General features: G+C 37.2%; 6 protein-coding genes across 6 annotated transcripts; 3 read left to right on the forward strand and 3 right to left on the reverse strand.

Annotated features, from left to right (window-relative positions):
• The first annotated feature begins 21,188 nt into the window (after nt 1-21,188).
• Nucleotides 21,189-37,949, forward strand: LOC113467679. The gene is made up of 3 exons (XM_026824004.1): nt 21,189-21,204; nt 21,307-21,363; nt 37,516-37,949. Exons 1-3 carry the CDS (start codon nt 21,189-21,191, stop codon nt 37,740-37,742), a joined length of 300 nt encoding a protein of 99 aa, XP_026679805.1. The 3' UTR covers nt 37,743-37,949.
• LOC103509729 lies at nt 37,779-58,105 on the forward strand. Its single transcript, XM_026824006.1, has 7 exons — nt 37,779-37,784; nt 41,121-41,356; nt 54,653-54,720; nt 56,201-56,281; nt 56,622-56,726; nt 56,771-56,980; nt 57,870-58,105. The coding sequence occupies exons 1-7, from the start codon at nt 37,779-37,781 to the stop codon at nt 58,103-58,105; spliced, it is 942 nt and encodes a 313-aa protein (XP_026679807.1).
• A 2,913-nt stretch (nt 58,106-61,018) lies between these two features.
• Nucleotides 61,019-62,689, reverse strand: LOC108252449 (peptidyl-prolyl cis-trans isomerase G-like). Its single transcript, XM_017444289.1, has 5 exons — nt 62,662-62,689; nt 62,114-62,444; nt 61,579-61,698; nt 61,230-61,464; nt 61,019-61,024 (listed from the first exon to the last, which is right to left on the reverse strand). Exons 1-5 carry the CDS (start codon nt 62,687-62,689, stop codon nt 61,019-61,021), a joined length of 720 nt encoding a protein of 239 aa, XP_017299778.1.
• On the reverse strand, nt 62,686-66,178 carry LOC103509730 (bromodomain and WD repeat-containing protein 3-like). Its single transcript, XM_026824007.1, has 2 exons — nt 65,684-66,178; nt 62,686-65,572 (listed from the first exon to the last, which is right to left on the reverse strand). Exons 1-2 carry the CDS (start codon nt 66,175-66,177, stop codon nt 62,686-62,688), a joined length of 3,381 nt encoding a protein of 1,126 aa, XP_026679808.1. The 5' UTR covers nt 66,178.
• Nucleotides 66,179-66,902: 724 nt separating this feature from the next.
• Nucleotides 66,903-68,586, forward strand: LOC103509726 (probable transcriptional regulatory protein GWCH70_2524). Its single transcript, XM_008474352.2, has 5 exons — nt 66,903-66,911; nt 67,068-67,176; nt 67,315-67,345; nt 67,779-67,950; nt 68,289-68,586. The coding sequence occupies exons 1-5, from the start codon at nt 66,903-66,905 to the stop codon at nt 68,493-68,495; spliced, it is 528 nt and encodes a 175-aa protein (XP_008472574.2). The 3' UTR covers nt 68,496-68,586.
• Nucleotides 68,558-70,748, reverse strand: LOC103509731 (gastrula zinc finger protein XlCGF8.2DB-like). Its single transcript, XM_008474357.3, has 2 exons — nt 69,896-70,748; nt 68,558-69,701 (listed from the first exon to the last, which is right to left on the reverse strand). Exon 2 carries the CDS (start codon nt 69,638-69,640, stop codon nt 68,558-68,560), a length of 1,083 nt encoding a protein of 360 aa, XP_008472579.1. The 5' UTR covers nt 69,641-69,701; nt 69,896-70,748.
• Between the last annotated feature and the right edge of the window lie 1,117 nt (nt 70,749-71,865).

The raw sequence follows: 71,865 nt of genomic DNA on the forward strand, positions 1-71,865 counted from the left end.
TTCCACCTTTGGATCCTCTCCTCTTCTCAATTATTATCTTCTCAGTCCGCTTCCGAAGTGATAGCGTTTAATCTAATTTTGGGGAAAATTCACGCAAGCATGGAATGATGTGGAATCTTCTAGTGAGATATTCGTAGGAGCTCCAGAGATTCTTGCTGTGAAAATTGATGTCATATAGGTATAGGTACATATGTAGGTACTCTTATAGGAGTAAATTAATGTAAGAATTTGTAGGGTGCTGGATTTAGGTCGTATTTCAGAATAAAATGATTTCTGATGAGTTGAACGACCTTCCCCTTTCCTACCCGGGTTCCTAATAATGACTACAAAAGGCATACCAATATTGAGGCTTTCTTTCACTTCAATTCAGTATGTTAAACTTCTCAAAACTACCCTGCCTATCTGCCTACACCACATTCTATTCTCAATTAGTGTACAAGTATTTTGCCTTGGCTTTGGAAGGTTTTGTTATACCTATTACCACAGGCTTTCACTTGAAGATTAGAGCTCACTGAGGTTTCGCAAGTTGAAAAAGCTCTCACCGCGCGGTAGACGTATAATGACAGATCTTACCTAACTTGTAATATTAATTGATAGTCGTAAAAAACTTGGCGAACTTACGCCAGTTGCCTCGTGTTTCCTCGAGAACATTACTCAGAATTAGAAACGTAATTGTTGTTTTGTCACTTTGCCTGAGAAACTTGGAGAAAGCCAAGTTTCTCGCAAACTTTCAGGAGCAGCGGAGCACTAAGATATTTTAACTGTTTCAGCATTTGTCATAACATGAATAATATCCACCCTCATCCCCAGCAGCATTTCAGCTGAAACTTCCAAATGTTAGAGAAATGGAAGAAAAGTGCTTCAAGTTTCAAAGCTGACTGCTGAAATGCAACTTTAAGTGCCTTAGTTTCGGAATATGTTTCGAGCAACATTGTGATTTTCTCTTCTATTTTGACATGTGACTCGAGCGCAACTTTAAGTGCCTTAGTTTCGGAATATGTTTCGAGCAACATTGTGATTTTCTCTTCTATTTTGACATGTGACTCGAGCGTTTTTTTTCTCATTTTGTTTATGAGAAAAACTATGTCTTCAATATCCTCACTGTTCTAATGGGACAATATTAAATTTTATTTTATACCTACCTTGATTTTTGCGAATTGCCTCATGTGCGTAGGTAGCTTTAAAAATGAAATATTCCAAGTTTTCTTCTTTAATGTGTATGATGTAATGATGTTCCATTGAGGTGTTTTAACCCGCTTACATCGAGCTAGCTTTTGGAATTAAACAAAATATTAAGTACAGCTTTAGGTATGTATTTCTCTTATGGGTCTATAATTTCTTGCATGAATTTCCTATTTTTCCCCAACAATTATTAACAAAAGGAAGATCACACCTGGTATTTACTCAAGGCTTCCGTTGGCCATTAAAATATTCATACCTAGGTTTCACAGGGTGTCTCTAAAGCTCGGTAGCCCGTATAACGTTAAAATTACAATAATTAAGTTTGGTTACTGTTATTATTTTTCAGTTGATTAACACCCTGTAGTCATATTTAGGCTGTAAAAGGTGTGTGAACTTCTTTATGACTCCTTTGCACGACATAGAAAAAATTCAGTACCTACCCCTAATACTGCCAGTGTAGGGGTAATTATTCAGTACACCTACCCTTACATTATAAGGATGGGGAGTAGTAGTTGTTGTACGGATGTACACGTACAGTGTGAAAAGTACAATTTTAGTTTTTTAAGGGACCTATCTATTTTCTTTCTACGTTTCCGGTAATTTGTACTTTTTTTAGCGCAAGTAAATTTTTGTGCTAAGTCTCATACACTCTCTTTGTATTTTTCTGAACTTGGCTTCTTGACTTTGACTTAGCATTGATATTAGAAACCAATCTTGTAGGTACCTATAAGGAGGTAAGAACTTTTACCATTTACTAATGAGAATCTTGGGTTTAGAGCCCCATCTCTTAAAAGTTTAACAAGAAAAGTTAATCGCCTGTGGTTTTCATTTTCAAAAAAGAAAAAAAAATAGAGAAGAAGATCAATGGTATCCACAACTTGAAAGAGTAGGAAAAAAAAAACTCTTAGGGAAAAAAGGAATTAGAAAACTTATTACCAGTGCTTTGGTTTAAATGGAAACAATTAATAAGCGAAAAGTTGTAAGAAATTTCCTACGGAGTTAAAATAATTAAAAATAAATAACGGGTGGGGGAGGGAGGTGACGGTATGTAGGTATGTGTGGGAAAGAAAGAACCAATTTATTGAAATGAAATGGAAAGTCTACAGTACCTACCTTTATGAGAAAAAGAGAGAGAGAGGGAGGGAGAAAGGGGGGGAGGGAGGGAGAAAGGGATCGGTTTCTCCCTGGAGAAATTCGGAGAGCATCCTCTATCTTATTTGAATGAAAAAATACCTCGCCCTTCTCTCTCTCTATCTACCTCCCATATCTTTCTCTCTCTCCCTTTCCCCTGTTTTCCTCTCCTTCTCTTTCTCCCTATCTTTCTTTCGCCATGGCTCCAAGCTTGTTTTAACACAATCTCTCAAGTCCCACTGTGGTTAGAAATGTGAGACTGGTTGGTATTACTAGGACAGGGAGGGACTAGGGATAGATTATTATTTTTAGAGGTCATAGACTATAAGATTATCTATTACCAGACAGGGGTGAAATCAAAACACCAAAAAGTCGATTGATCAGAAAGGCAGCTAAGGGTTTTAATGACGGGCCTTTTACCCTTCATTCGTCGGCAAGCTACTCACCTTCTCACATTAACTCACCCAGTTGAGTGTGGCCGGGAAGTCCAGCTGAACAAGAATTATTTTACGGAAAAACATAAATCATAGTCTATTCTTTGAAGTAGGTATTCATTGGTGAATTTTGGAATTGGAACAGCCAAACATTCCAAATACTCCGAAGAGCTTGCCAATACAACACACTTATTAGAATATTGATACTAATGCTGATCATGAAATAGGGACCTTTTTAAATTTAGGGGTAAACTGATTTTTTTTTTTTAACTTCGAGGAAATGAAGAATTTTTTTTTTTTTTTTTTTTTTTTGAGAATATAGTCTGTTTGTGGTATCATGCTCTCTCTCTCTCCTCCCTCTCTTCAATAAGTTCACGTCCATAAGGTTATCCATATCAAACAAAGAACATTTCACATTGAAGAGGATAATGGCCGAATCGAGAAATAGTGATATAGAGAGAAAGGAAGAGATATAAAAAGATAGATCGAGGTAGAGAAAGAAAGAAAGAAAGAGAGAGAGAAAGAGAACGTGCTGGACCTTAATGTTGTTGGACCTTGTCCAAAGCAAGCAGCAAGCTTTCAGCAGAACCCATTTCCAAGTTTTGCATCATGAACTTCTGTGCCATAAGAGAAAGAGAGAGAGAGCTCAAAAAGAGAGAGAACTTGTCAATTTTAGTCGAGGTCAGCGGTAAAAACTTCCTTTTCTTCTTCCTTTCTCTCTCACTCTCTTCCTTACCCCCTCTCTCCCCCTTCTCCTCTTAATTCACCCCTCTCCTTCTTCCCTCTCTCCTTCCCCTTCTCTCCCTCCCACTATATCTCTGTGAACATTTTCGTTGAAAGTTTTAGTTTAAAGTCATTTCTGAATGTTTTTTAGTTAGGTAGGTACCTACATATTGGATATGTACACCTATTACCTATCTATTGAAAATAATTATGGTGATACAACAGAAAAAACTTCGATACTTTTGGAGGAATCTGGTGTGTTGAAAAAAAAAAAAAAAAAAAAAAAAAAACCGTGTTTATCTTCAAAGACATCATTTGAAGCTAAAGAACATCCATTTTGTCTTCTTGCTTTTTTTTCAATGGTTTTGACAATTTTATACGAAAAAAAAGTTTTATCTCCAATACCTATAGTAGTTTCATCTCCAATACCTATAGTAGTGGCAATTTCACAATATCTACAATGTTAATACTTTTCTTGAATCGGTTTGGGTTGTGTATGTTGCTCCTTCAAGTACCAGATAGGTAGATAGGACCTTCAAGTAACACCCTGAGATTCTTAAGTCCCTAATTGCGGGTACCTGTGCTGTATTGGGAATGTTTTAAATTACTTACCTACGAGCAACCCATCTACTATCGATTCTCAAGTTTCATTTGTTTCACAGACATTCCTTGGTCAAGGTTCCCTGAAGGCTGAAGCTTATTTAATAAATCGTACAGCTTTAGCTAATTTACTATTGATCATAATGGACTGGACAAAACGGATCAATAACCATTACCAGCAAGACCTGAAGGAAGAGGCATTAGAAATAAAACATATTGAACTCCTAATGTCCACGAAGAAGAGTCATATTAATTGCCAAGGGGTGGAAATAGAAGAGAAAGAAGAGGAATAGGAGGGTGGGGGGAGGAAAAGGAGGAGAGGAAAGGGGAGGGGCACATAAATTGTCGCCCAACATCTTATGGGTATGTAAGAGAATGTTGCGTCAGTGACGGCTTTCCAGCTGAGACCAACACTAGACTTTAGGTGTACCAAATTCAGATTAGAGATAAGATTTCAATGCTCTGGGTTGGTGAAATAAACTTTCAAGTCTAACACCCATATTTATGAACAAAATGCTGGCTCTTAAGTTCGTGCTAAGCATAGTCTCAAGGCATTTGATTGGTCAATTTTAACTTGAGACTGATCTAAGAACGATCATTCTTGTTCATAAATACGAGTGTAAGTCTTCTGACACGTAAAAGAGCAAGCAAGACAAAATAATTGACAGACACAAGTACCCAATTCAGATTGTAACTTCTTCGTGTGTCAGTTCAAGATTCATTTCTTTGAACTTGAACAAACACAAGTGTCTACAAATTTTTCAATTTTTATTGCCTCTTTGGGGGAAACATTAGTTTTCTTTAGTCCAAAATAGCCTGGGCTGTCCTTGAGTCTTGAAACTCTGACGAAACCTTTTTCTTGTTTAACTAAATTCTCTAAAGGGAGACAGAAAAATAAGTGAGCTTTAAAGCTGGGATGAAAAAGGATTATGCAAGGAAAAGAGTTACCTAGGGGTTTTCTTGATTAAATGACTCCGTGGTCATTTCCTTTTACATGTAAAAGTCTGTGATATATGAGAGCCCATATGTTACACGTTACAATAAATTGTCTACACTTGTACTGAAACAGGCAGGGATTAGGAGGAAAGAACGTGGGGTGGTTTTTCAATTCATATATTTTCCTTTTACATGTAAAAGTCTGTGATATATGAGAGCCCATATGTTACACGTTACAATAAATTGTCTACACTTGTACTGAAACAGGCGGGGATTAGGAGGAAAGAACGTGGGGTGGTTTTTCAATTCACATGAGGGAAGGAAAACACTGCATGGTTTTGGGGACCTGCAGAGTTGTCAACACAAAATAGGTTTCCTCAGAGGAGGCGATAATTATGTTGACTGCGCCAGTTCTCAATTGATCAGCGAAGAAGTTGAACAATGTTGCACGTGGTTGTTATCCCGATGGGTAGGTGTTATCACCATGCTAAAGTACTTGTATAGTGCCCAATATAAAATGCCATATGCGAACGTATACAGGTATACTGTCTAATAATAAACGGTAAAGTACCTATACCTACCGTTATACTACCTACTCTTAAATACCGAAATACACCATGCTAAAGGATGCTTCAGAAAAAATGAGACTGGAATGGAAAGGAAGTAAGGAGAAAGAATTATGCGAACGTATACAGGTATACTGTCTAATAATAAACGGTAAAGTACCTATACCTACCGTTATACTACCTACTCTTAAATACCGAAACACACCATGCTAAAGGATGCTTCAGAAAAAAATGAGATTGGAATGGAAAGGAAGTAAGGAGAAAGAATGGAGTGAGGAATGATTACATATAGAAAATATGGAGAAAGAGAAAAGAGGAGAACGAGAAAGAACGGAGTGAGGAATGATTACATATAAAAAATATGGAGAAAGAGAAAAGAGGAGAAAAGGAAGGGGTAAGGGGGGAGATAAATCAGTTTTTGGTCAAAACGAAACCATGCGGAAATTTTTAAAAACATGTTGAGAAAATTGTTTACATCGGTGAATATGGTGAGGGTTGGATGACGAGAGAAGAAGAAAAAGAAAAGGGAGGAGGAGGAGAAGAAGAAAGAGAGGAGATAGAGGGGGTAAGTAGAGAAAGACAGAGAAGGGAGAGTTTGGATTGTTCAGATTGCGTGCAATACCTTAGCCTTTACATTTTCCTCTTTCTTTTCTAATATTTACCTCTCTGTCTCTCCTCTTCCTTCTCCTTTCTCTCTGTTTTTCATATTTAACCTCTCTACCTTTTTCCTGCCCCCTCCAATCCTGTGCTCCATTGTTTCAAATCAAATCTTTTCCGAAATTTTTAAAAACATGTTGAGAAAATTGTTTACATCGGTGAATATGGTGAGGGTTGGATGACGAGAGAAGAAGAAAAAGAAAAGGGGGGAGGAGGAGGAGGAGGAGAAGAAGAAAGAGAAGAGATAGAGGGGGTAAGTAGAGAAAGACAGAGAAGGGAGAGTTTGAATTGTTCAGATTGCGTGCAATACCTTAGCCTTTACATTTTCCTCTCTCTTTTCTAATATTTACCTCTCTGTCTCTCCCCTTCCTTCTCCTTTCCCTCTTGTCCCTCTGTTTTTCATATTTAACCTCTCTACCTTTTTCCTGCCCCCCTCCAATCCTGTGCTCCATTGTTTCAAATCAAATCTTTTCCATCATAATATCCACTCCACTTCCACATCCATCGTTTCCTTCATTCTGAATATCAGTCTGAGTGGAAATGTTTTCTCTACAGGGTCCTGTTCTAAATTAAAGTGTCCTGTTCTAAATGTCCGTTTAGGGTGTGGGCACCAAATTTGGTCAAATTCGACAACTACTGTTACTGGGGTCAATTTGTTATGTGGAAGATATAGAAACTAGCTTTTATTCCCACTGGTCAACAAAATTATTTTCAATGTCATGAATTTTTTTACCTACATGTTACGAAGAGGATTACGAAGTCAGAAGTCTTTCCTGGAATGGGTCTTCATGTGGTTTGTTTATGATGAGAATTAGGGTTTCTTCTAAATGAGAATGATGGAAATTTAAAATGAATGATCGGATGGGTGTTACCGATGTGTCGTTATCCATGTCAAACACACCAATGTTCTCCAATACAAAGATAGTAAGTAGTTTTATTGTTTAACTTCAGTCCGACTTTCAACTTTACATGATTGTTTTAGTCTCGTTATTCTAACAAGGAGCAATCAAATTGGTCCTTGTTGCTACTTTCCTGAGATAACGCCTAATAGAATCTGTAGCTGTCCATGTCCATGCATGCTCAATACCATGATACCTTCTAAATATGTATAAAGCGTCAATAACTATCTACCTAGCAAGGTATCCAGCCTTGAACTACAGACGATCATAACAATATCATTATTATCACCTATTCCGACAGTGTATTTTCTGTCTTTATATGTAGACACCAGTCTCCTATGCAAATAAAATCTCTTCTTTCGATACTTTGCATACTTTTATGTGCATTCTACCTTTTCAGATAATGTTAAAACATAATCCTTTTTTCTCCTCTCACCTATATTGTTCTCTCCTTTTGTTTCTTCCTCCCACTCTCTTAGTTCTCACGTTTCTGGTGGATGTTTCCTTCAAACCGTTCTCGATTCTCTCCACACCATCATATTCTGTAATAGCGTCATATTATTGTTCTGCTCTAAGCTTTCCATTCTGTTCTTGTGGCGGGTTTTCTTCCAAAATGTTCTTCGTGTTTAAATTGCTTCGCTGGTTTTGAATCCCTTCAAAAATGTCGACGTTTTTCCGCCATTCATAACTCGTTCTTTTCGTGGTTCCTGCTTTGTTTTCAAATTCTCTTTAGTTCCTGTTCTTCTGGCACTTATTCGGTCTACAATCGTTTTATTTTTGGGATTGACATGTTTTCATATTTTCTTTCTTTTTGAGTAGCGTATGGCGAATTGGGTGTTGGCTATCGGTATTAATGGCAATTCGTGTGTCAGTTCAAGATTCATTTCTTTGAACTTGAACAAACACAAGTGTCTACAAATTTTTCAATTTTTATTGCCTCTTTGGGGGAGACATTAGTTTTCTGTAGTCCAAAATAGCCTGGGCTGTCCTTGAGTCTTGAAACTCTGACGAAACCCTTTTCTTGTTTAACTAAATTCTCTAAAGGGAGACAGAAAAATAAGTGAGCTTTAGAGCTGGGGTGTTATGTGGAAGATATAGAAACTAGCTTTTATTCCCACTGGTCAACAAAATTATTTTCAATGTCATGAATTTTTTTACCTACATGTTTTTGTTCTAACTTGAACTATAACCTATGTATTTACGTGTATTTGTAAGGGTTTATCAGCTAATCTTATACTTACTTCTTTATCCATGATTTCTGGACTGACTTGGAAGACTTGGAATGTATTACAATGGGATATGGATAATATCATTTTGGATGAATCGAGGATGCTTACCTCAATGGTGCATCATTTGTAACTTATTAATTACGTGAGGCCAATTCGAAGGTTTTCGACAACTTTGCGCTGTCGAATCCTCAACAGGAAAAACTTTCCAGTTTTCCAAATTTATGTTGTGAAAGGATTACCTACGAAGTCTTTCCTGGAATGGGTCTTCATGTGGTTTGTTTATGATGAGAATTAGGTTGATGGAAAATTAAAATAAATACATTGAGGTAAGCATCCTCGAATCATCCAAAATGATATTATCCATATCCTATTGTAATCCATTCCAAGTCAGCCCAGAAATCATATGATTTTTCCGGGAAAAGGTAATTTCCCGGAAACAGCAAAATGGTTTTACCCAATAATTGAAAAAAGTGACTTCCAATCATCATTCCTCAATCTGCATACCATACCATCCCTATACTTAGATTCTATTATTAGGAAACATAGGAGCAGAATTATTCAGGGAGTCGATAATTCCAACTATTTTCCCTCTATCTGCAGGTTAATAATTATCGGGACCGTAGGTGGGGGGTTTTAGTCAAAGCTTGCTTATAGATAGCAGAAAATAACTTTGCCGTGGTTCTGGGGAAGTTTCGAGTTTTAATGGAGCATACATAATGTAGAGCTTTGGTACATTAATACAGGGGTAACCTTACCGGGTGTACGCGAAGTAATATGGCATCTAATTTGATAGAATTCCATTTGAGAAAGTCAAGTTCATTTGTAACGTTCGTCCAAATAAAAAGATCCATGACTCTTTTCATTTGCAAGAGATATTTCCAAAAGTGTGGGTGTTGGGTCAGAAAATCAATAGATAGCTGTTTCAAGCTTTTGACCCTCATCAGCAGGGGACGATGCATTAGATACTATCAAGGACAATTTTTCAATCCTCGGGTGGTGTTGAATCCAGACCCTCCTGATCATCGGACGAAGCCCTTAACCATTACACCACCGACTCTACTGAAGCAGACGGGTTCGAATTTAAGGGAAATTGGGAAAGTCAGATTCTGAAATATAGGTAGGTACATATTATATAATATTATATAGAGCCTAGATTCTAGACTTTAAGGGGTAGAGGTGATCAGATACCTCTTTCCCCCCCGAGAGTATAAACTCTCCCTCGCAAGCTTTTAGGAACACACAGTACTTCCACGTATTATTACACTTGTACCTGCATTGTGGTTAATGCTAAATGCTGGAAGTATTCAAATACCTTCAGACAAGTTTTTAGTCGGGGAATAAATTTCTAGAATGCGCATTTTTTCCTCATGGTTGACCCTGTATTGCGGAGGTTTCGTACTGGGCTCACAGTCGACGGGTCGAGGAATCTCAGGATTGAGTCCTGGTGGGGGGAAATTTATTACCCTGGTGTCTGATGATCGAAATATCGATCGTTTGGGAGTAGTTATAAATCATACCTGCCTGAGGTACCTTACGAAATCTCATACATACAAAATTTAATGAGATAGTCTTTTACAGGGAAGTCTTTTAAAAACCTAGTCAAGATCGCCTGTAAACGGTGACTTTTAAGACTCTCAATCTACTCAGTGAGAAGTTTTTAGAGGATGGCATCTAGCTATCATCATGCTGGTATCACCTATGTCCGTTATTATTTCGTCCCTGATCTCAATTTCAAACTGTGCCTGAAAATTTCCACTTTTCATAAATACTATTTCCATAAATGTCATACCTATCCTATTGAGTCACTAATGGAAAACAGCTTTCTGGGCTAGGAGCATCTATCTTATGCATTATGAATCAAGTTTTATGACATAGCTCGATGCGTTTAACATTTTACCTTAGGCCACTTTGTTGTTTATCTTCTTTCAAAAGTTCCAATTTGTAGGCAACATTATTGTTTAGGTAAATCAGTCCCTTAGAGACCCACAAAAAACTTCCCTATCAATTAGTGAAGAAGTACTCGTATACGTTCAGATAAATAGACCCGTAATCGAATACCTAGAATTTCATTGTGCCATTTTCTTATTTTCTGGAAAGTAAAACGCCAAATCCAAATTCAGACGAGGTCGGTTTCCTATTCTTTTATTGAAAAGTGAAATCCGCTTTACAGCACAGGATTTTCCTGAGTGCTTTCTTGCTGAGTAGGTAGAACCTCAGGGTACTTAAAATTAAGTCGCGTTTGCATTCTTTTGGCGCATAAAACCCGGAATTAAATATTCTTTTAAAACCCACACACATCTTTATTGCTCTTCTTTACTTTTATGTGAGACGTAGGAACCTACTTTCTTCAAATGCTCGACTTTTTAATGCTTCCATAATAAAGTTGTTTTCAGAAGTCGAGAAGCATTTTACGAGGCCGTTTTTAGACAATAAAACAAAGGCGAGTGAAGCTTTCTGATTGGTCGACGGTGTTTGAGATGCTCTTATCGGTTGCAATGTTGCAATCCTGTTATCTACTCCTTTACTCTCGGACCTATGTACCTATACTTTGTTAGGATTACCAAGGGAAACATAATGTTCCAAGTGCCCATGTAAGTAGAGGTATAGGTAATCCATAGATTTCTTAAGGTGCTCTTGAGATATACCCATAATAAATTTCTACCACATGTTGTAGGGTACTTAGGAGTGTTTTACTAGCAGTTTTATTGGATAGAAAGCTGACCCTAGAAAACACTTGATCCGGACTGACTTTAAACTTCTGGTTGAGAACTTAATATGGATTTACTTATATTCAGAGCAGTACCATAAGTAACGTAAAGTGTTTGCCCAGGGGGTCTACCACATGTTGTAGGGTACTTAGGAGTGTTTTACTAGCAGTTTTATTGGATAGAAAGCTGACCCTAGAAAACACTTGATCCGGACAGACTTTAAACTTCTGGTTGAGAACTTAATATGGATTTACTTATATTCAGAGCAGTACCATACGTAACGTAAAGTGTTTGACCAGGGGATACCCCTTAAGTTATAAGGTCTTTGTAATAAATACTTTACTTCTGGTTGCAAGCACTCGTATTCCGATTATACTTATTCAGGTATAGAACCATATTTATAGCATGAATACCAATCTACAAGCTCGAGCTCTCCTAAGCTTTAGTGTATGCTTTGTAAGTAGTGAGCACATATACCACTCTCTCATTTCCTAACACAGATTTCCTCGGGAAACTTAACCATGTGAGAAATTAAATTCACAAGGGAAAGTCAGCGTGGAACAAAGAAACATACAACACACAGCTACAATGCGAACTTACAAGATAGATATTTACAACAAGGGAAAAGGAAAAAATTACCCCTAAAGCTAGCGGGGTAATTTTTTTCTTCGTCTGACAGAAAAAAAACTTTAATATTAATTAACTGGGAGCAAGCACATCCTGTTGTTTCTCTTTTTAGTTAAATAATATTCAGCTTTGCTCTATCATACAGGGTGTCCACGATAACTATAGGGTTATTGTCCGAAAATATAGGTAAGTAATTTCACGCCACGGTCTAGGCCGCCTATTCCTTATCATTCTCCATCATAAAGCTGAAATGAAGCCCTCAACATTCTTTGAGTTCTCATAGAACCAATGGGCCCATCATGATAGGTACGGGACCTTGGGCGTTAGTTCAAGAGGACTAAGCGATATCCAGACCATGCCTAGATCGAACATCGAACCTTTAGGTCAATTTATTGAACCAGAAAAGCAGGTATCTAAGGCTTTTAAGTTTGGTCCACCCTATTTACAATATTATCACTCTGTAAACAAGTTGACTGTATTATTTTTTTCGCTTCGTTTTCTATCTATTACTTTTTTTCAAAGTGTTTTTTTTTTCTACAAAAAAAAAAATCCTCTTTGAATTTCTCTTATAATTATTTTTTGCTCTCCTGAAAAGCGCGAGTGACACAGTTTTTCTCTCTTTCTATTTAAAAAGTTCAATAGTTCTCCATGTTTTCTCTTTTGTACTTTTTCCTCTTTTCTAGTCATCTCTTTCCTCTTTCTCTTTTGCTGCCTCTATGAAAATGACTCGCTAGTACTTTGTACTTTTCAATTCAATATCAGTTGAAAAAAAGATAGGAAAGAAATAAAAGTTAACTCTTCCATTGAAACCAGAGGAAATTTCCATAAAATCAAATGACGACGCCAATTAGTAAAACGTCTCTGTTCGGAAATTACCTACCTTACCTACAAATTATAGTAAAAAAAAGTCTTCACAATTTCACAATTCGTAGAACTGTCTGGTATTGAAACGTAGCAAATTTCTATGGAAAAGTAGATACTTAGAGTTTTCCTCTTTCTCTTTTGCTGCCTCTTTGAAAATGACTCGCTAGTACTCTGTACTTTTCTATTCAATATCAGTTGAAAAAAAGATAGGAAAGAAATAAAAGTTAACTCTTCCATTGAAACCAGAGGAAATTTCCATAAAATCAAATGACGACGCCAATTAGTAAAACGTCTCTGTTCGGAAATTACCTACCTTACCTACAAATTATAGTAAAAAAAAGTCTTCACAATTTCACAATTCGTAGAACTGTCTGGTATTGAAACGTAGCAAATTTCTATGGAAAAGTAGATACTTAGAGTTACCCAAAATAGAAATGTCATTAGAAACTTTCAAGGTATCTTTCGAGCAATGGTAAATAAAATTCTATCAACAAAAGGCTAAAAGATAGCTACATCATTTTATCGAAATAGGTAAAAAAATCGACTGCGCCAATTTCATACATATTTTTCCGAACAAAAATAGAAAAGCTTCGTTTTTTGACAGAAATTGTTACTTTCCTAAACTGATTGTTACTCTTCTAGTCTCCAATGATTCGGCTTCGACTAACACACTTCTACTTCCATGTTTCAGCTTACTGTGATACTAGAGAGAAGAGTCTTGAAGACCTATGCAACCTGATCACAGGGGATGCCCCCCTGTACTCCATGTTCAGGGCGGATGCCAAGCCTGTCACCTGCCCCTTCAGCCATCCCCCCTTCACCTTCACCTACAGCCGAGGCTCTGGAGAGTGCAAGTGAGTACGGTTACGGGGGAATTTTCCGGCTGAGGCGTTTTAGGCTAATTGCAAATTAATAAGCAATAAGGAATTTTCGGCTATTTTTTCATAGATATGAAGGTTTTTGGCTAGTATCCCGAAGATGGGCAGGTTTTTGTCCACTACCCCCAAAGATGGGTGGGTTTTTGACCACTATCTCAAAGATAGGCCAGTTTTTGGGCATTAGGTGGAAGGGTTTTGAATTCAGTTGATGATGCGTCTTGAGAGGGTCTTTTTCCACAAAACTAAATACATACTCCTGGACCTGTTTCAAAATGTTTCCTCGTGTGCAGAGTGCAAATGGCAAAGTCGGTTCGTGAAAGAAGAATGAATTGGTGTAGAATTCTAGCTATTAGATATTAGTGTTTTATTTAGACTGTCGAATTAGGAAATGTAGTTCCTCCCTTTACACGTATCTCAACAGTTTAATATTGCATCACGTTATTGATATTGCACCACTTTATTAGCGCTATTATACGTTACTCCATATTATGCATACTCTCTATAGACTTCCTCGTATATCTAGTTCTAGTGTACGCTGTCGTAAAAGGCATGGTTTTGGGGACCTGCAGAGTTGTCAACACAAAATAGGTTTCCTCAGAGGAGGCGATATTATGTTGACTGCGCCAGTTCTCAATGGATCAGCGAAGAAGTTAAACAATGTTGCACGTGGTTGTTATCCCGATGGGTAGGTGGTATCACCATGCTAAAGTACTTGTATAGTGCCCAATATAAAATACCATATGCGATATGCGAAAGTATACAGGTGTACTGTCTAATAATAAACGGTAAAGTACCTATACCAACCGTTATACTACTTACTCTTAAATACCGAAATACACCATGCTGAAGGATGCTTCAGAAAAAAATGAGATTGGAATGGAAAGGAAGTAAGGAGAAAGAACAGAAAAAAAACTTTAATATTAATTAACTGGGAGCAAGCACATCCTGTTGTTTCTCTTTTTAGTTAAATAATATTCAGCTTTGCTCTATAATACAGGGTGTCCACGATAACTAGGGTTATTGTCCGAAAATATAGGTAAGTAATTTCACGCCACGGTCTAGGCCGCCTATATCTTATTATTCTCCATCATAAAGCTGAAATGAAGCCCTCAACATTCTTTGAGCTCTCATAGAACCAATGGGCCCATCATAATAGGTACGGGTGTCCACGATAACTATAGGGTTATTGTCCGAAAATATAGGTAAGTAATTTCACGCCACGGTCTAGGCCGCCTATTCCTTATCATTCTCTATCATAAAGCTGAAATGAAGCCCTCAACATTCTTTGAGTTCTCATAGAACCAATGGGCCCATCATAATAGGTACGGGACTTTGGAAGTTAGTTCAAGAGTTCAAGAGGACTAAGCGATATCCAGACCATGCCTAGATCGAACATCGAACCTTTAGGTCAATTTATTGAACCAGAAAAGCAGGTATCTAAGGCTTTTAAGTTTGGTCCACCCTATTTACAATATTATCACTCTGTAAACAAGTTGACTGTATTATTTTTTTCGCTTCGTTTTCTATCTATTACTTTTTTTCAAAGTGTTTTTTTTTTCTACAAAAAAAAAAATCCTCTTTGAATTTCTCTTATAATTATTTTTTGCTCTCCTGAAAAGCGCGAGTGACACAGTTTTTCTCTCTTTCTATTTAAAAAGTTCAATAGTTCTCCATGTTTTCTCTTTTGTACTTTTTCCTCTTTTCTAGTCATCTCTTTCCTCTTTCTCTTTTGCTGCCTCTATGAAAATGACTCGCTAGTACTTTGTACTTTTCAATTCAATATCAGTTGAAAAAAAGATAGGAAAGAAATAAAAGTTAACTCTTCCATTGAAACCAGAGGAAATTTCCATAAAATCAAATGACGACGCCAATTAGTAAAACGTCTCTGTTCGGAAATTACCTACCTTACCTACAAATTATAGTAAAAAAAAGTCTTCACAATTTCACAATTCGTAGAACTGTCTGGTATTGAAACGTAGCAAATTTCTATGGAAAAGTAGATACTTAGAGTTACCCAAAATAGAAATGTCATTAGAAACTTTCAAGGTATCTTTCGAGCAATGGTAAATAAAATTCTATCAACAAAAGGCTAAAAGGTAGCTACATCATTTTATCGAAATAGGTAAAAAAAAATCGACTGCGCCAATTTCATACATATTTTTTTTCTCAAATAAATGAGGATAAAATTCCATACCTCGGCTGGGATCGAACCCACGCCCTCCTGATTACCAGGCGAGCGTCTTGACCACTAAGCCACCGAGGCAGGTTTCTTGTTTGTATTCCAGATTTTTCTCTTCCTTATAAGTAGATGAATGACTTTTCCTATATTATGTAGTGTTATATCTTTCTACTAACCAATGCTATTATACCTATTTTCTATTTTTACATCTCTACTCTTTTTTCTCATTTCTTGTTCTGTTTACTTCTTGATATTTCTCTTGTTTCTATCTACCCACTCTATAGGTAGACCAGATTCTTTATCTTATTTTTGTCTTTTCTTCATAATCATTTCGTTCTTTCATTATTTTGAGCTTTTCATTATTCACCAAGAAGAATCTCGGACTTTTTGTCTTAGTATCGTCATTGACATTAAGAAATCAGGAGTTGGAGGGGTTATTTCTTGTTTGTATTCCAGATTTTTCTCTTCCTTATGTAGATGAATGACTTTTCCTATATTATGTAGTGTTATATCTTTCTACTAACCAATGCTATTATACGTTACTCCATATTATGCATACTCTCTATAGACTTCCTCGTATATCTAGTTCTAGTGTACGCTGTCGTAAAAGACACTAGAGACTTTGATGGAAAGCCTTCATCCGTACAAACAATATGTGTGTCATGCAGTAATTAGCATATCTTTTCTCGTATCTTTTTTCCGGCCTTTGTGAATAAAAGCTAGATGATATCCCTATTCATAAACGACATAACTGTAACTACTCTTTTTATGAAAGACCATTATGTTGTATGTACTCGTGAATGTAGGAGTGCACTGTGTAGTTGCACAGGCGGGTAGTAATATTATTAGACCAACCTCAGTGGTGTAGTTGTTATGGTTATGGTTACTGCGGTACTTTGTGCCTACCTGAAGGTAGTTGGTGACGTCCCTGACAGTATCTCAAAGTTTGTAACTTTAATGGGTTCAGTGGTTTGTTGCGTTAGGAACTGGTTCATTCACCGTCCAAGGGCCGAAAAAATCTTCAAAAAGTTCAAAGTCCTCACAATTTTCAGCACCGTTTTGACTTTCTGATTTCAGCCGAGGAGCTTATCTGTCTCGCTAACTGGAAGGACGGCTCGACGCGCTATCTGGTGGGAAGACTGGAACACTCGAGGGCCACTTCTGAAGAGGATAGGTACCGGTGTTTTGTATACGAGAAGAAGGGGCACAAGTATGAGATAGCCATGTCTGGGGATGCTACGTGTAGTGGCATTTCGTCACCCACTGAGGGATCTCGAACGATAACGCTGTCGAAAGGTAAGTGAGATTTGTCGGGTTTGACACCCATCTTTTGTAATAAGATGATGGTATTTATGTACTTTCCTTCCTGCAAAAAATGCTATCAGATCATCTTTTATCTGTTGAAAATATTGAAATCCTTACGTATAATATTAGAGAGTAAAAATCCTTGAACTCCTTCTTTTTACAAATTTGTTTGAAGTTAATTTTACCATCATGCACCTGTTTACTGACCATCTGACTCAACTCAATGGAGTATTCACCGAAAGTACCTATAACTATTCCGAAATTTCAGCTATCTCCCTTTTTGGAGGTCTTAAATTCGAAAAGGCGTTTCTCTCACTTGACCTCTCCAAAGAATGGACTAGTAACATAAGAAGCCAAAGCATTTGCCTCGTGGCTATTATGATGGCATTTAGCCAGAGTTTGCAGCGAACAACAAAAGATAACCTTTTTTTTCGAAAGTAATAATAATGAGTTTTTAACATTTATGTTATGACCGAATAATGTTTTTGCGTCAAATGCCTCCACGTAGAATAATAGGTAATGGTTATGAACAATTTATAGCCTTTGTAAATTTCCTCGGGAAACTTAACCATGTGAGAAATTAAATTCACAAGGGAAAGTCAGAGTGGAACAAAGAAACATACAACACAAAGCTACAATGCGTACTTACAAGATAGATATTTACAACAAGGGAAAAGGAAAAAATTACCCCTAAAGCTAGCGGGGTAATTTTTTTCTTCGTCTGACAGAAAGGTACATCGAAACAGGTATTGAGATAAGCATCCTCGAATCATCCAAAATGATATTATCCATATCCTATTGTAATCCATTCCAAGTCAGCCCAGAAATCATATGATTTTTCCGATCCTCAAAGTTCTTTACAATCTTATCCACCGTTTTCAAAGAATCTCTTTGTTTCTTCACCGAAATTTCCCATGATTTCAAATGCTAGATTTTAAATTAATAAGTGTCTGAAAACATTGACATCCAAAACCTTTAGAAAGAAGGTATTTCAGAAGAAGCTTTGAACAGTCTAAACCCTAATCTCATCTGCCACGTCAATACTTCGTACGTAATGTTACAAGTGCAAGCTCTCATGTTGAAAATGTAAAAGGAAGGAAAGAAAAATACACCGTCAACACATTGTCAGAGAGATGTAGAGAAAGGGAGGAAGAGAGAGAAAGGGAAGGAGGGAGAGAGTGAGAACACATCGGTGAAAACAGAAACCGACAGAGAGACGAAACTATAATATAACGATCTAATGACGGAGAAAAAGCGGGATGAAAAAACCATCAGACAAAGAAGAAAGTAGAAAATGGAGAAGAAGAGAAGCAAAGAATTGTAGAGGAGCTCAATGACAAGATATTTGATTTCAAGTAGAATATAGGATATTGTACTCAAGTATAATGTTCGTAGGATAAGACGTCAGAGTGTCACCAGTGACGATTCTAAAGAATATGTGGGAGGGAAGAAATGGAATCCAGCTTTTGACTTGGGATTCTTGCGAAACACTTGCTCTGCAATCCTTCATCAAAGGTAGAAAACTTGATTGAAACAAAAATAATACACGAGAAAATAAGAGAGTCATTCAATATGACCCTGATCAACTCATGCCCATTTGGAATTCCTAAATTGAGTCAGTTTGGCAACAAATTTCACTGTATTTTTTTTTTTTTTTTTTAATCTTTACCTTCCAGATATTTGGGATTAAACTATTTTCAAAGTATTTTGAATTTCTCTAGCTTTGAAAAAAAGGAGTAATTTAAACTAAGCATGCCATCAGGTCGTTAAGGCGTTTTTGGAGGGCAACTGTGACACTTGACTAATTGTTGCGTCAGACTGGGTGAGGAATAATTTGGGGAGTGTGAGATAGAGTGCAGAAGAGTGTAGGAAATTCTTAATTTATACTGATACTTTTGTGATGGTTATCTGTATAGGTACCTCCACAATTACATATTTATTTCACCTTAGAGCAGCTGACCTTTTCTAAGTACCTAAATTTGGGTTCATTCATTCTTCCATTGCACCATTACTCTTGCTCTACCTTTGACGTTGAACCTCCTGGATTAATATTGAGCATGCTTGCTTGCTGCACTCAAGAATGTTGGCTTGAAATTATTCGTAAATCGTTCTTATAATATAAGATTCTTGGCCTTTCGGAGCTTCGGATCTATTCTGTCTTAGATTTTCAAATAAGATCTCAGTAGCATCTGCCTTTCCAGTCTATTTATTTTATTTCTACTTTTACAATTTTTTAACTATGTTAATTTTTGTGGTGAAATTCGCTCTCTTGTTTTTCATTTTGATTATATATTGGTTGTCAGAAGTTCAGGTCAAAGACAAGAAAATCAATTTTAAAATCAACATGAATTTGTTGCGGGAAAAGTTTGAACTGCCTTGTGAGTTGGTGACCAATTTATTCTCTAGTAAAGGTTTGTAGCTTCTATTTACTAATTCAGATTAGATATATAGGTGGATAGTTGGATACTTATAAGATATCTGATCTTTTTCACAATCAACAAAATACTTTCGCATTTTCTGCTGAAATAATAGAGGTGTTCAATTGGGTAGAATAGAATAGATCTCAAAAAAGTATAGGTATACCTAAATGGTTATTATTCCTTGTAGAAAAATCAACTTATGATGGATACCATCAAGCGCCTCAAGACGTGTCTCAAATGGAATACTTTGGCGATTTGACTAACATGGATTATTTGCTGACCAGAACAGTTGAACCAGCCTTTGATGGAAAGCCTTCATCCGTACAAACAATATGTGTGTCATGCAGTAATTAGCATATCTTTTCTCGTATCTTTTTTCCGGCCGTTGTGAATAAAAGCTAGATGATATCCCTATTCATAAACGACATAATTGTAACTACTCTTTTAATGAAAGACCATTATGTTGTATGTACTCGTGAATGTAGGAGTGCACTGTGTAGTTGCACAGGCGGGTAGTAATATTATTAGACCAACCTCAGTGGTGTAGTTGTTATGGTTATGGTTACTGCGGTACTTTGTGCCTACCTGAAGGTAGTTGGTGACGTCCCTGACAGTATCTCAAAGTTTGTAACTTTAATGGGTTCAGTGGTTTGTTGCGTTAGGAACTGGTTCATTCACCGTCCAAGGGCCGAAAAAATCTTCAAAAAGTTCAAAGTCCTCACAATTTTCAGCACCGTTTTGACTTTCTGATTTCAGCCGAGGAGCTTATCTGTCTCGCTAACTGGAAGGACGGCTCGACGCGCTATCTGGTGGGAAGACTGGAACACTCGAGGGCCACTTCTGAAGAGGATAGGTACCGGTGTTTTGTATACGAGAAGAAGGGGCACAAGTATGAGATAGCCATGTCTGGGGATGCTACGTGTAGTGGCATTTCGTCACCCACTGAGGGATCTCGAACGATAACGCTGTCGAAAGGTAAGTGAGATTTGTCGGGTTTGACACCCATCTTTTGTAATAAGATGATGGTATTTATGTACTTTCCTTCCTGCAAAAAATGCTATCAGATCATCTTTTATCTGTTGAAAATATTGAAATCCTTACGTATAATATTAGAGAGTAAAAATCCTTGAACTCCTTCTTTTTACAAATTTGTTTGAAGTTAATTTTACCATCATGCACCTGTTTACTGACTTCCATTGCACCATTACTCTTGCTCTACTTTTGACGTTGAACCTCCTCGATTAATATTGAGCATGCTTGCTTGCTGCACTCAAGAATGTTGGCTTGAAATTATTCGTAAATTCTTGGACTTTCGGAGCTTCGGATCTATTCTGTCTTAGATTTTCAAAAAAGATCTCAGTAGTATCTGCCTTTCCAGTCTATTTATTTTATTTCTCCTTTTACAAGTTTTTAACTATGTTAATTTTTGTGGTGAAATTCGCTCTCTTGTTTTCCATTTTCATTATATATTGGTTGTCAGAAGTTCAGGTCAAAGACAAGAAAATCAATTTTAAAATCAACATGAATTTGTTGCGGGATAAGTTTGAACTGCCTTGTGAGTTGGTGACCAATTTATTCTCTAGTAAAGGTTTGTAGCTTCTATTTACTAATTCAAGTTAGATAGGTGGATAGTTGGATACTTATAACTTATAAGATATCTGATCTTTTTCACAATCAACAAAATACTTTCGCATTTTCTGCTGAAGTAATAGAGGTGTTCAATTTGGTAGAATAGAATAGATCTCAAAAAAGTATAGGTATACCTAAATGGTTATTATTCCTTGTAGAAAAATCAACTTATGATGGATACCATCATAAGAAGCCAAAGCATTTGCCTCGTGGCTATTATGATGGCATTTAGCCAGAGTTTGCAGCGAACAACAAAAGATAACCTTTTTTTTCGAAAGTAATAATAATGAGTTTTTAACATTTATGTTATGACCGAATAATGTTTTTGCGTCAAAGAAGATTCAAGACTGTTACTCAAATATCAAGCGTGTGCCGACACCAACTCGGAAGCTGCGTGTAAGTAGTGCCTTGGAAATTTTAACAAAGGAGGGGTAAAAATGGAAGGCAAAACATTAAAACAAATAAAAAACTACGGGTGAATGACCAACCACTAACCATTGCTGCACTGATCCTACAAAATCATGACCTCAGATGAATCTATGAATATACCTACCTAATCTGTAATCTAAGTAATAATCAGTGAATTAACTAATGGTTAACGCGATAACGGTTAATCTAAATCTGGAATACCACCACCAACGCGGTAAGAAATCCAGCAATAACATTTTGAAAGACAGCCTGACATAAACACAAAATCAATATTTTTTCAAAAGGACACAGATTCGATAAAACATAATTGGGCTTTCTCAGAATAGAATACAACGGTGGGAGTGAAATGACAGGAAGTTTCCTCAATCTGCATACCATACCATCCCTATACTTAGATTCTATTATTAGGAAACACAGGAGCAGAATTATTCAGGGAGTCGATAATTCCAACTATTTTCCCTCTATCTGCAGGTTAATAATTATCGGAACCGTAGGTGGGGGGGGGGTTTAGTCAAAGCTTGCTTATAGATAGCAGAAAATAACTTTGCCGTGGTTCTGGGGAAGTTTCGAGTTTTAATGGAGCATACATAATGTAGAAATCCAGCAATAACATTTTGAAAGACAGCCTGACATAAACACAACATCAATATTATATTTTTTCAAAAGGACACAGATTCGATAAAACATAATTGGGCTTTCTCAGAATAGAATAGAACGGTGGGAGTGAAATGACAGCAAACTAGTCAGGCAGAATAAGAAGAAGGAGGAGGAGGAGGAGGAGGAGGAGGAGGACGACGAGGAAAAAGAGAAACATTGGCAGAATATCTGAGGCTTTTGCAGAAGTGGTTGGCCAGTGGCGGAAATACATTTTGTAGATACATATCCATTTGATTAATCGGAAGCCTTTGTACCTGTAGGCAATTCAACAAGTCTTCAAGAAGTCCGTTAAATCGAGATTTGCAAACTTATAAATGGTAATTTTGTTCTAATGATTGTTACTGTTTGGGCTATGGTATTTCTTCTGTTATTGTTCTGTACAAGTACCACATTTAAATAGGTAATTGTTTCCCTACTTAGTATTTCTTCCAGTACCCAACTACGTTGGTAAGTTGGTAACCCATTAAATTTGTCGTTTTCATTATAAGAGATTCTGGAGATTACTGTTCTTAGGAAGACACAATTTTGGAGACAATCTCCGACTGCGCCACTTATTTCGACTCGACTCACCTTGATAATGACAAGTATTAGACAACGCGTCAAGCATAATATTATTCACATCTCTCTGAAAAGTCTCTCTCCTTTATAATTCCCTTTCCTCAATACCTCTTCCTTCTTTTCTCCCTCCCTAATTTTATTTCCCTCTTTTCATTCCTGTCTCTGTACACCCCACTTTCTCTCTCTTCACCTTTCCTATTGCTCTCTTTCTCTCTCTCTCTCTCTCTCTCTCTCTTCCTCTTCCTCTTCTCTTGCTTGTTCCTGGCTCTCTCAGTCTCATCTCTTCCCTCTTTCTCACTCTTCCTCTTCTTCTCCTATTTTATATCTCCCTCCTATCTTCATCTTCCCTGCTTCTCACTATAAACCCCTTCCATCCTTCGACTTTCCTCGTTTCACTTCCTTTTTGCAGCTCCATCCCTATATCTCTCGCCCTCCCTCTTCTCCTTCTCATTATATTTACCTTATATGTATCTGCCTCTTCCCTTTTCCCTCCATGTCTCTCCTCCCAACCATACTACTCTCCCTTCATCTCTCCCTCCTTCTGCTCCCCTACCTTATTCCCTCTCTCTCTCTCTCTCTCTCCTCCTCCTCCTGTGTGTCTCTCTTATTCTGTATCACATTAATAAGGACGTCACGCAATTCCGTCGGCGAAGAAGAAAAGAGAATACACGAAATCCAAAGATGAGGGAAGAAAAGGGAGGAGCGGGGTTACTCAAAAGTTGGGACAGAACACGGGAAGCGTGGGAGAAGGAAGGGAGGGGTGGTAGCCTGTTTCTCATTAAAGGTATAAAGGACTAATTTGATCAAGACGAAGACTCAGTCACACACACACACAGAAGGAAGAATGTCCTTCTGAGACTCCCATCTAAGACGTGATAACGTGAGACATGCAAATTCGGCTGAATATTAATGAAGGAAGAATGTCCTTCTGAGACTCCCATCTAAGACGTGATAACGTGAGACATGCAAATTCGGCTGAATATTAATTGGTATAAGAGACGACGAAACAGAGGGAAGGAGAGAGGAAAGAAAGAATACAGAAGAGAGGAGCAAAAAGAAAAGAACAGAGGAGAGGAAAAGGAAGGTGAGGATCGTGAGAAAAGGAGAGAGGAGAAGGGGAATGTGGGTGAAAAGAGGTACGTTTGCGAAGTTTCGTCGAAAATTATCACAAAAGGATTAGCTGGAAATCTTGTTTGCCTTCAACTCAAAGGAATCTATTTGTGAATTATTGTGAACACAAAAGATGGTTTTGTTCTCCTCAGCCAGGTTTGTCGTTTTGTCTGACGGTGGCATCTTCCTGGATTCCTTTGGCCTAATACCCACAATAATGTTGGCAACTCCTCGGTGTACTTGTTGATGTCTAAATTGAGCATAGGACTATTGGATCTTCTAAGGGAACATGTTTCTCGAAATGCCTTAGTAGAGGCAGACATACGGTTTTGTATTATATTCCATTCATCAGTTTCTCCGGATGTATTTTCATCACTTGGACCTTTGCCTTTGCAAATAGCCACAATGCTCCTCATGTCAACCTTTCTAACCTAATGAAAAATTACTGCCTTGTACCCTCAGCATACATAGGTAACAAGTATGTATACTATATTTGTATAAGGTAGGTAGTTCAGTGTTTCCATGATGTTCTTTACAGGAGAGTTTTTGTAAAAATATACAGGAGATCTATTTCTTTTGTTTTCCCTCTTGTTCTTTTCTCTTCACAGCTCCCTTCCACCATCATTTTCTTCCCAAATGTCCTTCTCTTTTGTTCTCAGGTACATTTTCTCCGCCATTTTATGTTCCTGCATGTGTTTGAACCAGCTGAATCTCTTATCAAAGAAACACCCAAACTTGATCCTTATCCAAGTGTTTCACAGGATATTGTCAAAGTTGAAACCAGTTGTATGCCCAATAAGAAAGATCAACTGATCCAGTTAGTGGAGCATATTGCCAATACTAAACCGAAGAATCAGGAAAAGGTAACAACAAAGGTAATATTAAAAGTTGGAACGATCTGAACCAGCTGAACCTCTTATCAAAGAAACACCCAAACTTGATCCTTATCCAAGTGTTTCACAGGATATTGTCAACGTTGAAACCAGTTGTATGCCCAATAAGAAAGATCGATTGATCCAGTTAGTGGAGCATATTGCCAATACTAAACCGAAGAATCAGGAAAAGGTAACAACAAAGGTAATATTAAAAGTTGGAACGATAGTATACTATGCGAGTACATAGGAATTAAACTAGCACCAAAGGATATCTGTGCCTCATATCACCAAAGTATGGAAAAGTATGTTACATGTGTAATAGCCAATGGAAAAGCAGAATTTTGAATTAGGGCGAATTAGATCGAAATATGGAATTGTAAATCCTTTTCCATACTTTGGTGTTATAGAGCACTGGGTACGTAGGTGATTATTAGTTTGTCATGCCTACCTGTTGAAAATTCATAGCTAGGATCTATTTAGGTATGAATGGCATTTAAATGGCACACAATCATGAACAAATTTAGAACTGTGGGAAATTTTCACATGAATCGAACGAAGTGTAAGGGACTTTGTTGTGTTTTTTCCCTGCAAATTTATTTCGGGCAATTCATTACCATAAACACGACCTTCATGTACAGACGGCTTGGAAAGTTCGCGAGTTCCTAGACCATTAAGTAAGTAGTAACCTACCTACCTGTACTTACTGACTTATACCTACATTTGCTAATGTTTATTTATGTTCACACAACAAAATGTTGATAATTATAATTATGAATTTATGACCTTTGCGTACATATTACCTACTTTTTATTAACCATCAACCTACCTACCTATGAACCAACTTTTATTATTTTAAATCTTATTTTTTATTACATCAAGGAGCGCCGTAGTTCTCCGCCCCACCAAGTCAAAACAAAAAATCTGGTGTGAACATCACACGATTTTCTATTACACTTGCGGAATACGTATTTGAAAAAATAAATAAAATGAAAATTTTTCTAAGTCCCGAGCCTGAGAAATGCCTTAGTAGAGGCAGACATACGGTTTTGTATTATATTCCATTCATCAGTTTCTCCGGATGTATTTTCATCACTTGGACCTTTGCAAATAGCCACAATGCTCCTCATGTCAACCTTTCTAACCCAATGAAAAATTACTGCCTTGTACCCTCAGCATAGGTAACAAGTATGTATACTATATTTGTATAAGGTAGGTAGTTCAGTGTTTCCATGATGTTCTTTACAGGAGAGTCGGTAAAAATATACAGGAGATCTATTTCTTTTGTTTTCCCTCTTGTTCTTTTCTCTTCACATCTCCCTTCCACCATCATTTTCTTCCCAAATGTCCTTCTCTTTTGTTCTCAGGTACATTTTCTCCGCCATTTTATGTTCCTGCATGTGTTTAGTGATAAACAAAAGGAATTTGTTTACGTACAAGGGAATAATGGTGTAACCCTTGCTTTGTTAGGTTTGGGGTCATTGTCCATTGTAGGAGCTATTAGTATTTTCCACGGTATACCTTTCTACGAGGGCTCTCTTTTAGTTACAATTTTCTTTGTTCTTTTGTGACGGACGGCGGAAATGAGTGACGGACGGGGAAAAAGTTGAAAGAGATTGATGCTAATACGGAAATACAGAGTAAAATGATTCACCGGAATGCGATTTCCGGTGGAACTTGTCGATTTAAATATCATACGTTGCTAGAAAACCCTTTGAAGATATTCTTTTTGTAACATCTCAGTTGTAGGTGTGTAATGAATACCTTGCTTCTCTTGGAGAGAAAGTAAAAACTTTAAAACTTTAAAGGAATTTGAGGTGTTTTTCTCAGACTTCTAATTTTCAACTTTCACCCATTCTTTTTCATAGTCTTCAATTAGCATCAGGTAATACTTATCTTTATCTTCTAAATAATCTAAATTATAGCAGCCGTTTGATCTTTTGCTGGTAATAATACAATCCTTGCACTTTTCTACTGTTTCTGATGGAGTCCCTTTTTCTCTGAGGGCTCTCTTTTAGTTACAATTTTCTTTGTTCTTTTGTGACGGACGGCGGAAACGAGTGAATGACGGGGAAAAAGTTGAAAGAGATTGATGCTAATACGGAAATACGGAGTAAAATGATTCACCGGAATGAGATTTCCGGTGGAACTTGTCGATTTAAATATCATACGTTGCTAGAAAACCCTTTGAAGATATACTTTTTGTAACATCTCAGTTGTTGGTGTGTAATGAATACCTTGCTTCTCTTGGAGAGAAAGTAAAAACTTTAAGGGAATTTGAGGTGTTTTTCTCAGACCTCTAATTTTCAACTTTCACCCATTCTTTTTTATAGTCTTCAATTAGCATCAGGTAATACTTATCATTATCTTCTAAATTATAGCAGCCGTTTGATCTTTTGCTGGTAATAATACAATCCTTGCACTTTTCTACTGTTTCTGATGGAGTCCCTTTTTCTCCTGATTTCGATGTTGCTTGTTGTTTTCAAACAAACTTGTTTCTCTTGTCTTTTGCACGTTATCCTTCTTCTACTTCTCCTTTTCTTCTTTTTGTTCCTCTTATTCTCATTTCGTTTCCTTCTCTCCCTCCTTTTTCTCCTTCTCCTTTCTTCCTCCTCCAGTCTTGGTAATCAAGTCTGAACACGATCTCGATTATATCCATAGGGATTTTGCAGCTGACCATAAAATAAGTTATTTTTTCTTTCTCTTCCTCTTCTTCTTTTTCTCTCTACTTCTTTTCCTTTCTTTTTCGTCTTCTTCGTCCTGTGCTTTGCTTATACTTTCTTTCCTTGCTCTTCGTCTATTTTTTTCTTCTTCTAAGAATAATTTCCTAACTCGAAGCTTACCACTCATTTCATTTCCTTCTCTCCCTCCTTTTTTTCCTTCTTCTTTCTTCCTCCTCCAGTGTTGGTAATCAAGTCTGAACACGATCTCGATTATATCCATAGGGATTTTGCAGCTGACCATAAAATAAGTTATTTTTTCTTTTTCTTCCTCTTCTTCTTTTTCTCTCTACTTCTTTTCCTTTCTTTTTCGTCCTCTCCGTCCTGTGCTTTGCTTATACTTTCTTTCCTTGCTCTTCGTCTATTTTTTTCTTCTTCTAAGAATAATTTCCTAACTCGAAGCTTACCTATTTTCTATTTTTACATCTCTACTCTTTTTTCTCATTTCTTGTTCTGTTTACTTCTTGATATTTCTCTTGTTTCTATCTACCCACTGTAGGTAAACCAGATTCTTTATCTTATTTTTGTCTTTTCTTCATCATCATTTCGTTCTTTCATTATTTTGAGCTTTTCATTATTCACCAAGAAGAATCTCAGACTTTTTGTCTTAGTATCGTCATTGACGTTAAGAAATCAGGAGTTGGAGGGGTTGTTTCTTATAATAATTCCAGATTGTTTACTGACCATCTGACTCAACTCAATGGAGTATTCACCGAAAGTACCTATAACTATTCCGAAATTTCAGCTATCTCCCTTTTTGGAGGTCTTAAATTCGAAAAGGCGTTTCTCTCACTTGACCTCTCCAAAGAATGGACTAGTAACATAAGAAGCCAAAGCATTTGCCTCGTGGCTATTATGATGGCATTTAGCCAGAGTTTGCAGCGAACAACAAAAGATAACCTTTTTTTTCGAAAGTAATAATAATGAGTTTTTAACATTTATGTTATGACCGAATAATGTTTTTGCGTCAAATGCCTCCACGTAGAATAATAGGTAATGGTTATGAACAATTTATAGCCTTTGTAAATTTTAGATACGTTGGTACGTAGGTAACTAGGTATCTATAACAAAGTTTTTCAAGGTGTGTAGGTAGTTTCACTTTTTAGATTTTCTATGTTATTTTTGTACCGATCAGGAGAAAGAGGGAGGACCTATCGAGGTCAGTGAAATGCCATATTCGTCCTTCTTCTTCTCATGTGATGGTACATCAGTAAATGTCCACAAACCAGAATAAGTTCTCTTACCTATAATATTATGTTCTTCAAATTTTACACTTTGTTCTTCAAAGTGGAGTTGGAGCTCTGTCAATTTATTGTTCCAGTTGAAACTTTTCAATAATTTCAATCACAGAAACATTAAATTTGGAGGATTTGCACTTGTCAATTCCGTACAATTGAATGTGTTGATTAATTCAATTTTGATGTCTCTCCTACTTCTTTAAATATTTTCATTATTGAACACTAAATTATTCATGATATTTTTTAACATCTTGATTTGAAGGAACCAAGATATTGCGAACAAAAGACTTGGCGAGTGAAATCCTTTCACTCCTGAAAAATTATACAGATAATACTCGTACCTTAAAGTCACCTCAAACACGAATATGTTTAACTTTTCTTAGATAGGTTTGTAGGTACTTTGTATTATACTGCATTAATGTGGTGAAGAGTTGAATATTAGTATGCCCTTTTACTAGAGGAGCTTTCTAAATCTGTCAAAATACAACTACCGATTTTAAAATGAAAGTACTTTCCACCTCTTGCTAAAGACATGAATCGTTTCATTTGTTGCAACTGGAATTTTCAGTTTGCTTCTGTCCCGAAGTCTTGAAAGGGAGCGATGTTATTTTTCAAAATGCTCAGAAATAATATTCAGATATCTTACTCTGAGAAAGCTTTCCAATTCACAAAACAGTCGAATCAAAAAGTCATTAATCATGAGCGAGCACATTAGGCGTTGATGATTTCATATTTTTCACTAGATTTTTCGCCACATTAAAGACGCGGTTGAAAGACAGGGGGAAGGGAAACTGATTTTTATTTACTTAACTTAGTAAACATGATCCACAGATTTCATGAGTATTAAGACAAGAGCAAAAATAGAGCACTATGAGTATATTTTCAAAGTAAACTAAATTATAAGTGCTTCATCAAATTGTTTTAGTTGTTGAATAACGTCCCCAACACATTTGTAGTATCTTTCAAATGACAATCTTTCGGTATCTGTCAAAAGCTTTTCCCCTGTATCCTCAAAGTTCTTTACAATCTTATCCACCGTTTTCAAAGAATCTCTTTGTTTCTTCACCGAAATTTCCCATGATTTCAAATGCTAGATTTTAAATTAATAAGTGTCTGAAAACATTGACATCCAAAACCTTTAGAAAGAAGGTATTTCAGAAGAAGCTTTGAACAGTCTAAACCCTAATCTCATCTGCCACGTCAATACTTCGTACGTAATGTTACAAGTGCAAGCTCTCATGTTGAAAATGTAAAAGGAAGGAAAGAAAAATACACCGTCAACACATTGTCAGAGAGATGTAGAGAAAGGGAGGAAGAGAGAGAAAGGGAAGGAGGGAGAGAGTGAGAACACATCGGTGAAAACAGAAACCGACAGAGAGACGAAACTATAATATAACGATCTAATGACGGAGAAAAAGCGGGATGAAAAAACCATCAGACAAAGAAGAAAGTAGAAAATGGAGAAGAAGAGAAGCAAAGAATTGTAGAGGAGCTCAATGACAAGATATTTGATTTCAAGTAGAATATAGGATATTGTACTCAAGTATAATGTTCGTAGGATAAGACGTCAGAGTGTCACCAGTGACGATTCTAAAGAATATGTGGGAGCTTGATGAGTAAGATCTACAGATTCTCTTACTGTTGCACATTGGCTTTGAAAGTAATCTCGTACATTTTCTACAATTCTTTCTATGAATCAGGAGGAGAAGTTGCAGCAGAATAGGAGAAGGAGGGGAAATTCGAGAGTTGAAGAGGAGAGGGGAAGGGAAGGCGTTGCATATAATGAGTTGAAACGGTAGGATGAAAGTTGAGGTAGGTTTGGAAGGGGGAGGGGGGGGGGGTTTCCCTCCTCCTATCCGTGATGGTTAGCTGTATAGGTACCTACCTCCACAATTACATATTTATTTCACCTTAGAACAGCTGACCTTTTCTAAGTACCTAAATTTGGGTTCATTCATTCTTCCATTGCAAAGAGGAGAGGGGAAGGGAAGGCGTTGCATAATTATAATGAGTTGAAACGGTAGGATGAAAGTTGAGGTGGGTTTTGAAGGGGGAGGGGGGGGGATTTTCCTCCTCCTATCCAGTATAGAATAGAAGGGGGGGAAATTATAACAGAAAGAAGGGGAAAAGGCAGATGAGAGTGTAATAGGAGAAAAGGGGAGTCTAGTGATAGGTTTCTGTTGGAGAAGAGGAGCGGGAGAGGTAGGTTAAAGTGAAATAGAATAGAAGAGGGGATATTATTGTACCGGGAAAGGAGGGGAAGAAAGATGAGATATGGGATAGGAGAAATAAAAAATAACTTTTGAGGAGGGAGCGAGGCCCGTGAGGAGTAGGGCGAAAAAGAGAGAGAGAAAGGGAGAGAGAGAGAGAGAGAGCGAAAGAGAGAGTGGTATTAGAATAGGAAGTTGAGAAAAGAGAGGAGAGGAGAGGAATGTTAGAAATCTTTAAGATCACGCTTACCCCCATGCACCCCTGTTTCCCTCTATGTCCTCTCAAATTACACTCCCTTCCGGCCTGTCCCCTTGTGCATCCCCCCTGCCAACCTTTTCTCCCGCCTACTCCCCTCCTTATCCTCTCCACCCCTACTCATAAGTATGCACTCATATTATGCACTGCACACCCTCACTGCACTCTTCACTACACTGCACATTTCTGCATATTGCATGATAATCCTTTACCTTACGCAATACACGGTAGAAATTACCACCCCTTCCTTTATCTCCACTTCCTCTTTTGTGTATAGGAAATTCCCCCTCCTCTCTCTCTCTCTCTTCTTCTTCTTCTTCTTCTTCTTCTTCTTCTTCTTCTTCTTCTCCTCCTCCTCTTTTGTAAACTTCCTACAACAATCTGTACCTTTTATCTGCATTTTTCCCGCTCTCCCTCACCCTTACCTATCTGTTCCCTAGAACTGCATTTGTCCTCTCTCAACTTTCTATCCCTTTCTTTTCCTTCTTCTTCTCTCCTCTATCATCTCTCTCTCCCTCTCTCTCTCTCTCTCTTTCCCTCTAGATTTAAAAGGAAATGCATTGTTCTAATAAAAATCATGATCTCTTCTCTCTCTCTATTCCTTCGAGTGGCCTTTCTAATATTTCCTTCTCTTTCCCTCCTCCCTCCCTTCCTTTTCCTTCCTCTTCTCCTCCTTCTTCCTCTTTGATGAGGTTTCACTTCTTCTATTTTCTTACTATGCGAGTACATAGGAATTAAACAAGCACCAAAGGATATCTGGGTACGTAGGTGATTATTAGTTTGTCATGCCTACCTGTTGAAAATTCATAGCTAGGATCTATTTAGGTATGAATGGCATTTAAATGGCACACAATCATGAACAAATTTAGAACTGTGGGAAATTTTCACATGAATCATACGAAGTGTCGACCAATACTTAAACATAATATGGTATATTTCGACTAGGATTCGATCCCAAGACCTCCTGTTCACCTTCTATTCTTACTTAAATTTGAACCACCGTCCTCAGGTGAAACCCACTCCATCACACGTACTGACGGCTAACTACCAGGCCAAGAAATCCGAATTCTCTCTCATCCTGGTGCCAAGTCTGAACCAATCTGTCTTCTCCGGTCTACTCCCTGTACTCACCCAAGTGAGTGAGTACGAGGACGTTCCGCTTGCTCAGAAATACGTCAAGAAAATCACCTCCTCGCCTTATTTCAAACATCTGAGGAAAATCTCATGCGTGACCTATACATGGACGTGACGTCATCATTTGGACTTGTAAACATGAAATTGTAGAAATATAAATCATGAGAATTTTACCTTGAAATGATTGTCATAGGGACGTTTTTCCTTGAAATGTCCACAACAGATTTTTAGCCTGATAGGTAAAAGTGATTCTTTGAAACCTGAAATGTATTAGGTACATACCTTTGTATACTAGTATTACTAGTAGGTAGGTACTCTTAGAAACCGGTTTTATTTACCAACTTACTCTTACCATTGTACGTCAAAAACTTCAACCATTGCATATTGTAACATACCAAGAATACCTCTAGGCATAGATCTAGATATCTATTCCATCTTACCTCTCTTCTAAGAAATCTAGAGGGAATATCTTCATAATATGAAATATCTTGTGTACACATACAATATTATACTGCAGGTGCATGCACTTACATTGAATGAGGGGGAAAAGTGCACTTTTTTAGGGGTGCATCCCCCCTAACCTCTCTCTCTCTCTCACGTTTCTGCCATCCTATCATTTTCTTTCTCCTTCATAATGAAAAGTGCACTCATCTCTCCATCTCTGTCTTTCTCCATTTTCCCCTGTCGTTAAAACTTGAGGTAATTATGTGAAGAGCTCTCTCTCTCCCTCCCTCTCCCCCCTCTTTCTCTCTCCCTCTCTCTCTCTCTCTCTCAATCTCTCTCTCTCTCATTTTCTTCATTGCCATCTGTCACACATGCTACTTCACACATTCTTTATTTTCCTCACATTTTTACTTTCCTTATCCTATAGGTAGACTTGCCAAATATCCAAAATGTCGATTCGGGACGCGAATCCGCGAACATAATTGCCAAATCCGCGAACATAATAGCAAAATCCTCGAACAAAATCGCCAAATCCGCGACCATAATCGCCAAATCCGCGAACAAAATCGCCAAATCCGCGAACAAAATCGCCAAATCCGCGAACAAAATCGCCAAATCCGCGAACAAAATCGCCAAATCCGCGAACAAAATCGCCAAATCCGCGAACAAAATCGCCAAATCCGCGAACAAAATCGCCAAATCCGCGAACAAAATCGCCAAATCCGCGAACAAAATCGCCAAATCCGCGAACAAAATCGCCAAATCCGCGAACATGGCTGGCATCTACTATAACTTCTTCCATTGAAAGTCAAAAGATATTTTTGGTCTATAAATTTGGGACTTTTGGCACATCCACTGACTGACAAAGCTTCTGATTCATTTCAGTCAAACCTTCCTAAAGGACGAAAACCAAGTACCTAGATGGCTAGATCTATTTTACGTTGATTTGGGAAATTTGACATCTCCACTGACGATAATATTTAAAGTTTTAAAGCATCGATTCCAGCAATTAGACGGGAATTTTGAGACATCCACGGAAAATGATTAACTTTTCATTTTCAGTCTTAATACTCCGGACTTTTCCGTTCTATTCGGAACTTTTCAGTCCTATTCGTAATATTCGGGACTTTCCCGTCCTACTCGGGACTTTTTAGTCCTCTCTGTTTCCTTACCACTCCACTGGACGGAATAATAATAATGCACTAATTGAAAATCAATACTGGAAAACCATTCGTACGTTGCTATCTTTGTACCTCTTCATTACCTTTCTTGAACTTGTACCTCTTCATTGTGTATTTTCTCCTTCTTTTTTCCCCCCCTTCTTCTTCTTCTTTGTACATATTCCTTTTCGAACTTACTTGTGAGTAGTATTTATAGATCCTTTTGTTTGGACCATCTCTTTCTTTCTATTTTACCTCCTCATCCTCCTCCTTCTTCTTCTCTCTCTTTCGTTCTCTTTCTCTATTGCCTCTGTCACTCTCTCTACTTTTTTTTTATCTTTCCTCTTCCTTTCCCTTGATTTTCTCCCTCTCTCCTTACTCTTCTTCCCTCTTCTTTTTCTCCTCTTCTTCATCTTCGCATCTCGCTCCTCCTCCTCCTCCTCTTCCTCCTCCATTAAAAAGCTGAAGAACAGTTCATTTCTTTCATCATTAAAAGTCGTTGAAGAGGGGGCGGGGTCACAAAAACAAGAGAGAAGATAGGAGGGAGGGGGGGATTAAAAATGCATTTTATCAAGGACTATGGAAGCGGTGGAAGGGGGGTGGGAGTCGAAAGGTGTGGGGAGAGGGGAGAGTTCTCCGCCAAGTCAATGTGATATCTTGGGGTGGAGGGGAGAGAAGCCAAATAGGTATGAGTCAGAGAAGAAGAAGTTAGGAGGGGTGGCAAACATGAGTAGGAGGAGAAAAAATAGGGGAAAAGGCCCAAATATGGGTAGGAGAAGAAAAAATAGGGGGAGGGGATCAAATATGGGAAGGAAAAGGAGACTGAGGAATAAGGGGGAAGAGGGGTTGATTAATGACTTTCCAATATAATTGTTGTTAACGCTGCGGAGGTTTGGTCCCCTCCAACCATTAGTGGAGATGTGAAACTGTCTAGTAATCTATACCTGGCTTTCTTCCAAAACAGTTCTGTGCTTTCTCTTCCTCTCTCATCTTTCCTTTATTTTTCTCTCAACATTCAATTCTTGTCACAATCCTTGTCAATATTTTCTTCTTTCTGCTTTGTGCTCTTCTTGCCTTTTGTGCTTTCATCTTGTCCTTTGCCTGTGTTGTTCACGTTATTAGTGTTGAGTATTGTTTTGTTTAATCCCGTTGTATTTTATGAGTCGCTTCAGAGGATGAGAGGTTTCATTACATTCATTGGTGTGGACTACATTGTCGTTGGTTTCAGGATATAAATTATTGTCTTCGGATACTCCTCTTCTCTCTCCGAACTTTATGGAAGACATTGTTCTTTTTCCCTGTTTTTGTAGTATTCACAACGTCACATGGAACTTTTGTATTTATGGGTAGATAGTTTTTTATCATGATTATTTCTTTCTTTTTTTCCTTTTCTTTTATAAATGACTTTGGACGCCATGATAATGACGCTCACAACATTGGGGACATGGTCAAATAAAGAAACAGGGGCAAACCAACGTTCAAACATTGTTTAATAACGAAATATCGTGCTTGAGGGTGAAAAGTTGAGAGTGCTGTCAAAAACTTCATTAGGGACACAAATAATTAAACTATTTTTTCTTTTATAAATGACTTTGGACGCCATGATAATGATGCTCACAACATTGGGGACATGGTCAAATAAAGAAACAGGGGCAAACGGCAAACCAACGTTCAAAAAATTGTTTAATAACGAAATATCGTGCTTGAGGGTGAAAAGTTGAGAGTGCTGTCAAAAACTTCATTAGGGACACAAATAATTAAACTATTTTCAAAGTATTTTGAATTTCTCTAGCTTTGAAAAAAAGGAGTAATTTAAACTAAGCATGCCATCAGGTCGTTAAGGCGTTTTTGGAGGGCAACTGTGACACTTGACTAATTGTTGCGTCAGACTGGGTGAGGAATAATTTGGGGAGTGTGAGATAGAGTGCAGGAAATTCTTAATTTATACTGATACTTTTGTGATGGTTAGCTGTATAGGTACCTACCTCCACAATTACATATTTATTTCACCTTAGAACAGCTGACCTTTTCTAAGTACCTAAATTTGGGTTCATTCATTCTTCCATTGCACCATTACTCTTGCTCTACTTTTGACGTTGAACCTCCTCGATTAATATTGAGCATGCTTGCTTGCTGCACTCAAGAATGTTGGCTTGAAATTATTCGTAAATTCTTGGCCTTTCGGAGCTTCGGATCTATTCTGTCTTAGATTTTCAAAAAAGATCTCAGTAGTATCTGCCTTTCCAGTCTATTTATTTTATTTCTCCTTTTACAAGTTTTTAACTATGTTAATTTTTGTGGTGAAATTCGCTCTCTTGTTTTCCATTTTCATTATATATTGGTTGTCAGAAGTTCAGGTCAAAGACAAGAAAATCAATTTTAAAATCAACATGAATTTGTTGCGGGATAAGTTTGAACTGCCTTGTGAGTTGGTGACCAATTTATTCTCTAGTAAAGGTTTGTAGCTTCTATTTACTAATTCAAGTTAGATAGGTGGATAGTTGGATACTTATAACTTATAAGATATCTGATCTTTTTCACAATCAACAAAATACTTTCGCATTTTCTGCTGAAGTAATAGAGGTGTTCAATTTGGTAGAATAGAATAGATCTCAAAAAAGTATAGGTATACCTAAATGGTTATTATTCCTTGTAGAAAAATCAACTTATGATGGATACCATCAAGCGCCTCAAGACGTGTCTCAAATGGAATACTTTGGCGATTTGACTAACATGGATTATTTGCTGACCAGAACAGTTGAACCAGCTGAATCTCTTATCAAAGAAACACCCAAACTTGATCCTTATCCAAGTGTTTCACAGGATATTGTCAAAGTTGAAACCAGTTGTATGCCCAATAAGAAAGATCAACTGATCCAGTTAGTGGAGCATATTGCCAATACTAAACCGAAGAATCAGGAAAAGGTAACAACAAAGGTAATATTAAAAGTTGGAACGATAGTATACTATGCGAGTACATAGGAATTAAACTAGCACCAAAGGATATCTGTGCCTCATATCACCAAAGTATGGAAAAGTATGTTACATGTGTAATAGCCAATGGAAAAGCAGAATTTTGAATTAGGGCGAATTAGATCGAAATATGGAATTGTAAATCCTTTTCCATACTTTGGTGTTATAGAGCACTGGGTACGTAGGTGATTATTAGTTTGTCATGCCTACCTGTTGAAAATTCATAGCTAGGATCTATTTAGGTATGAATGGCATTTAAATGGCACACAATCATGAACAAATTTAGAACTGTGGGAAATTTTCACATGAATCATACGAAGTGTAAGGGACTTTGTTGTATTTTTTCCCTGCAAATTTATTTCGGGCAATTCATTACCATAAACACGACCTTCATGTACAGACGGCTTGGAAAGTTCGCGAGTTCCTATTTGTGAATAAAAGCTAGATGATATCCCTATTCATAAACGACATAACTGTAACTACTCTTTTTATGAAAGACCATTATGTTGTATGTACTCGTGAATGTAGGAGTGCACTGTGTAGTTGCACAGGCGGGTAGTAATATTATTAGACCAACCTCAGTGGTGTAGTTGTTACTGCGGTACTTTGTGCCTACCTGAAGGTAGTTGGTGACGTCCCTGACGGTATCTCAAAGTTTGTAACTTTAATGGGTTCAGTGGTTTGTTGCGTTAGGAACTGGTTCATTCACCGTCCAAAGGCCGAAAAAATCTTCAAAAAGTTCAAAGTCCTCACAAATTTCAGCACCGTTTTGACTTTCTGATTTCAGCCGAGGAGCTTATCTGTCTCGCTAACTGGAAGGACGGCTCGACGCGCTATCTGGTGGGAAGACTGGAACACTCGAGGGCCACTTCTGAAGAGGATAGGTACCGGTGTTTTGTATACGAGAAGAAGGGGCACAAGTATGAGATAGCCATGTCTGGGGATGCTACGTGTAGTGGCATTTCGTCACCCACTGAGGGATCTCGAACGATAACGCTGTCGAAAGGTAAGTGAGATTTGTCGGGTTTGACACCTATCTTTTGTAATAAGATGATGGTATGTATGTACTTTCCTACCTGCAAAAAATGCTATCAGATCATCTTTTATCTGTTGAAAATATTGAAATCCTTACGTATAATATTAGAGAGTAAAAATCCTTGAACTCCTTCTTTTTACAAATTTGTTTGAAGTTAATTTTACCATCATGCACCTGTTTACTGACCATCTGACTCAACTCAATGGAGTATTCACCGAAAGTACCTATAACTATTCCGAAATTTCATTTACTGACCTTCTGACTCAACTCAATAGAGTATTCACCGAAAGTACCTATAACTATTCCGAAATTTTAGCTATCTCCCTTTTTGGAGGTCTTAAATTCGAAAAGGCGTTTCTCTCACTTGACCTCTCCAAAGAATGGACTAGTAACATAAGAAGCGGAAATCCAGCAATAACATTTTGAAAGACAGCCTGACATAAACACAACATCAATATTTTTTCAAAAGGACACAGATTCGATAAAACATAATTGGGCTTTCTCAGAATAGAATACAACGGTGGGAGTGAAATGACAGCAAACTAGTCAGGCAGAATAAGAAGGAGGAGGAGGACGAGGGGAAAGAGAAACATTGGCAGAATATCTGAGGCTTTTGCAGAAGTGGTTGGCCAGTGGCGGAAATACATTTTGTAGATATATATCCATTTCATGAATCGGAAGCCTCTGTACCTGTAGGCAATTCAACAAGTCTTCAAGAAGTCCGTTAAATCAAGATTTGCAAACATATAAATGCAAACATATGCAAATATATAATTTTGATCTAATGATTGTTACTGTTTGGGCTATGGTATTTCTTCTGTTATTGTTCTGTACAAGTACCACATTTAAATAGGTAATTGTTTCCCTATTGCGTCAAATGCCTCCACGTAGAATAATAGGTAATGGTTATGAACAATTTATAGCCTTTGTAAATTTTAGATACGTTGGTACGTAGGTAACTAGGTATCTATAACAAAGTTTTTCAAGGTGTGTAGGTAGTTTCACTTTTTAGACTGCGTCAAATGCCTCCACGTAGAATAATAGGTAATGGTTATGAACAATTTATAGCATTTGTAAATTTTAGATACGTTGGTACGTAGGTAACTAGGTATCTATAACAAAGTTTTTCAAGGTGTGTAGGTAGTTTCACTTTTTAGATTTTCTATGTTATTTTTGTACCGATCAGGAGAAAGAGGGAGGACCTATCGAGGTCAGTGAAATGCCATATTCGTCCTTCTTCTTCTCATGTGATGGTACATCAGTAAATGCCCACAAACCAGAATAAGTTCTCTTATATGTTCTTCAAATTTTACACTTTGTTCTTCAAAGTTCAAAGTGGAGTTGGAGCTCTGTCAATTTATTGTTCCAGTTGAAACTTTTCAATAATTTCTATCACAGAAGCATTAAATTTGGAGTATTTGCACTTGTCAATTCCGTACAATTGAATGTGTTGATTAGTTCAATTTTGATGTCTCTCCTACTTCTTTAAATATTTTCATTATTGAACACTAAATTATTCATGATATTTTTTAACATCTTGATTTGAAGGAACCAAGATATTGCGAACAAAAGACTTGGCGAGTGAAATCCTTTCACTCCTGAAAAATTATACAGATAATACTCGTACCTTAAAGTCACCTCAAACACGAATATGTTTAACTTTTCTTAGATAGGTTTGTAGGTACTTTGTATTATACTGCATTAATGTGGTGAAGAGTTGAATATTAGTATGCCCTTTTACTAGAGGAGCTTTCTAAATCTGTCAAAATACAACTACCGATTTTAAAATGAAAGTACTTTCCACCTCTTGCTAAAGACATGAATCGTTTCATTTGTTGCAACTGGAATTTTCAGTTTGCTTCTGTCCCGAAGTCTTGAAAGGGAGCGATGTTATTTTTCAAAATGCTCAGAAATAATATTCAGATATCTTACTCTGAGAAAGCTTTCCAATTCACAAAACAGTCGAATCAAAAAGTCATTAATCATGAGCGAGCACATTAGGCGTTGATGATTTCATATTTTTCACTAGATTTTTCGCCACATTAAAGACGCGGTTGAAAGACAGGGGGAAGGGAAACTGATTTTTATTTACTTAACTTAGTAAACATGATCCACAGATTTCATGAGTATTAAGACAAGAGCAAAAATAGAGCACTATGAGTATATTTTCAAAGTAAACTAAATTATAAGTGCTTCATCAAATTGTTTTAGTTGTTGAATAACGTCCCCAACACATTTGTAGTATCTTTCAAATGACAATCTTTCGGTTTAATTTAGTAAACGTGATCCAGATTTCATGAGTATTAAGACAAGAGCAAAAATAGAGCACTATGAGTATATTTTCAAAGTAATGTAAATTATAAGTGCTTCATCAAATTGTTTTAGTTGTTGAATAACGTCCCCAACACATTTGTAGTATCTTTCAAATGACAATCTTTCGGTATCTGTCAAAAGCTTTTCCCCTGTCTCCTCAAAGTTCTTTACAATCTTATCCACCGTTGTCAAAGAATCTCTTTGTTTCTTCACCGAAATTTCCCATGATTTCAAATGTTAGATTTTAAATTAATAAGTGTCTGAAAACATTGACATCCAAAACCTTTAGAAAGAAGGTATTTCCATCTTTCAGAAGAAGCTTTGAACAGTCTCAACCCTAATCTCATCTACCACGTCAATACTTCGTACGTAATGTTACAAGTGCAAGCTCTCATGTTGAAAATGTAAAAGGAAGGAAAGAAAAATACACCGTCAACAAGAAAGAATACAGAAGAGAGGAGCAAAAAGAAAAGAACAGAGGAGAGGAAAAGGAAGGTGAGGATCGTGAGAAAAGGAGAGAGGAGAAGGGGAATGTGGGTGAAAAGAGGTACGGGAAAGAATACAGAAGAGAGGAGCAGAAAGAAAAGAACAGAGGAGAGGAAAAGGAAGGTGAGGATCGTGAGAAAAGGAGAGAGGAGAAGGGGAATGTGGGTGAAAAGAGGTACGGTAACCTATATACCTACCTGTACTTACTGACTTAAACCTACATTTGCTTAATGTTTATTTATGTTCACACAACAAAATGTTGATAATTATAATTATGAATTTATGACCTTTGCGTAGGTACCTATTACCTACTTTTTATTAACCATCAACCTACCTACCTACATAATACGAACCAACTTTTCTTATTTTAAATCTTATTTTTTATTACATCAAGGAGCGCCGTAGTTCTCCACCCCACCAAGTCAAAACAAAAAGTCAGATCGGCCAATACCTACTTAAACATAATCATGGTACCTATATTTCGACTAGGATTCGATCCCAGGACCTCCTGTTCACCTTCTATTCTTAGGTACTTAAATTTGAACCACCGTCCTCAGGTGAAACCCACTCCATCACACGTACTGACGGCTAACTACCAGGCCAAAAAATCCGAATTCTCTCTCATCCTGGTGCCAAGTCTGAACCAATCTGTCTTCTCCGGTCTGCTCCCTGTACTCACCCAAGTGAGTGAGTACGAGGACGTTCCGCTTGCTCAGAAATACCTCAAGAAAATCACCTCCTCGCCTTATTTCAAACATCTGAGGAAAATCTCATGCGTGACCTATACATGGACGTGACGTCATCATTTGGACTTGTAGACATGAAATTGTAGAAATATAAATCATGAGAATTTTGCCTTGAAATGATTGTCATAGGGACGTTTTTCCTTGAAATGTCCACAACAGATTTTCAGCCTGATAAAAGTGATTCTTTGAAACCTAAAATGTATTAGGTACATCCCTTTGTATACCAGTATTACTAGTAGGTAGGTACTCTTAGAAACCGGTTTTATTTACCAACTTACTCTTACCATTGTACGTCAAAAACTTCAACCATTGCACTTTGTAACATACCAAGAATGCCTCTAGGCATAGATCTAGATATCTATTCCATCTTACCTCTCTTCTAAGAAATCTAGAGGGAATATCTTCATAATATGAAATATCTATATCTTGTGTACACATACAATATTATACTGCAGGTGCATGCACTTACATTGAATGAGGGGGAAAAGTGCACTTTTTTAGGGGTGCATAATAGCCATAGGGAATTTCTTTAACTACAATGTAGATAATTATGAGGTGTTACTTATTCAACTAACTAAGGTTCGTTCTCGGAACGGCTGGTTTTCTCCCAACTAGGGACTATAATCCATTGTTACTACATAAACATTGAGCATATCAGTACCTATACATACAAGAATCGAAGAATTCGCTTACGGATTCTTACTGGTCGCAGCCTTTGCAGCAGTCAACGTGTTAATTATGTCTGTCTAATAGTTCCTAATTGTATTAAGATTATTTTAGAGTTTAGACTAAACAAAGTTCTTAGGGTAAAGTCATAAAGTTCACAATTAACATCAATACTGATGGACTTAACCGATAATACTATAAGCACGAGCATTTTATTTACAGATAAATCGTTTTAAAAGTGTAATGGCTGGCATCTACTATAACTTCTTCCATTGAAAGTCAAAAGATATTTTTGGTCTATAAATTTGGGACTTTTGGCACATCCACTGACTGACAAAGCTTCTGATTCATTTCAGTCAAACCTTCCTAAAGGACGAAAACCAAGTACCTAGATGGCTAGATCTATTTTACGTTGATTTGGGAAATTTGACATCTCCACTGACGATAATATTTAAAGTTTTAAAGCATCGATTCCAGCAATTAGACGGGAATTTTGAGACATCCACGGAAAATGATTAACTTTTCATTTTCAGTCTTAATACTCCTTCTATTTTCTCCAAGCCTATGAATAAGATTCTCGTTTATTTACTCTCTCTCCTCCCTCTCTTTCTCTCCCTCTCTTTCTCTCTCGCCCTCTCCCCCTCTCCTTCTCTCCTTTCCTCCCTCTTTCTTTCTCTCTCATCTTCAACATTGTTGACATACTCTCTACTTATAGAGGTAGGTATAGCTATTTTCTAACAAAAGTTTCCTTCTTTGTTCCTCATTTTCTCTATTCCGTGATGGTTAGATATATACCAATTTGCTCCGTAATGGTTAGGTATACCTACATACATATTTGCTTGTAGTTCCTTTTCTTTGCTTGTTATTTATTTATCTTCTGACTTATCGAATAGAAACAGGCAAAGATCGAGATTTGTGACTGAATAGGTAAATCGTCTAAAATTCTATGTCTAAATTTTTATTACTTATGTAAGTATAGTTTAGGCACATCCACTACGAAAAAGAACTGGGTAACATTTCCTTCTTTTGAAGTTCTTCGGTCACTCACGAGGTAGATATAGGTAGGTACTCGTATTTCTATCCTCTCAAGACCCAAAATGTAAAAAAAAAGTCCACATTTACCAAAGTCATTGGAAATTGTGGAATAGTGAACGTTTCGAAAATAATAAGCATAGGAAGAACAAGAGGCAAGAAGAAGAAGAAGAAGAAATGAAAAAGAAGAAGAAGAAAAATTAGTGGGATAAAGGAGAAGCAGCAAAGGAGGAGGAGGAGGAGGAGGAAAAACAACAAAACCAACGGAAGGAACTTTATTTTGTGTGTGAAATAACAATTATATGTCCCGGAGGTGAAAAAATCGACTTATAGAGACATTTTTACTTATAGGTAGAGGTACTCGCATATAAGGATCTTGTTAGGTATTAAATACTTTTAATGATGGAATTTAATGGAGGAATTTTGGTTGTATATATCAGGATAAAAATAGGTTGATATTATTTTATTTGCTTGGAATTTATTTCCGTCTATCGTCCTGAATCATATTGAAAGAACAAAAATCAAAGAAATTTTTGACATGACCTGATTTTCTCTAATACAAATACTCGTAGCAACACGCTGTACCTGAGATAACTATGAAGAATTATGATGTTTGCCCTGAAATCAGAAAGGATATGGGGAAGAGAAGGAGGAAGAGGAGGAGAAGAAGAAGGAAGAGGAGTTATAGGAAGAGAGGAAAGGGCGCAGGAAGGAACATAAAACCTATTATTTGAAATTGAAAAATGAATAAAATATGATTTCGTAGTCAAAGTTTTGTGTGTAGAGTGGTGAGGCCCAGTGAAGGATCTTTTGATTTGCTGTGGGGAAAACGAAATACCAAGTTGGTGTTAGAATTGGTCAAATATGGGATTAAGAGCTATCCTGGATTGGGATGCACTTAGCTCAGTCAAGGATACCTGGCACAATATAGGATTGACCCCGATTCGATGTTAGTTCAACTTTTTCAGACCTCCTCTTAAGAAGAACGAACCCAAAGTTCGGACTAAAGTCACATTATACATTGTTTCTTTGTAGCTAGGTAGACCAGGTTTTCCAAAGAAAATACTTAATTTGAAATTGAAACCAAATCTAACCTGTATATTCGACACTGCCTTAAAGCTTAGATACAATGCAAAGCGCAGGTAGTGCGGTTTATCTTCCCCCAAATACTTACGAAAATATAGGGTGATTCAATTCACAATTACCATTAATGCACAAAGGATCATAAGCTAGAAAAGGAAACAGTTACATACTGTAGGAATGATAGGTTAATTGAAGGTCTACATCATAGACGGTAGACGTTTGAAGAATAGACCAAAAAACCTATTATTACGAATAGATAGCTTACGTTTGAGATTTATAATACCTACAATTTTTACTGCTGTCTATTCTCCTAATAGAATAGATTATAGATTATAACTAGTGGTTGACCCGTCCTTTGTACGGGACCACCACACACACACAAATACACCCCCCACACACACCACACCCAATAGACCAAAAAACCTATTATTACGAATAGATAGCTTACGTTTGAGATTTATAATACCTACAATTTTTACTGCTGTCTATTCTCCTAATAGAATAGTGGTTGACCCGTCCTTTGTACGGGACCACCACACACACACAAATACACCCCCCACACACACCACACCCATCACACGAGATATTGCGAAAAAGAAAAAAGGTATGGAAGAGAAAAAAAGAGAGAAAAAAAAGCAATAGAAATATAATATTTTGCAATAAAAAAATTTCAAATATAAATCATGCGAAAAATAAGTGGAATAAAGGAAAGCTCTTTTGCTTCCCCCGTGAGAAAGGAAAACAATAAGGGAGCGATGATAACAGGAATAATGGTTTCAGTAATTCTTACCTATCCTTAGAGACAATAGAATAGCTAGAGTAGAATAGAATAGAGTAGAATAGAATAGAATAGAATAGAGGTAGTAGGTACTGCAGTTACTGCACAAAGCTCTATTCGAGCATTTTTGACAAAAAATTGGGCTCCAGCGAAATGATATTCCCCTCATTAATTTTATTTATTAGTGGATGTGCCATTTCCCCAATATATCTTATTTGGCTAGCACGAATAATTATAGGTACCGGACTCAGTGTTTTTCCCCCCGAAAATTATTTAGGTTGGAATTAAATTTGTGTCTACTTATCAAGTGATTAAATTTTGTGTCCACTGTTTAAAAATTAAGCTATCGATCCAAGTAGTTAGGTATTAGGTAAGTATTTTTAAACACTGTGCAAGCCCCAATATTTTCCTAGAGTGTATCTAGACAAAAAATGCAAATTAAAAAGCAGACGGGGTAAGAAAAAATAGCCATAGGGAATTTCTTTAACTAGATAATTATCAGGTGCCTTGTAAGTGCTCATTGGCGGGTTCGATTTTCGCCCCCGGCAAAACAGGTAAGGTTCGTTCTCGGAACGGCTGGTTTTCTCCCAACTAGGGGCTACATAACTAGGGAATCCATTGTTACTACATAAACATTGAACATTGAGCATAAATTATCAGTACATACAAGAATCGAAGAATTTGCTTACGGATTCTTACTGGTCGCAGCCTTTGCAGCAGTCAACGTGTTAATTCTGTCAGGCTAATAGTTCCTAATTGTATTAAGATTGTTTTAGAGTTTAGACTAAACAAAGTTCTCAGGGTAAAGTCATAAAGTTCACAAAACAAAATAAAATAACATCAATACTGATGGACTTAACCGATAATACTATAAGCACGAGCATTATCTGTAAATAAAGATAAATCGTTTTAAAAGTGTAATGGCTGGCATCTACTATAACTTCTTCCAATGAAAGTCAAAAGACATTTTTAGTCTATAAATTTGGGACTTTTGGTACATCCACTGACTGACAAAGCTTCTGATTCATTTCAGTCAAACCTTCCTAAAGGACGAAAACCAAGTACCTAAGATGGCTAGATCTATTTTACATTGATTTGGGAAATTTGACATCTCTACTGACGATATTTTTTAAAGCATCGATTCCAGCAATTAGACGGGAATTTTGAGACATCCACGGAAAATGATTAACTTTTCATTTTCAGTCTTCCTCCGGACTTTTCCGTTCTATTCGGAACTTTTTCGTCCTATTCATGACTTCTTCGTAATATTCGGGACTTTCCCGTCCTACTCGGGACTTTTTAGTCCTTTCTGTTTCCTTACCACTCCACTGGACGGAATAATAATAATGCACTAATTGAAAATCAATACTGGAAAACCATTCGTACGTTGCTATCTTCTCTGAGGCATTTGAAACAATGCTTCACCCAATTCTGAGGTAGAGAAATGATATAGTGGAAAATCCTGAGGTAGAAATATTTATAATTGATGGCCCCTACGAATATAGAAAATAAGGGTATGAAAAAGAGACAGGTAAGAGAGAGAGAGAGAGAGAGAGAGAGAGAGAGAGAGAGAGAGAGACAGAGTTTTCATGAGAAAATTTTGGGAGAGACAGAGGGAAAGAAGGATTTCATGATGTGTATATTTCAAGCAGAGAGAGAGAGAGGAAAGAGAGGAAGACAAAGAAAGATAGAGAGAAGGAAAGAGATTTCATTTTGTAGCAGATATTGGTAGGTTATGTGCAAAAATGATGAGATTTAGGCTCGAAATCAAATTCTCTCCCCCCCCCCCCCCCCCCCCCCACACCCACTCCCTGACCCTAATGCATTAGGTAGGTATGTAATTTTTTGGTTTTTCTTAGCGTTACGTCGCGTCGCCACACCCTCGTTTATGCAAATAACGGTGAAAAAAAGTTTCAACTTTTCTTCTGTCGAGAAATGTATTGTTCTAAGTTTGTCTTGTCTTTTATTTTCTTAGATCTTCATGGTTTTCCGGAGTTTCCATTTTCGGTCTGTTGGTCTACTAGGACAATGCATTTCTTATCCAGATCTATTATACAATTCTCAGAAGTGAAAAGTTCAAAATCAGTGGCGTGCTGAGAGAATTCGGGCACATCCACTAAAAATGATAAAAAAAAACTTTTATTCTCTCGTCCCCTTCTCGATGTTCCATGATTCTCTCTCTCTCTCACTCTCTCTCTCTCTCTCTCTCTCTCTCTCTCTCTCTCTCTCTCTCTCTCTCTCTCTCTCACTCCTTCTTTTGAGCTTAAGGGTAGGATTCTCACCACACAACTTTTTTTTCTTAATTGTCCCCTAAATCTTCGTAGTTTCTTTCCCCATGTTTCCAATTTTCTCACGCTTTGAAACCTTAATATCTAGAATTACCTACCTACTCAATTATACCTAATACCTAATTATCACATCATGAAACTACAATAATTGATGTTCCATTTTATTTTGGAGAAAAAACATACGCACAAACATTCCCACCTTAGGACTAAAAACATACGCACAAACATTCCCACCTTAAACGTTTTCCTCCCTTATAAGGTCTCGATAAAAATATAAATAGTTACCTACGCCCCTGAGTGGGCAACCAACTCCCATTTAGACAAATGGAGCGTTTTCCTCCCTTATAAGGTCTCGATAAAAATATAAATAGTTACCTACGCCCCTGAGTGGGCAACCAACTCCCATTTAGACAAATGGTGTCTATACATTTCCCCCCGAATAACAATAGTGCTAGAAGCAATGGTGTTGGGTACTTTGTGTTTTAAAATCTATTAAACCAGGGTGTCTAATGTGTAGCAATATCGCTTAATAGTAATAGAGCCTCATTATCGTTAACAAAATGGGGCTCTCAACCCCCACTTACATCCTAAATGCTCGCTTTCTTATTTTCATTCTTCCTTATTCCTCCGAGTTTTCTTATTTTCATCCTTATTTTTGTTTATCCACTTTTCGTCTCTCACACTCTTTCTTTTCCCCTCCCTTGTCTCTTGTGTCCTAACAGAATTTTGAACTGAAAGTGCACTTTACATTAGCAAAATGATACACAACGCATGAATTAGCATTCCAGTTTTAGTTCTTTCCTAATTTGCAACGACACCATCTTGTTTTTCTACTTTTTTTCTTCTCTCCCCACATATCGTCTTTTTCCTTCTAACTCTTCCTTTCTTTAGTCTCTTTCTACATTTCTTTTTATTTTATTTCTACTCATTCTCCTTTTCTTCCTCGTCTTCTACTTCTTCTCTCCTTCTCCTATCTCTCTACTTCTATTTCTCCGTCTTTCTATTCCACATTTCTTTTTATTTTCTTTCTACTCATTCTCCTTTTCTTCCTCGTCTTCTACTTCTTCTCTCCTTCTCCTATCTCTCTACTTCTATATGATACACAACGCATGAATTAGCATTCCAGTTTTAGTTCTTTCCTAATTTGCAACGACACAATCTTGTTTTTCTACTTTTTTTCTTCTCTCCCGACATATCGTCTTTTTCCTTCTAACTCTTCCTTTCTTTAGTCTCTTTCTACATTTCTTTTTATTTTCTTTCTACTCATTCTCCTTTTCTTCCTCGTCTTCTACTTCTTCTCTCCTTCTCCTATCTCTCTACTTCTATTTCTCCGTCTTTCTATTCCCGTTTGTCTCTCCCTCTTTTCCTCTTCCATAATAATATTTAACTCATATTCATATTTCATTACCTACGTAGGTAGATAATATAACTAGGTACTTAGTACTTACATACTTCACTTACTTTGGTACCTACTTACCTACTTAAAACTTAATAATGTTTTCCGCGCTTCTATTTTGAAATGCATCAGGAAACTAAAATGGAGGGAGAGAGAGAGAGAGAGAGAGAGAGAGAGAGAGAGAGAGAGAGAGTACAGTACTGCAAGACAATGGATGAGTTTGTCAGTGACCCACATTTCCACTTGTGGGAGGGACGTGACATGGATGGATGGGAAGGAGAGGCCCGTTAAGAAGAGAGCAATCAAGAAAATTACATCAGGATAAGGAAAAAGAGACGAAGAAAAAAAGGACTAAAAAATCGACTGATAGAGACAGTTTTACTTATAGGTAGGGGTACACGCATAAAAGGATCTTTTTAGGTATTAGGTACCTTTAGTGATGAAATGGAGGAATTGGTTGTATGTAGGTATCATGATAAAAATAGGTTAATATTATTTTATTTGCCAGGAATTTATTTCTGTCTATCGTCCTGAATCATATTGAAAGAACAAAAATCATAGAAATTTTTTGACATGACCTGATTTTCTCTAATACAAATACTCTTAGCAACACGCTGTACCTGAGATAACTATGAAGAATTATTATGATGTTTGTCCTGAAATCAGAAAGGATATGGGGGAGAGAAGGAGGAAGAGGAGGAGAAGAAGAAGGAAGAGGAGTAGGAAGAGAGGAAGAGGCGGAGGAAGGAACATAAAACCTATTATTTGAAATTGAAAAATGAATAAAATATGATTTCGTAGTCAAAGTTTTGTGTGTAGAGTGGTGAGGCCCAGTGAAGGATCTTTTGATTTGCTGTGGGGAAAACGAAATACCAAGTTGGTGTTAGAATTGGTCAAATATGGGATTAAGAGCAATCCTGGATCGGGATGTACTTAGCTCAGTCAAGGATACCTGGCACAATCTAGGATTGACCCCAATTCCGTGTTAATTCAACTTTTTTAAACCTCCTCTTAAGAAGAACAAACCCAAAGTGCGGACTAAAGTCGCATTATTATACATTGTTTCTTTGGAGGTAGGTAGGTAGGTAAACCAGGTTTTCCAAAGAAAATACTTAATTTGAAATTGAAACCAATTCTGACTCTGTATATTCGACACTGCCTTATTAAAGCTTAGATACAATGCGAAGCGCAGGTAGTGCGGTTTATCTTTCCCCAAATACTTACGAAAATATAGGGTGATTCAATTCACAATTACCATTATTGCACAAAGAATCATAAGCTAGAAAAGGGAACAGTTACATACTGTAGGAATGATAGGTTAATTGAAGGTCTACATCATAGACGGTAGACGTTTGAAGAATAGACCAAAAAACCTATTATTACGAATAGATAGCTTACGTTTGAGATTTATAATACCTACAATTTTTACTGCTGTCTATTCTCCTAATAGAATAGATTATATTAGAATGGAATAGTATTGAAGTGTATAGATAAATAGACATTTTAGAGTGAGGTGACCACGGGATGAGGTTAATGTTTGAGACGTATTGATCTAAGTGACCTTTACCTTCAAGCAGCGTACACAATGGTCAGGCGAAGTCGAATAGTGTGGACGCTCCTTTAGGGATCAGTTCGACACTTTTGATTCAAAATGATTGGTCAAATCACCAAACAAAGAGGAAATAATGAAATTTGTTGAGATCGAAAACTAGAAAGGTTTTAACCACCTCTTGCTACCTATACTAAGAAATGTAAGAATAAGTAATTTTATTATGAATGAGTAACTGTTTGGTTCTAAACAATACCATCAAATAAATTCTAAGAGTCAAAGAAATACATAGATAATCTGTATAGCTATTCTCTACCATCTACGTATTATACAGCTATACTCTTAAGTACTAAATAGAAAAAAAAATATAAACAGAGAGAGGGAGAGAGAGAGAAAGAGAGAGAGAGAGAGAGAGAGAGAGGGAGGAGGAGGAGGAGGAGGAGGAGGAAAAAAAGGGGATCCATTAAAGAGCTTTGGGAAAGAGAGAAAAATTAACATTTATTTTTAGTGGATATGTCAATAATACCTCATACCTACCTCATTTAATTTATTTTATTTATTTTATAAGTTTCCATTTATTAGTTTTTCAATACAATTCTCTCAGTTAAATAAATAGGCAACAAATGGTATACCCATCCGTAAAAGCCGGAGCTTGTGCCACAGAGATATTGCGAAAAAGAAAAAAGGTATGGAAGAGAAAAAAAGAGAGAAAAAAAAGCAATAGAAATATAATATTTTGCAATAAAAAAATTTCAAATATAAATCATGCGAAAAATAAGTGGAATAAAGGAAAGCTCTTTTGCTTCCCCCGTGAGAAAGGAAAACAATAAGGGAGCGATGATAACAGGAATAATGGTTTCAGTAATTCTTACCTATCCTTAGAGACAATAGAATAGCTAGAGTAGAATAGAATAGAGTAGAATAGAATAGAATAGAATAGAGGTAGTAGGTACTGCAGTTACTGCACAAAGCTCTATTCGAGCATTTTTGACAAAAAATTGGGCTCCAGCGAAATGATATTCCCCTCATTAATTTTATTTATTAGTGGATGTGCCATTTCCCCAATATATCTTATTTGGCTAGCACGAATATAGGTACCGGACTCAGTGTTTTTCCCCCCGAAAATTATTTAGGTTGGAATTAAATTTGTGTCTACTTATCAAGTGATTAAATTTTGTGTCCACTGTTTAAAAATTAAGCTATCGATCCAAGTAGGTAGTTATGTATTAGGTAGGTATTTTTAAACACTGTGCAAGCCCCAATATTTTCCTAGAGTGTATCTAGACAAAAAATGCAAATTAAAAAGCAGACGGGGTAAGAAAAATGCAAGCTGGATGGAAAAGGATATTAAGCTAATGAAATAACGTTGCAGTTAACGGGTAACGAGCTTTCTCTTGTCTCTTCACAATCTGGTGGTCACGGGTTTGAAAGTCGGGTGGCATTTGTGGTGAGTTAATCGGCTTATTAGTTGTTCAACCTTGTTCCTATTTATTTTGAAGGTCTTACCTATCTTTTATCCTTCTAATATGTATATTGTTTCTGTTCTTACCTATAAATTTATTTACAGGTGAAGGAACCAAGTCCCTATACAGCTAACAAGTACCTATGTAATCAGAATTAATATACCTCTAGTACCTACATGTTTTGTTTTCTCTAGCGAAATCTAGGATGATAGGATATCAGATTAGAAATGTTTCTTGCTTTCTATCATTTTACTCGTTCCGACAATAATGTTCTCCGGGCCATTTTATTCCAAAGGAACGAAGAGGTTGGCAGGAAAAGATCAGGTATGTCTATCATTTTACTCGTTCCGACAATAATGTTCTCCGGGCCATTTTATTCCAAAGGAACGAAGAGGTTGGCAGGAAAAGATCAGGTATTCAGTGTAAGCTCTGTTTTTCTCCTCTTTTGCCTCTACCTTATTCTTTCCCTTCTACCCCCCGTTACAGAGAGGGGAGGTAAATTGGATTCTGACAGGCAATTACGGCTTCCCTCATTTACCCCGTGGTATGTTCATGATACCTCCCCTGGTTTTAGAAAGTCACCTAATCCGGTTTAGCATTTGGTTGATTTTTCCAGTGATTTTTCTGTTTTGGAATTTTTATTCTTTAACCTCTGAAAAGTGAGACTATCTCACCAGCTGCCACGCCACATTGTAACATTGTATCGGGCTATGAATTTTGGATAATTACATATTTATGATTTTGTTTTCTAGATTGATTCCTGTTTTATTATTATTATTTTAGCAAAAAATTGCATTAGGTAGGTATGTAATTTTTTGGCTTTTCTTAGCGTTACGTCGCGTCGCCACACCCTCGTTTATGCAAATAACGGTGAAAAAAAGTTTCCAACTTTTCTTCTGTCGAGAAATGTATTGTTCTAAGTTCGTCTTGTCTTTTATTTTCTTAGATCTTTATGGTTTTCCGGAGTTTCCATTTTCGGTCTGTTGGTCTACTAGGACAATGCATTTCTTATCCAGATCTAGGTATTATACAATTCTCAGAAATGAAAAGTTCAAAATCAGTGGCGTGCTGAGAGAATTCGGGCACATCCACTAAAAATGATAAAAAAAAAACTTTTATTCTCTCGTCCCCTTCTCGATGTTCCATGATTCTCTCTCTCTCTCACTCCTTCTTTTGAGCTTAAGGGTAGGATTCTCACCACACAACTTTTTTTTTCTTCTTCTTCTTGATTGTCCCCTAAATCTTCTTAGTTTCTTTCCCCATGTTTCCAATTTTCTCACGCTTTGAAACCTTAATATCTAGAATTACCTACCTACTCAATTATACCTAATACCTAATTATCACATCATGAAACTACAATAATTGATGTTCCATTTTATTTTGGAGAAACAAGCTGGGCCCGTCCCTCCGGGAATTTTTTAGCCCGTAGTTTATTCGATCATGGTTAAAGAATACCTTTGTACCTACCTACCCAGATACTTACTCAAAGTTGTCTCTCCGTACAGACAACAGACAGTCTGACGAAAAATAAAAATACTAGACGCGAAGTTTTGGAAGTGGGACGGAACGAATTGAAGACGAAAGAAGAATTGAAAGTTTTGGTATTTTTGTCTTTTTAGGGTCAAATAAATTGTAAATAGGGTTGGCTGATATAGATATAAGTAGATACTTATTAGGCGTTTTCCTCCCTTATAAGGTCTCGATAAAAATATAAATAGTTACCTTCGCCCCTGAGTGGGCAACCAGCTCCCATTTAGATAAATGGTGTCTATACATTTGCCCCGAATAACAATGGTGCTAGAAGCAATGGTGTTGGGTACTTTGTGTTTTAAAATCTATTAAACCAGGGTGTCTAATGTGTAGCAATATCGCTTAATAGTAAGTAGATACTTATTAGGATTGGAATTGTTATGCAAGTGTACCCTAAAGGAAGTAGACGGTAGACCCTATAATTTTTTTAGTGCACATTAGGTACCTTAAATCTACTTTTATCTTTAGGTTCATAACCGCTAAATGGAAGACAAAATAAGAGTAAATTCAACTTCATCTTCTTTTTTCTAAGTCCTTCAACTTCATCTTCTTTTTTTCGTCCTAAAGAACAAGGGAAACATTATCTACAAATACATACCCCTTATAGATATGTCTATTTATAGGTATATTTTTATGTAGCTGAAGTGTTTCCCCCCTTTTTATACGTTTTTTTTTTAGTTTTTTCATTGGAATATTGTTTAACTTTCGTATTTACAAAGTTAATTTCTTGCATCCGAGTGTTTTTAGGGTCAAATAAATTGTAAATAGGGTTGGCTGATATAAGTAGGTAGGTAGGTACCTATTAGGATTGGAATTGTTATGCAAGTGTACCCTAAAGAAGGTAGATCCTATAATTTTTTAAGTGCACATTAGGTAGGTATCTACCTTAAATCTACTTATATCTTTAGGTTCATAACCTCTAAATGGAAGACAAAATAAGAGTAAATATTTAACAAAAATCCTCCAACTTCATCTTCTTTTTTTCGTCCAAAAGAATAAAGGAAACATTATCTACAAATACATACCCCTAGATATGTCTATTTATAGGTATATTTTTATGTAGCTGAAGTGTTTCCCCCCTTTTTATACGGTTTTTTGAGTTTTTTTCGTTGGAATATTGTTTAACTTTCGTATTTACAAAGTTAATTTCTTGCATCCGAGTGGCGCCTCAGCAGTGTCTATTGGAAAATATCATTTCTCTTTATTTATGTGTTTACACTTTCTCCCAAAGTTCTCTCTATTTTCCTCCATAACCTGGTCCGGAGAAAAGTTTTGGTACCTTACCTACATAGTGTTGGGTGTATGTTGTATGCAGAACAGTTCTGTTATAGTTTTTTTTTTTCGAATATGTTTATATGTTTGGTACCTAGTTAGATATCGCATAATGCATGAGATGGATTGGAAAAAGGAAGAGGACGTTGAATTGAATGTACCTCATAATCCTGCCCAAAAAGAACTGAAAAGTCTCTTTACCTCAGCAGTCTAGACAAGATCACATACCTATATTTGATAGGATAGTATGATGATTAAACTTAATTTTTCTTCTTTTTGTTCACAGTAAGAGCGGCTACTACTGTATGTTATTTCACAGAAGGACCAGTCATGTGATAGAACTACAGGAATCTGGTAAGTTTTCTTTTTTTCTTCAAAATATCTTTAGTCTGTTTGACGTCACTGTGTTAGGTTTTACCTTCCATTTGTGGATCGGTAAAAGCCAGCAGCACGCAATTACCCACAGATGGTCATCCGTCTACATAATTATGTATCTACCAACCACACAAAACGTTGCCTTCAGTGATCTATGGAGAACTGGTGCATTGAGTGTGCTATCGCCGCGCTGCTGTACACTGCGCTGAATTTTCCTTGGGAACTGTCACTTATGAGATAGATACCTACTTATAATAGGTATGTAAATACCTAGATATGACATAATATATTATGAGATAGTGTGATACCATAGGTACGAATACGTATAAGGTACCTACGAGAAATAGGTAGGTTTATGAGTATCACGTGTGAAATACAGACAGAATATGATAATGGACAGAATGACATGACACAGAACTCTATGTCATGTCATGTCATGTCATAATTATAGGTACCTAATCTAATATGGGAGAGAGAATGAGACGAAGATATGATATAAAGAAGAGAGGGAAAGGGAGATAGAGAAGGTAGAGTCAACGTTCATATTGCGAAGTATGCGAATGTATCTTGGATATGACACTACTGTGACTCAAATCATTCGACAAAATGTAAAATGAATCAGGAGTGAGCAAACGAAATTAGATGAACAAAACTGTGTCCCTTGAATGGCCCGCGACTTAGAGGTATAACAAAGGAAAACCGATGATCTACGGAGCCGGCGGGGAAAAAGATACAACTTCGACCCTAACTTTGACCTAACCCTAAAATGAGTAGCAATCCTAAAAAGAGTAGCTCATCCCAAAGGGGGATTTTGCTTAAAAAAAAAAAAAAAAAACTTGAAAATCTAAAACTCCAGGGTAGTTAAGTATACAATTTGTACCTATCTAAAGCTGTGTCCACACATAGTCAACGCCGTCGATCGACGAGGTAAATCTAATATGTTGTCGAGGCAGTGTACAGTTTCAGTCGACGTCTATAGACGGCGTCGACTATGTGTGAACACAGCTTAAAGGTCCGTTGACTCTGTTGTCTTGCCAGATCTCCAACTATGAATTTTTGATGGACCGCGAATTGTCATAGGTTGATCTCTCCTCACGTGGAGTATGTTATACCCTCATCTTTCATTCAATTTCATGCTGGAGTGACAGTATTTTGACTGCACAATTGTCACCTTTGTATTCTTCCTCATCCTTTTCTTCTTCTTTATATCTTCCCTCTCCCTAAATCTCTTTTCCTTCCCTATATGTATATTATATCCTCCTCCCTATTTCTCGTTCTCCGTTCCGTCTCCAATAATCTCTCTTCTTCGCCATATCTCTTTATCTCCTTCCTTTCTCTTTAAATCCGCATTTTTCTTCCTCTTTCCTGTTTCTCTCTCCCAAATTATCTTATTCTCTAGATCTCTCTGTATTAGCTCCTCATTTCTATTGCTCAGTAATTGCTGTTCTCATAATTCCAGGCAATGCTACCTACATGGAGGAAGATGCCTGTCACTCCCGACATTTCAAGAAGGACGTGTCACCCTTCACCACACTTATCAGTAAGTAGCGTGATGTTGTTTTTGTTGTAGCGGCTTCAGCTGTAGCGGAATAATGATGGCAGAATAAAGAAAGAATATCTTTTTTGTTTCTGCCATACACCGGGTTGATGGTCACTAGCTATGTTTAATTGACTCGTCCTGAACCGCAGTCAACTATCGTGAGAACTTTTGCTTGTTCTTTAAAAGCAGAGAGAACCCTTTGAAAACTGCCAGCTAGCTAGGCTGGTTAGGGTTAGCTGTTCTCCTCCCAGTTTATAGTCCCACAGCTAGTCTTCTCCCTGTTTAACGTCCCCTAGTCTGGAAGACATGTGATTAATCCTCCTCATTCGTTCCTCCACAGCGGACACACCAATGCTGCAGAAGTGTCCCAACATGGGCCGCCGCTACTCCATCACCGGGGGATTGGAAAGTGAGAACGTCCTCGCCAGTGTGAACGGCCAGACCGGTAACACGATCATATCTACCGTCACCGATAGTAGCAGATGTCAGGATCGGGACATCGCTACTCCATCACCGGGGGATTGGAAAGCGAGAACGTCCTCGCCAGTGTGAACGGCCAGACCGGTAACACGATCATATCTACCGTCACCGATAGTAGCAGATGTCAGGATCGGGACAGTCACATGCTGATGTCAGTCGGATGTCAGAAGCCCGAGACCATGGAGATCCATTCCGAGTGTAGCACGGAGAAGTATTCAGGTAAGAATGGGACACCTTTTTATAATCTTTGTATGGAAAGACAATAAAAAAACAGAAATTATTAAAAAAGACAAAATTTATGTAATAAAGGCTTATTACCATTTCTTTAGTTGCTGCTCTTTTTATTTTCCATTTCACATAAGTGGCATTTTTTTTTCTTTTTAGTCAAGAGAATCCACTGAATCCGAATTCGATAGATTCATTATCTGGGCCTCATTTCAAGAATTTATGGACTCACTAGTCTAGTCTAGAAGTTATAAAGGAGCGCGGTAGCCCTCTGCCCTGCCCAGTCAAAATTTGGCAGCGTTATTAGAGATATTATACGCCACAGACCAAGTAGACCTTTTCTGGTACATAGTTGTAGAGGAAATAATAACGGAAAGACACTTTATTTTGAGGGAGAGGGACATTTGAGAGGCAGCACTTCAACTACAATTGCCCAGATTGTCAACCACCCAGTTGCTAAGTGGGTAACCGTAACCAGTAACTGGTGTATTTAACGTGGTAGCACCTCGGCAATGGCTGTAAAGCTTTCAATTACCTATTGTTCTTTTCAAAATTCAAAATCTATTCTTCATTCTGTGACTTGAAAAACCTGGACAATTGGTTCCATGGCCGGACGTCGGCGTCGCTTCGAACTCTTGACGTTCGCGCGCCACCCAGAACGCTTGATTTTGGACGGTACTCCCGGGTTTGGTCAATTATAAATTTTACTGATCATTTCTCTCTCCTCTTCCACAGAGTTCAACTCTTGGTTCCATGGCCGGACGTCGGCGTCGCTTCGAACTCTTGACGTTCGCGCGCCACCCGGAACGCTTGATTTTGGACGGTACTCCCGGGTTTGGTCAATTATAAATTTTACTGATCATTTCTCTCTCCTCTTCCACAGAGTTCAACTGTCATGGCGACTGGCTTGAGAATCGCACACGGTACGTGATCACATCCCCCGTGAGCAGAAAGTCAGGAGATGCGTCACGTCTATGTTTCGTCCTGTATAATTCTGCAGATGAGGGGGCGGGGCTACAGGTTGCTACCGTGAAGGAGACGTGCCATAGGAACGTGACCATGCTGGGAAGTGATAACACGTACTACTCCATGTTCAACATGACCGCGCATGGTGAGTGAATAGTTAAAAAGTAAAAATTGAACTGAGAACAACAGAGGGTTAAGTTAGATGGTAAAGTATTGTTTTCGGTCCGAGTTTTACTTTCCTTGTCCTACAGGACACCATGCTGGGAAGTGATAACACGTACTACTCCATGTTCAACATGACCGCGCATGGTGAGTGAATGGTTAAAAATTGAACTGAGAACAACAGAGGGTTAAGTTAGATGGTAAAGTATTGTTTTCGGTCCGAGTTTTACTTTCCTTGTCCTACAGGAAAGACGGTAATTTTTTCCTTTGATTCTGGAGGCAGAGGGTACCCACTTTTTGCTGTTGAGGATGATCGGGGTTTAAGTGAAATTCTAACCAGAGCAGAGGGGCTATTCCACAAAGAACTTCCCATTTATTAAGTATATTTCACAATCGCAAATATTATGACGTATGTACTCGTATTATGAACCTATTACAGGGTAAAACATGGCATGATTTTGACGTGAAAATATTTGCAAAATGCGGAGGGCAAATCGTATTTTATGTACCTATGGGCCGAAAAACAAAAAATAAATGCCCGGAAACAAAAATGAAATGCCCAGAAATATAAATAAAATATAATAATAATTAATAATAATAATAATATAGTAGATAATAAAATAATAATAATAGATAATAATGATATATAATAAGTAATAATAATAATTTTAAATAATAATAATAATATAATAATAATAATATAATAGATGAGATAATAATAAAATAATAATAATATAATAATAATACCATGAATACATAATTAAATAATACACAATAATAATAAGTATCATAATTAATACATAATAATAAATAATAATAAGTAATACATCAATTATAATAATAATAATAAATAATAAATTAATCAATAAATAATAATAAATAATAATAATATATATAATATAATATATAATAATAATAATAATAAAATATATAATAATAATAATAATAATTATATAGTAAAATAATAATAATAAATAATAATTAATAATAATAATAATAATACATAATATATAATAATAAATAATAATAATAATAATAATATAATAATAATAATATATAATAATAATAATAATAATAATATTCAATAAATATATAATAAATAATAATAATAATAATAATAATAATAATAATAATAATAATAATAATAATAAATATAATAATAATAATAATATATAAATAATAGATAATAATTAATCAATAATATATATATAATAATAATGAATAATAGATATCAATAAATTAATAAATAAATAATGAATAATAATATATATATTAATAATAATAATAATATATAATAATAATAATATAATAAGTAATAATATAATAATAGATATTATAATAATAATAATAATAATAATAATAATAATAATAATAATTAATAATAATTAAATATCTCGTAACAAATAAATGTCCTGAAACAATAATTTTACCTAATGGATATAATTTTTCTTGCTCCGCCTTCCTTCAGGTGGTATGCAGTGATTCAGGAAGCCTCGGTAGTCCATGTCCTTACTGGAGTCAGCTGATTCTGGTCCCAATATTTCTTTACAGGACGGTACGCAGATGATCGGTGTTGCCACGATTAGTCACCTGTCTTTAGTCAGGTAACCAAACCGTTTTTGTTTAATTAATAAATAGTAGTAGGCGAGATTGTTGGCATTTGTTCAAGCACAAATTGAAAGTAGGAGGGTAGGGTAGTGCGAAAGAGTAAAGACGGAGAGTGGCTGTAATAGTCAGTATGAACAGCGGGGCCCTTCACTTTCATACACTCTGCAAGTCTGTTTTCTACAAAATAAATCTACATTTCACTCTGTCTCGAGTTGAATTTGAGGATCTGGAATTTTATTTTCTAAGAAACATAGAATTAGTCCACAAATGAAGAACGACCAAGATGATTGCGACGAGCCATAAGTTGTTTTGGGGGACCAAAAAAAAGGTCTCAGAGACTATATACTAGAGTTTGAATCGTCTAACTAACCCTCTTTGCTTATTCCGAATACAAATCGCTAGCATTGCTAGCGTTCCCAAATGACACTAGAGCTTATGAAGATATGGAAGCAAAAGGACCTAGATAAGTGCCCTTGATTACTTGATAGAGAGTTTTAGAGAGGGCATAGTGTATGGAAAGAGTGAGTTCCTGATTCTTATGATCTGTATGCTATGTTTAGCTTATCTGTCAATTACAAACATAGAGATTTGATATTTCACCCTGTGATTAATTATTTGATGAGCTCCAAATAGATTTATCATGGAGTAGAGTCAAAGTGATAAAGGGTTTAGTTTGCAAGAACCTTTGCTGTTGTTCTTTCTGATGCCCTATTCAATTTACGACACAAAAAGTTAATTTGAATAATGAAAAATGGTTTACAAACTTAATTTAGTATTTTATTAATTTTATTTATTTTTTGTAATGTTTAATTAATAGGTATATTGTAATTGTTTTGTACGAAGCCGAATGAGAGCCAAATGTATTTTTCTCTGTTAGGTAATCAAAAACACACAAATGATATCAAATTTTATTCCTCTGTATTTTCGACGTTTTTTCTAACACATTTATTTCATACGATTTTAGTTTTTTCTTACCCGGGGGAGGTGCCGATATTAGGGCACTCTACCCAACTACTATTTTACAGAATTCTAAAACAGTTCAGTGCTATTTTTATTTTATTTTCCTAACTGTCCTCAGGAGTTCACATTTCGTATACTAAAAACAACACAAAAGCCTAAAATGTCTTTTCATTTTCATTTCAGCACGCTAACTTTTGCCAATAGAAGGAGAATTGCAATTTGATGAATAGGTAATGCTTAGCGGTACGTACTAACTTAGCCACCATCTAATGCTAAAGGCAAGTTTACACGATTATGATAAGTTAGACCGTGTAAACCAGCCTTCAGTTGAAACATCTAACCCTAGAAGGAGAAGGATTATAGATTTATAAATTAAAAAGAATGGACTCTCTGTAGATGATTGTGTCAAGGTGTTAACGTGCTCAGTTTCTGATTCCTAAAACTGATAATATTTTCTAGCATTTTACTTCAAAATATCAACTTCCCATTGCCAAACGTATTCTTGTATTGTACCCAAAGTCAGACCTAAGCTAGATCTCCTCCGTACTCTGGTCTTCACTTCTTCCGCCTGTTCATTTCCACTTTCAGCTTTGGTCTTGGTTTCTCCAGCTGGATTGAAGTCAAAGTCATTCTCATAAGTACTCTTTCCCCGTCGCTTCCTCGATAAAACCTCATCATCACTTTCCACCAAAGTTCTACGAATCTTCCGTCTTCTACGTTTCATTCGCTTGATTTTCTTCTCGCCTCGCTTAGAATCTTTCTTATTCTCTTTATTCTTGTGACTATTCCACCGAACAGTAAGACGTCTCAAGTGTTCCTGGTGACTCGTGATCTCATTCTAAACCTCTCAACTTTGCTGTAGGTTTCCTCATGCGTCCTCTTCTACTAAACGAAACCTGTGCCGCTTGTGATTCCTCCTCTTCACTCTCTGTCTCTGTCTCACTAGAATGAACAGCATAGCTCTGTCCTTTAGTTCTCGTCCGTCTTGCTCTCCTGCTACCATATTGTTCTTCTTCCTGTGAATTGTCTTCACTATCAGAATCCCCACTACAAGTCATAAGGAGAGAAGAAGACTGTCTGCCATTGGTTCGCTTCGCTCGACCATTCTGTCGAACACTTCTCAGTCGACTTGTACTCGTGTCAGGAGCCGGGGGGACTGCACGCTTTACTTTAGCAACATTTGCACGTCGTACTGGGCGTCGTCTTGGTACTGCTTCCTCCTCCTCCTCTTCTTCACTATTCTCTTCTACCTCTTCCTCCTCACTTTGGTCATTACTTTCTTCTTCCTCTTCTCCTTCCACTTCATCTTCAGACTCTGGTGCTTTCCTCCCCCGACCTCTTCCACTGAACTTGTTATAACTCTGTTTCCCCCTCGTCCTACTTGTTACTATAGTTTGTCCTCTTCTCCCAGCTTGCACGGACTGGACTTGCTTGCTTTGTCTTGCACGCATTGCATATCTATCTCCACTATCATAATCACTGACATCACTAGGGTTCTCACGATATTGTCTTCCTAGACTTGTACCTACTCGGTTTGTACGTCTTGGTGGCATGCGGCGTGCTTTACCATGACGTGTCCAATCCTCATCTTCAGAGTCTTCTTCACTAGATTGACTACTACTACCGCTTTCACTACTACTATCACTATGGGAATTCTCTTCACTCAGACTACCTGAGTAATATTCAAAAGCTTCATCTGTCTTCTTCGGATGTACTTTCCGTCTAGTAGACCTCGGTAGATACTCTCCCTTGCTCCTACTACCTCGTGATGATTTCTCAGAAGAATAACTAGTACACTATCGACAGTAATGTCTAGACTCTCCTTTTTGATACAATTCAAATACATGTGAATGAAGTAAAAGTTGTCCTACTTCTAAGTTAGTGGATTCACTAGATTAAGATTGTCACTATGGTGAACAACATTAAAATCTACATCAGTCTTGTGTTTGTATCAATAATTAACCTATCTCATTCTAAACCTCTCAACTTTGCTGTAGGTTTCCTCATGCGTCCTCTTCTACTAAACGAAACCTGTGCCGCTTGTGATTCCTCCGATACTGACTGATATCTACTGGTACTAGGAATGGTTCTGCCACTGACAACCCCATGACCTCTTCTAGTCCAGTAATAATCTTCTCACATGTAGCATCTCTATCCCCCTGTGGCCACTCATCTGGTCTGGGATGATACAGCAATTCTTGTATTTCTTCAGGTTCTACAGGTAAAGAACCTCCAGGTTCCGTTGCCTCTTTGCCTTCCTTAGGTGGCTCCAGATCCCATGGACTCAGATTCTCCCGCTCATTATTATCCCATAGTATCTTGTAGCCCAGGAATGGAGACTTGGTAGGGGATGGTTTCCCCTCGATGGTACCCCACCACCATGCATCATCGATCATACTACAGAACCTGTCACCAACATTCCACTCCCTGGCGATGGCAGTCTCATAGATTTGTCTCAACACAAAGAAGTCTATCACATCTGGCATGTCATGGTATTTGATGTTGAAGAATTCATTCGTGAGCTTGCCATTAGGTTTCATGACAGCTAGCTTTAGACAACACATCCTGGGAGGTGCAATCTCGTACTTGATCCCAACTACTTTGACCAGCTCTGGTTCTTGCAGGATCAAATTTCCCCATGGACTACTCCGAAGTCTACTCAGCTCATAAATACCCTTGCTTCGTACAGCGTCTACATACTTCTGGTATCCTTGCTTGAAGAACATCACCTCATCTCCCATCTGAGGGTAATAGGGCGCCTTCTTAGGTACCACTTCAGCAAGCCAATCAGATGGTTTATAAATATCAGGGACCTCCTCTGGAATAAGCTGTTTGGGTAGTGACACTTGAATAGGTTTGACCTTGGTGTGCCGACGTACACGTTTGGGTGGTTCCAGGTTGACACCTTCATGTATCCAGTCAGAGTAGTCAGAGCTAGAAGTACCTCCCGAACTAGAAGAACTCTCACACAGATCACTAACATCAACTTGAGATTGATCTGAATCAGATGCAGATTCTTCACTACCAGATAGACTCAAGTTATCTGGATCTTCATACTGATCTTGTATATGTTCAGAATATTCTGCTCTAGTACGGGCCTGACGTACGACTTTCTTTTTCTTCTCTTTCTTGACAACCAGTGGCTGTGTCGTGGTGGAACTATCAAATAACTTTTTGGACTCTTTTATGAATTCCTCGGATTCAATTTCAGCAAAAGCATTTATCCTCTCAACTACAATCTTGTGTTGACTGAGAGGCAGTCGCTTGACAAAGTTCTTATTCTGTGCAGTGGGAGCAGTACCACTTGGGCTTGTACCTTCTGTTGCTGCACTAGACTCACCATTAGCACGGGATCGTAAGACGTGTACGTGTGACGTCTGTATGTACACATGACCGTGATCATTATAGTGTCTCTGGCCTTCTACCTCTACAGGTCTCTCCCCGTTTCTCTCACTACCTTCCACTATTTCTACATGACCATCATCATTGGTAGTAATATCAGGAAGTAATTCAGTATCATCTGCATTCTCTCGCCCAGGTACTAGTCGTTGTACTTCAGGAGGGTAAGGTGTACCATTGAGATCCACTAGGAAAGGTGGTGGCATGAGATGGGGTGGTAGATTTGTCACTTCATCATAGGTTGGTTCGAACAATCCATTCGGTCTGTTTAGTGTTCTGTAATCTGTGTGGAAGAAAAGTTCTCTGGGAATATTCTGGGGTCGTTTAAATCCTCCTAGTCCATAGACAAGCAAATGACCATAAGAGTCTGTCAGAGCACAGGTAGTTCCGTCAGGGGACCATTTACCATCAAACAATGCACCCTCCCCCTGTCCTTCTACAATATTGTGAAACCACTTGTAACCTCTTTGCTTGGATGACAATATATCCCAGATAATAATAAGTCCATCATGTCCTGCACTCAAGAGGACTCGAGAATCAAATGGATGGCTTTCCAATACAAACACTTCATTGGTATGACCTTTGAGTACTTGGACTAGATCCCCATTGAATGCATCCCAGATTTTAATTTGAAAGTTGAAATTGATAGCAGTTATGACCCAGCGGTCTGAGGCATCCCATGCTACCATGGTTACTTTTATCTTCTTGTTGGTTTCATCTGAGGTCTCCTTTGTGTGAGGTAAGCATGTGTTCATATCCAACCTTATGAATCTCCACTGAGAACACTTGTAATACCAGATCAGAGCTGTGCCATCTCTTGATCCAGACACAAATCGGAGGTGAGAGTGTGACCATTGAATGCTGTCTACTTTATCACTATGTTCTTCTACTTCCAGAATTCCTAGAGGCGAATCCACACCATCCATCTTGTACACTCTGACATGATGATCCCCACTTCCCGTAGCCAGGAACAAACCTCCAGGGGAGAAAGAACTACATAGGATATGTGCATTACCTGGTCTTATCCTTTCATTGAACATAACAGGTTCATGAAATACTGTCTTGCTGATATCAATATCTAGCTTGTACTTCCAGAATCCAATACATCCATCTGTACTGGTTGAAGCGAGGTAGTTAAATCCATTCACTTCTAGAGGACAGAAGTTGACTCCAGTGATGATACCTTGATGTCCTACAAGTACACTGATAGGGGCTAAGGTTTGTAGATTCCATATCCGGATTGTTTTATCTACAGTGCCAGCAGCTAGTAGTATATTCCTATTGTCTATAGCAATATCAGATATCTCTCCACTACAGCCTCGTAGTGTTGCCAATAGCTTCCCATCTCGTGCTCGCCATAGTTTGATCAGCAAGTCATCGGCACCTGTCACTATGACTTCACCTAGCTTATCAAACAGTACACAGAATACAGCTGATAGATGACCCAGGTTTACATAATGTTGACGTAGGTTGCTATACTTGTGTGAAGAGATCATTAGAAAGCGTGAGAGGGGTCCAGAGTATTCTCTAGACCTGAGTACATTAACTGTATTATGGACTTTAACACTGTTAGGTACAAGCAAGGAAGTTTTGTGTGAAGAGATCATTAGAGAGCGTGAGAGGGGTCCAGAGTATTCTCTAGACCTGAGTACATTAACTGTATTATGGACTTTAACACTGTTAGGTACAAGCAAGGAAGTACCATGTTGCCTTGCAATGTAATCATAGGAACTCAACACTGATTTAGCTAAACTTTTCTCACTTCGTAATAGGGATTGACTACCTCCAGAGAGCAAAGATTTGAGGCCAGGGAAGTTTGGTTTTAGCTCCTTGTCTAACAAGGGTCCAAGGCGCTGACAAATTTTTGGCAGGAATGAGGCAGTGACATTGGGGTGACTGGAAGCAACCTCAGCCAGGGTTTGTGAGTGGGTTGCACCTTCCCAGTCATATCTCTCTGGCAATAGATTCTTAGCTTCAACTAGATCTGTGAGAACCTTAGCAGCCTCATGACATGGACCTTTCTCCAAATATTTGATGATAAGGAGCATAAGCTCTTGATCTAAACGAGTTAATCTCTCCGTTTCCATGGCTGACATGAGAAACTCTATATCCTTGTCACATTTGACAGCTACATCTACATACCAAATTTCAAGTCTCTAGCTCTTACCGTTCTCGAGATATTTTGTTTACAGACAGACACACGGACCAATGGCTGAAACTTTGGATTTAGACTCTAGGGACCTCAAAACGTGTTTTGGCACTAAAATATGACCATCGAAAATTTGACCCGATTTCCCGATTACATTACTTTCCTTCCTATAGGAAAAGGAAAGTAAAAAGTAAAAATATATATATATTAGGTATCTCAAAATAAATTAGCCTCTCGTTACAAATACAATACAAAAGAAATCGGTAGTAACGAATTACTTAGTTAAATTTTCAAATAAATAAATAAACATCGTTTCCTCTACAAATAAACAGTTTTGCTTCATAATTAAGTTAATAATCCTTTGCTAATTCATATTCATATTTATGTTTAATTCATAATTTAATATGTTTGGGGGGGAACTATCCAATCAACGCATGTAAAGTAAAAAAAAAAAAAAAAAAAAAATTTAGAAAAGGTAATAAATTGAATTTGTTTGATTCCTGCCTGGTCAGATTTTCTCCTGAATGGATCATGTTAACTAGAGGTGGCATTGAATATACTATGTCTTCACTTGACTTGAATTGGAATTGAATATAGTCAAGTGAAGACATAGTATATTCAATTCCACCTCTAGTTATAATGCTACTTGACAAAGTATCCCGTTTGGAAAATATGGATCATGTTAGTTCTTGGAACCGCTGGTTTTCTCCTTTAGGTACTGTCTTTCTTCTCTCTTTGATTTTGGGACCATAATTAAGACCTTAGCAGTTATAGTTCCCCCTATCAAACCTAAAAAAAAGTCTCATAAAGTATCCTATCTCCTTGAAATTGTTCCAGAATGATAAGACCAAACCCCAGACGTCTGTCATGTTAGAGATCAAAGGTCCACGTAATGCCATGATTCTTGTAGCTTGCCTAACATCAAACAAGGCACTAACAAAACAGATAATTACACCATTGAAAATAAAACAAAATTTGCTACAAGATAGGTCTCACACATTTGGAACGCCTTCCCTCAGACACAACCAGAGGCTTGAGAAAAAGATTTTTTTGTATCTCTTTAAAAACTACCATTTTGTCAATTGCCTTGCTACTTTTGTAAGGAGAAGTCCAGTGTAAGTGAATGTCAGCTAAGTAACTGAGGCAAATATCATTGACGAAAAGTTGAAGGATAATGTCAGTAATACCAAGCAACATGCAGATATTTATCATGTATGAGCCTGTATTTCCTAGCGGCAACTAAAAAGTTCAGCCTTGTGTCGAATTTCCGAGTTCAATTTAGACATAGCCTTGCCATCCACAAGTTAGCTTTGGATTTAGTGCACCTCCCTTGTAAGCATTGGGTTGTGGTTTTCATTCCTGCTTAGGACAAAATTTATGCCAAATCGTTCTTAGACCTGCTGCCTTAAGGTGTGTCCAAACATAAATGACGCTGTCGATCGATGTCGACTGAAAGATTTTCAGCTCCTTCTATTAAACCTCTTTCCCCTGAAAAAAAGATAGCCTTTTATCATTAATATTAATGGCACAACATGACTTCTATTTCAGAGTCAAATGGTTGGATTCTGGATCAGCTTTGTCCAAATTTGATGTCAAAGGTCAGATCTACACCAAGCCTCCACCAGACATGGAAAATCCTGACGACACAACTTTAGATGATGGCATAGAAGTAGGAGCAGAGGAGGTCAACAAGAGTGAAGTGGAAGAGAACCATTATGAGGTAATGAAAAAAAAAAAAAATCGGTCTCTGAAATAAATAAACCGTGTTGATTTTTCACTTGACTTGGATTCGAACCACAAACCTCCGGATATGAAATCCACTAATCACTACACATAAGATTGAACCCAAATATAGCTTTAATCAAAAGTTAATTTCGCCAGCCTAATTAATCAGAGATTATTTTGTAAGCGCTAGGTCGCGGATTCGATTCTCGCCCGGGTCGAACTTTATGCTTAACAGATTAGCTTTGGAACGGCTGACTTTTTCCTGTTCTCTAATCGATTTCGGGAAGATTAGACCTCGCGTTCTTCTATTTAACTGTGAATAATATGTTTCAGTTCATCACAGCTCCTCAGGATATGATGGCAGTCAAAACCAAACTAGAGAAGAAGAAATACGAAGTAGTACGAGCTGAAATCGAATACATCCCAATAGAGTTAGCAGTTCTGGACAAGGACGATCTAGAAAAGATTGCTTCCCTCTACGAGAAACTGGAATCCAATCCTGATGTAGTTCAAATCTATGACAACATCGAGTGTGCGTAGTAAATTTATGTTAAGCAACGCTGGATTTAACTGGGTGACCGGTGGTCGTGAGGGAAAATCATTCACTGCTCATTAAAGGAGAACTTAGCATTACACATGTATGTATGTCCCTGATGTAGCCTTATATGTTCCTCTAGGTATTTCTGAGTAGCATATCTGTTTCCACATATGTAGCACTTGTAATCCTGGCCTTCATGTCGTCTTATATGTTTTTCAAGCATTTTCTTACTTGCATACTGTTTCTTACACATTGCACATTGGTATTTGTTAGGTTCCTCATGTCTTTGCATATGATCTTGTAAACTTCTCTTGCAGGCAAATAGTTTGGCACACAAATTACACTCGTGCACCTCCAGACCTTGGTGAATTCGCATGTGTCTCAGATAGTGCTGATAGTAGGGGGTCACTTTGCCACATAGATCACATTTGAATCGCTCAGAGCTATGTTTCTGCATATGTCTGACCAACAAGGCACGATGGGTAAAGTTCTTATTACAATGGAAACATATGAAGAAGATGCCTTTGTGTGATAACATGTGTTGCTTGAGATTTGTATTCTGTGTGTAACATTTACCACACTCCTTGCACTTGTACTTTACACCCTCATGATCATGTTTCTTATGCTGTTGTAGATAACTTTGGGAGTTGAATGTTCTTGAACACAAATCACATTTAAATCTCACCCAGTTGTGTTTCAACAAGTGAAACCTTGTGTAGCATCTATTATTTAGCATTAAAAAACAGACATTACATTGGAATTGAGTGCCTAATGGAGTAGCATGAAGAAGTCCATGGTATCTCAAATCATCAATATCCTTCAAGATTTCATCACAGATATAACAGAGAACATTTTTTGTATCCATAATCTCTGGATCACTTGGGGATATTTGAACAAGATTATCATTGTATGTATTATTGTACTGTCTTCTTGACCTGAAAAATATGTCAACATCTGTGTCTTCCTTCTTGATTTTCACAGAACATTTAGGTTTTCTTGTTGGAGATAGAAATATCTTGTCATCCAAGTCACTATCAGTATCACTGGCACTATATTCCTCAACTTGAATAAGAAAACTTTCTCTTTCTTTTTTGATTCTTTCACTGACACGTCTTGTCATCACATTTGTTATTATCAAATTGTCCATCACTTCGAAATTAATTGCCTGGGTGCTCTCCAAGGTAACCAAGTTCTATTTCCTTACTCAAATACCTAACTACATTACCTACATTGATAAACCCATTTCATACCCTGGAGTGTGACCACAAATGTATACTGGAGTTTTGTTGTGATCTTGTGATAGTGCTGAGTTTCAGGAGTCTAGCAATTAGCTTGGTCTTGGGAAATCTCAAAAAAAAAAAAAAAAAAAAAAAAAAAAAAAAAAGCCCTTTTTTTTACTCAAATAGGTACTTGTAAATCCTGAAATACATGTGAGAAATTTTGATTAAAAGAGGGTAAACTCTATGTCGTGCAGTAACATCTGGCAACACTGTGGAGTTGTTGAGGTTAGTTGAAAATCTGACTGGAGAGCAGATTGTGACTTTTGAACCTGACTGTAAAATGTTAAGACGTCTTCCTTGTATTAATTGTGTTAAATGTTAATAAAGAATAAACGTGATTTGTGTAATTGAAATAAAGCTAAAGAAAGGATTGTTTTAATTTCCCCCTCACGACATGGCGCTGCGGACAGGATCGACAGGATACACAGGATTCAAAGGAGACAGAGTTGCAGACATGGAAAAAATTTCCTGACAGACGCTTGCCTGCCATCTGGCCTGGGAGCCCTCATGGTGCGGTAAGATGGATTAGAAAGACATGGCCCAACTTTGAGAAGTGTAAATTTTAATTTAATTATGATATTATGATGATCAAATTTATTTAGTTATGATATTATGATGATCAAATTTCCTGAAGAATACTAACCTGCAACAACTACTCATGATATTTCAAAATGGCCTTGAATGCTTTGCCAAAGCTTGAAAGTGTGAATTTTAACCATGATGACCTAAAAGATTTTCAAAGAAGATTTAATCTCTACCTGCTTGCAAACTCTCTTGATAACAAAGAAGAGAAAGTAAAAGTTGCATACTTGCGACTGGGTCTTCCAGCAAAAATAAATGATATACTCGACAAATTTTCAGAGGTTAATCTGACTGTCTCTAAGGTTTTTCAAGAATTAAAGGACAATTTCCTGCCTGAGACAAACACCTGTTTTGCCCAATTTCAATTTTTTGGTCTTGAACAAAAGGAGGACACATTCACCGCTAGTTCATCCCGAGGCATGGCCAACCTTGTGGAAAAGGCATGGCCGAACTTGTATTTATCAAACTAAAAACATAAACGAAACTCAAATATTAGGCGAGCGAGGAAAAGTTTTCTCTCCCGCAGTCTCTGCACTCTGTGTATTTCTTATGGAGATTTTAGCGATCAAAAATTGATCATATCTCGGGATCGGTTTAGAATTTCGAAAAATCCTTTCTTATTGCACACCTAGACCATAAAAGAAATATTCCTACCAAATTTCAGCTTTCTAGGTGTTGTGGTTCTTGAGATAGAGCGATCAGTGTGTGAACTATGAAATGTGAACTGTGAATGAGTGAATGGATCTTGTTCTTATAATATAAGATTACCTACCTACCTACCTATGTAAACAAAAGTTCAAGAAATATGAAAATATTGCAATTTTCAATACTCAGTTTTACCCACTTTTTCTTTTCCTACCAAATAATCATTCTACATGATGATTTAATCCAGGTACCTACCTATAATTATTTATGTTTTTCTTTTGATTTTTACAGAGGGTGGAGGTACTGACCCCAATACAAACTACAGGTTGGCTAGTACAATAGATTACTGCAAGAGCTTCAAAGCATGCTAGGGATGGTGAATTATGTGAGAGATTGTACCCAACATGGCAGAGATGACAGCACCACTCAGAATCCTTCTAAAGAAATCAACAGTATATCATTGGTCAGATGCACAAGAACATTATTAGTTCCTAGGTTCCTACAATACAAAGTTTACGAAAACTAAAGGATTAATCCATGAATCTATTTATTACTCACACTTGAAATTTCTCTCACCACAGTGGATTTGACCTTTATGCCAATACGAGTGTGTATTCCTGTGTTCTTCAATTAGATACCTATGCAAATTTTATGGTGGATTTTTTTCCTCCCTATATTATACAGTCACATGTAGGTACTAAATTGAATTTGTTTGATTCCTGCCTGGTCAGATTTTATCCTGAATGGATCCTGTTAATTCTTGGAATGGCTGGCTTTCTCCTATAGGTACTGTCTTTCTTCTCTCTTTGATTTTGGGACCATAATTAAGACCTTAGCAGTTACAGTTCCCCCTATCAAACCTAAA

The sequence above is a fragment of the Diaphorina citri genome, unplaced genomic scaffold (genome assembly GCF_000475195.1).
Source record: "Diaphorina citri unplaced genomic scaffold, Diaci psyllid genome assembly version 1.1 scaffold523, whole genome shotgun sequence".
NCBI lineage: Eukaryota > Metazoa > Arthropoda > Insecta > Hemiptera > Psyllidae > Diaphorina > Diaphorina citri.

Excerpts from the sequence above, each read along its gene's own strand:
- LOC108252449 (XM_017444289.1), bottom strand. The coding sequence starts at position 62,689 with ATGAGGAAACCTACAGCAAAGTTGAGAG. Across the intron at positions 62,445-62,661 it reads ACCTACAGCAAAGTTGAGAG|GTAGTAGGAGCAAGGGAGAG; the intron begins GTTTAGAATGAG and ends AATCATCACGAG. Across the intron at positions 61,465-61,578 it reads AGGAATCACAAGCGGCACAG|TCACAAGAATAAAGAGAATA; the intron begins GTTTCGTTTAGT and ends TCGGTGGAATAG.
- LOC103509726 (XM_008474352.2), top strand. Across the intron at positions 67,177-67,314 it reads CAAGGCACTAACAAAACAGA|GCCTTGCTACTTTTGTAAGG; the intron begins TAATTACACCAT and ends ATTTTGTCAATT. Across the intron at positions 67,346-67,778 it reads TTTGTAAGGAGAAGTCCAGT|AGTCAAATGGTTGGATTCTG; the intron begins GTAAGTGAATGT and ends CTTCTATTTCAG.
- LOC103509730 (XM_026824007.1), bottom strand. The coding sequence starts at position 66,177 with ATGTCAGCCATGGAAACGGAGAGATTAACTCGTTTAGATCAAGAGCTT. Across the intron at positions 65,573-65,683 it reads CTCTCACGCTCTCTAATGAT|CTCTTCACACAAGTATAGCA; the intron begins CTCTTCACACAA and ends CTTTCTAATGAT.
- LOC103509731 (XM_008474357.3), bottom strand. The coding sequence starts at position 69,640 with ATGGACAATTTGATAATAACAAATGTGATGACAAGACGTGTCAGTGAA.
- LOC103509729 (XM_026824006.1), top strand. Across the intron at positions 54,721-56,200 it reads GATAGAACTACAGGAATCTG|GCAATGCTACCTACATGGAG; the intron begins GTAAGTTTTCTT and ends TCATAATTCCAG. Across the intron at positions 56,981-57,869 it reads TAGCACGGAGAAGTATTCAG|AGTTCAACTGTCATGGCGAC; the intron begins GTAAGAATGGGA and ends CCTCTTCCACAG.
- LOC113467679 (XM_026824004.1), top strand. Across the intron at positions 21,364-37,515 it reads CACCAACTCGGAAGCTGCGT|CCGAGGAGCTTATCTGTCTC; the intron begins GTAAGTAGTGCC and ends TTCTGATTTCAG.